General features: G+C 40.2%; 1 protein-coding gene, 1 long non-coding RNA gene and 1 pseudogene across 3 annotated transcripts; all 3 read right to left on the reverse strand.

Annotated features, from left to right (window-relative positions):
- Positions 1–3,920: 3,920 nt before the first annotated feature.
- On the reverse strand, positions 3,921–6,910 carry LOC121136132. The gene is made up of 2 exons (XR_005873257.1): positions 6,852–6,910; positions 3,921–4,435 (listed from the first exon to the last, which is right to left on the reverse strand). It is a non-coding gene; the product is annotated as an uncharacterized LOC121136132 (long non-coding RNA).
- Positions 6,911–33,514: 26,604 nt separating this feature from the next.
- Positions 33,515–34,958, reverse strand: LOC121136142 (annotated as a pseudogene).
- LOC121136141 (zinc finger protein 431-like) lies at positions 33,515–58,795 on the reverse strand. Of its 2 annotated transcripts, XM_040735851.1 has the most exons (5): positions 58,685–58,795; positions 39,276–39,402; positions 39,024–39,084; positions 37,689–37,872; positions 33,515–37,433 (listed from the first exon to the last, which is right to left on the reverse strand). In XM_040735851.1, the coding sequence occupies exons 1-5, from the start codon at positions 58,706–58,708 to the stop codon at positions 36,852–36,854; spliced, it is 978 nt and encodes a 325-aa protein (XP_040591785.1). In that variant the 5' UTR covers positions 58,709–58,795; the 3' UTR covers positions 33,515–36,851. The 2 variants fall into 2 exon arrangements, with proteins under 2 accessions (XP_040591785.1, XP_040591784.1); XM_040735850.1 differs by having other exon boundaries at positions 33,515–37,872.
- Between the last annotated feature and the right edge of the window lie 3,183 nt (positions 58,796–61,978).

Consider the following 61,978-nt stretch of genomic DNA (forward strand, 5'->3'; position numbering starts at 1 on the left):
TCTTCCTTTTTCTTTCTTGTTCTGCTTTGTTTGGCTTGGATTTTGGCTTTTCTTTTGCATTTTATCTTGCTTTGGGGGTTTGGAGGTTGCAAGGGTGGAGGGTAGATTCTGGGGCAGGGGAGAAAGATGGGACTGGGATGCATGATGTAAAAACCACAAAGAATAAACAAAAGTTAATAAGATACAAAACAAGCCAGGCAGTGGTGGTGCACGTCTTTAATCCCAGCACTGGGGAGGCAGAGGCAGGTGGATCTCAGTGAGTTCCAGGCCAGCCTGGTCTACAAGGTGAGTTTCAGGATAGCCAGGAGTGTTATACTGAGAAACCCTGTCTTGAAAAGCCAAAGAAATACTCTTCCAAATTACAACTGTAATAAAGCAAGGTCTTTCTATTTTACTTCTCTTTTTTGAACAATATTTCTATTTATGATAAAAATACAGAAATGGCCTGACAGTGGTAGCAAATGACTGGAGTCTTAAGATTTCAAGTCATTTTGAACAGATTTGTTGCCTTGTATCAAACATTTAACAGATACTACATATCTTGATTATATTATAATCAGACTTCATTACTCGTGGTAGAAGGGCAAATGAGTCTGTATGATCTTTGATTTGATGGTAGGTATGATGAGAACATTTGTAGTAAAAAATATTAAATACACTTAAGTCTGTATGTATTTCTATAACTATCCCACCAGCTAATTGATTACTTAATCATATGTCTTTTTACTGAAGTTTTTCTTGCTCAAAGAGTTAGAATAATTTTCTGATTATCTCATAGATCACAATGCCTCAGGTTCTTGGCTCTCTGCAGTATTCTGATAATTCTATTGCTTATTTTCTGAGTGAAAAGATATCATTGCTACAAGCTCAGAAAAGGTCTCGATGCATCATAGAAAACCTGAGACAGCTGGTTGTCCAGTCATGAAAAGATGCCCTACCTATAAATGATACCAGATTTTTGATATCAAAGTGACTCTACAAATAGCCTTCCTGACAGGTATCCCCCTCACTGCTTTTGCTTTCTTTATGAGATGAGTGCATATTAAGTTTATATGTCAGTGGAGAGAACTGTTTTATTACCTCAGGATGAACCCCTTTGTCAGCATGACTCTGACTTAGCAGTGAAGTGAAAATTTAATTTTAAAGACCTGTCAGAAATCCACATCTACTGCTCATGAAATATATGATCACATTTTGTCATGATCAAGTGTGATGAGCCTTTGAGAGTGCGCACGTTGGTGATACAGGTGCCCAGGGACACTGAAACAACAGTTAACGACCATCAAGCAAATAAATCACAAGCACAAGCACTTTATATTTAATTAAAATGCACATTCATCCATCCTCATATGTACACAAATGACAAATCATCAACTTAGCCACTCATAATTTCTGAGAAAAAAGGGAGAAAGGGAGACAGAAAAACTCTGTATGCCTTTTGAAATAAAATATGTAGCTAAGTTCTTTAAAAGCTAGTGACTGAAAGGAAAGGGATGACTCATAGGGTTGCTTCCCAGCTGCAGGGCTGAGACAGAAACAGGCAATTCCTCATCATTACATGTGCATCTGTTATTCTTTCACATTAAAATTAATCCTCTGACTATGTTATATCATTATACTATGCTGTTTCTACCTCCCTGCTTTAAGTCTGCTTGTGCCGGTTGCTTCTCTTTGGGGAATATTATTGTTACTATTTTGCCCACTTTCCTTAACAAGGATTTCAGAGTTGTATTTCATTCAACCTGTCCATCACACCGAAATTCTGTCACCTCTAAATCCTATGGATTCTACATGGATCCCACTGTTACAACCTCGTTTCAGGCCCTAATCACCTCTGCCCTACACTCTTGCCTAGCTTTCCATAACCCATCTTTTCCCCATCAATCAAACCACCAACATTCTTACTGAAAACATCTGTCTTGTCTTCATTCTTTTCATAAAATAGAGCACATCTCCTTGGTATCATTTTGTTGTTCTCCCTTTGAAGCCACGAGTTGTACTCAAGCCTGATGACCTGCTAAGCAGCTGCTCTAAGACTGAACTGCTCACATGTTTTATCTTACCACTGCCTTTCTTTTCTCAACCCCGTCTGTCCTCAATGCTCCAATTACCAGACATAATGACTTTCCCTGCGCTGGAACTGTCTGAGCTCTATCAACCCTAGATGTGCAGGTATTTTTACAATCAGCTCGTCACATATTTCCTTATACGCACTGTTTGAAATTATTGGCATTTTAAATTAATCTTTAGATTGTAAAGGTAATGGGTTTCTTCATGGCATCTTTATGTACACATCACATGTTGCTATTCAGTGTGATCCCTATTCCTATTCACCTCCGTGAATTTCTGAAGCCTTCCTCTCTTCTCTCCATAGAATGAGTTCATATTTGTTTTTATTCTGACTTGTTTCTTCCCTGGATCACAAGTAGGTGGCTTTAAACCCTACATCATGAATGAAAGTTAGTCTTTGATATTCTTGCCACGTGAAACTTTATTCAGAGTTATAGTACTCAGTTCTCATTACCTTTGTTTATATCTTAGACTAGTGATCATTTCTTCTCTGTTTTGAATAAAGACAAATGTCCTTCTAGAAACAAGGGGAAACATAGTAATAGAGTGATGCTGTAATGATAAACGACACACTTACTGAAAGTAAAACTAAGTATTTATTGTAGAAATTACTCACAAGATACCAAACAAGTAACCCAGATGAGCCGAGTAGTATTCTGCCGCCAAACTGAAAGCCGAAAGCCGGAAAAAGAGACCAAGACTTCCCTTGTTCAGTCTTTTATACTTTCCCCCCCGTAACGCCCCTAGCCATGCCCAAAAGTGGGCCTGGCTAGTAACACAGTTCACCGCCTGTGTCTGTATAAGTCATTATGTCCGTATACGTCTTTAGTCATGCCTAAAGTGGGTGTGGTTAGCAGTGTGGTAAACCGCTCTTTTATTACCTCATCTGTATGAGCCTCTAGTAAGTCACATGGTTAATTGTGGCATTGTTTTCCTCCTACAATAGAGCATGCAACTAAGTGAAAAAACTGTGTCTGTGGGTGTGCCTGGGAGTCAGGCTTGGGTTTTCTGTAAACTGTGAAGTCAACTGTAGTCTCTAGGGTTATCTACCTTTATAACCCAATTCTAAAATTTGTAATTACTTGACTTGAACACATTACTTGAAGTACCAATGCCTCATTTTTTTTTCAGTTGAGGACCACATAATATATTGGAAATATCTCCTATGTGTGAGGTCCTACTCTAAGTGATGTGTTTAGACTCATAAAGATGACAGACAAATTTTATGCATTTGGGAACTCTATATTTTTGTAGTTTTCTCAAAAATATGTGACTAGAATTGTGAATGTACTAAAAATGTTCTTAGCATAGTGCTTTCATATAAAATAGATACTATCACTAAGTTTTAGTGACACAATTTTAAAGTTGATATGCGTGGGTAGTGCAGCAATGATGCACTTTTTGATTTTAGTTTAATCCAACTGCTCCCATTTCTGAATATACTCACATCCTTAATGGGGTTTCTCTAACCACTAATCGTTACTTGATCATGGAGTTGTTGCTTTGGGTCTGAAATGATGAGTAGTTTTGTTCAGACAATGAGTGCTGTTACAAGTGAGTTTCCTTTGTGCTTATCCGTGTATCTGCTTTATTTTCTCTGGCTTTCTTATGGCTTCTGTGAGCCTCTGATTTCCCTTATGGAATGATTCTGATTCTATGCTTTGCTCTCTCCTTTACTTTCCATGTCTTGATTCTTATTCTACTTCTTCACCTGGTGTCATTCTTTTATCTGACGCTGCCTTCTACTGGCTAACACTATGAGTTTTATTCTTGCTTTGATTTTAAAATATATTGTTAAGGTTGTTTAATTATTTTGGGGGATTAGAACATTGAATAACCACACAGATGACCACTGGATAAATTAGTCTATTAAACTGGTCATTATCCTGATATCACATGGTGAGATGTATATTCTAATGCTATGTGTTCCTTAGTTTTAATAGTAAACTAAATAAAGATGCATTAAACATTATACACATAACAACATTATTAATCCTGTGTCTCTTTTTAAAATAAAAGGGGTACAAAGAGGACAGACAATTTCCCGGAGTGTTACAATTCTTAAGGTACAGAAGAGACCTTTGAGTTCATACTGTCTGGCTTTATAGTCCTTGTTGTAAAGTCTTAGGAATTGCTGATTCTCACTTGAAATTAGGATGACATAATAGCCTTACAGTGTAGACTTTACATCTAGTTTGAGCAGGTGCCATGCTGAGAGTTTAATGATGCTGTGATGTAGATTCATATCATTTGAAGTCATATGGCTTCCATTTCTAGTTTCTACAGGAACCATGAGATGCTCTTTGCGGAAGTATGTGCTGTCTTCATAGGAAAATGTTGACATACTCAAACTCTCCTTCAGAGCCTGAAATGGTAGCATGATTCTCTTTTACCATCTTTTCCTTTACTTTATTGATACAGTCAAAGGACATCCAGCTGGTCTATATTTCCCCACATTAATTCCAGTCTTACCAACTTGAGAGTTGAATAAAATCTCATAAATTGTGAGAAATGCACAAGAAAATTTATCTTTCTCACTCTGCACTCATCCTATCGATGGTTTTTTATCTAAGGACCCTTGCTACGGAGACTTGCTCCAGAACACAGACCCTCTCCTCTCCAACATATTTTCTCACTCACTCTTCTTTCATTTCTGTGTGTGTGCATTATTCAGACAAATTCTCTCCATATTCAAGTTATCCAGCGTTATAATTTAAGCACAAACCCCCAAACCCAAACCCAGCTCACATTTTTAGCATTTTTTCAGGGCGTATGGAGGTTAGGATTTGGGTGTTAGTTAGCAGAAGCAGTTCACTAAGGATGGACCGTCAAGACTACACAGGCTCCTGGTTCTTCCCTTGCTTTGACTCCTCACACACTGTGATGTCAGCCGACACTGACGCGCGCTCTCACTATGGGAATGGAACATTCCATTGTGCCTTCCTCAAGAATAGACTCAAGTCTTCCAAAACCAGAGTCAAATAAAATTCCCTGTCCTAAATTCTCTGTTTCAGATACTGTGGTCATAGTGATGAAAATTAATACACTCGGAGAGTGTTATTATTGTTGTTATTTTTTGCACTACCTCTACTGCATTTTGTAGGTGAACAATAACTAGTAAATGCAGGACTAGGCCACTTTTTATCAGGTAGTATTTTTCTTTCATTTGCTGTTTTTTTCCTTTTTCAGCTTCAAAATACTGCAAGATGTTCATTGTGAAGACTGAAATTACTAAGAAAATAATGGTGTAAGAAGAAACATTAGTATAGAAAATTTACAGAATATTCGTCAGAATACTGTTAGTGCAGAGACTGCAGAGTTTTAAAGATAGGAAAAGGAGGCAGCTTTCATGGTTATTTAGAAACTAAGTACATGAGCATCTTTGACAGCGCCCTAGAGGAAGTTCAGCAGAATTCACTTAAGATAGCATATCACAGACATAGGTCTCTCTGTGTACTGAAGAGTGGGAGGTAAAATGGCTTTCAATTCTAGAACTCGGAATGACACATGGAAGCAAATTAGAAATCTTAGACTATAAACCTCTCATGACAGAATTCGTCAGGAGGAAGTCCAGACATTCACGGTGGCCTCTCTCTTAGTCTCTCTCCAAACATCCATTATTCAAGTCACACACAGAGTGGCCTCCTTCACCTGCTGATACAATCTTCCCCGGCTTCCAGGCCAAGGCCTTGAGCTTGTGACTGTGGGAGCTGCCTGGTAACCAGCACCCAGTTGCTGGCAAGTAGCCATTCTCAGGGGTTCAGTTGACAGTTGTTTTAAACAGATTTTTTTAAATTTAACTTAGAAACTAGGTTACTTTCACATGTCAATCCCAGATCTTTCTACCTCCTCTCCTCCCCTACGGCCAACAATTCCCCCAAGCCCCCACCCCATCCCCCCTCTGCTCCCCAGGGAGGATGAGGACCTCCATGGGGGATCTCCAAAGTCTGTCATTTCATCCAGGGCAGGGCCTAGGGCATTCTCCATGTGTCCAGGCTGAGAGAGCATCCCTCCATGTGGAATGGGCTACTAGAGTCCATTCGTATGCCAGGGATAAATACTGATCTACTACCCGAAGCCCCATAGATTGCTGAGGCCTCCTCACTGACACCCACATTCAGGGGGTCTGGATCAGTCCCATGCTGGCCTCTCAGTCATCAGTCTGGCATCCAAGAGCTCCCACTTGTTCAGGTCGGCAGTTTCTGTGGGTTACACCTGCCCCGTCTTGACCCTGTTTCTCATCATTTCTCCTTCTCTGCAACTGGGCTCCAGGAGTTGGGTTTAATGTTTAGCTGTGGGTGTCTGCCTCTGCTTTTGTCAGCTACTGGATGAAGGCTCTAGGATAGCATATAAGGTAGTCATCAAACTCATTATCAGCGAGGGGCTTTTAAGGTGGCCTCTTCACTATTGCTTAGTTTGCCCCATTGGTGTCATCCTGGTAGATCTCTGGAAATCTCACTAGTGCCGAATCTCTCCTCAAACCTATAATGACTCCCTCTATTATGGTGTCTCTCATCCTGCTCTCCTCTATTCTTCCCCTGACACAACCTTCCTGCTCTCCCATGTCCTGCTCTCCCATCTTTTCTCCCCCTCTTTATCCCAGCTCCCTTTCCCCTCCCTCCAAGCTCCCAATCTGCTCAGGAGATCCTGTCCTATTCCTCTTCTCCAGGGAACCATGCATATCTCTCTTATGGTCCTCCCTATTTCCCAGACTCTCGTGGGATTCTAGGCTGTCAATTCCCTGATCCATGTCTAAAATCCATGTATGAGTCAGTACATACCATGTTTCTCTTTTTGTGACTTCGTTACCTCGCTCAGGATGGTTTCTTCTAGTGCCATCCATTTGCCTGTGAATTTCAAGATTCCATTGTTTTTTTCCGCTGAGTAGTACTCCATTGTGTAAATGTACCACATTTTCTCTGTCCACTCTTCAGTTGAGGGACATCTAGGTTGCTTCCAGGCTCTGGCTATTACAAATAATGCTGCAATGAACATAGCTGAACAGATGTTCTTATTGCATGAATGTGGGGAGTGAACAGCACTGATTTGTTCTCTGTGAGCTTTCTGGTCCTGTGAAGTCACCTTTAAGTAAAGGATATTTCAGTCAAACTTTAGAGTTTTCTTTGTCAGACAGTGATTCATTTAAATAACTTGAAGTTTAAATGACAGAAAATGACTATTATCTCATTTATTCATTTTTCCTAACCCTAGGAGTGATACACTGAACCTCATTTGTGCCCACATCCTCATGGCCATGGATCACCTCTGTTGAGCCATAGGAAATACTTGTTAGATCACCAGATATTTCGTATTTTATAATGAAGCAGAAGTTATTTTAATATGTATACCAAAAGGCAAAATTTGTTACCATCAAATCTTGAACTCAAAATAAATCTATCTGCTTGAATTCTTAGAAAAATACTCAATTATATTTATGTAACAACTATTTCTTTTTACTGTGAAGTATAAGCCAAGGTGATATTTCTTTTAAAAATTAGAGTATATGAAGCTTACATCCTAATATATTAAAAATTATCAGAGGTTAATGGTCCAAAATTCATAAAAGTGAAATTCAAATGCATAGTTTTAATACGTGGGTCACATTATATTAAGTTTATTAACATAAGCCATAAGTTTATAATATTAAGTTATAAATATATTGATTAACTGACAACTTTTATTTGAATCATAGTTATAATTGTAGGTCATGAGGTCCAAATACAAATAATCTAATCAATGTAAGGAGTTTATTTATATGGAAAAAACAACACAGGGCTAACAGTGGGAAATTACTAATAGAAGATTCATTCACCTCCTTTTTACAATAGGTATATTAACATTTATGTGTAAAAAAACAGATCAAAGGCATAAAGAGATACAAATACAACAACAGAGGAAATCTCCAGAAACAAATCAACAAATAAAGTAATTATTTATATCTACATAAACAAGCATCACAAAGCTTATTATGACACAACATGGGTAGTCTCGGAAAGAAAGCATTACAAAATCCCATAATTGAGAGGACAGAGAAATCCCTGGGCCAGTGGCCGTGAGGAAATCAAGGAGTGTTATCTGCTGGAAAGGTACCGGGTAAAACGGTGCTAGACTGAATAGGAGGAAAAATAAATGATGGCGGCAATCCACCCCTTCTAAATCAACTGTGTACGTCCCGGCGATGAGAGGAGGGGTTCCTGCACTCAGAATAGGCCCTCTGTGCTGACAGATGAACAGATTTCTCACGGGCGTGAGACTTTATCTTGGAGAAGGACGATGAAGAATTTCACAGAGCTGAGTCACTGGATGGAAAGACAGACCAGCGCCCCGCCTCTCCCTGTGCCAGTCACAAGGCGCTGTGGAACGGCGTTCTGGTTCATGTCCTTTCTATTATGATAACTGGGAAAATAAGCAGTTCATTACATAGTCCACTCACTTGTAAAATTCACAGTCAGATCTACTGATTAAATCACAGCAAAGAGTGTTGCTCTCATTCTGGTCTCTGCTCTCTCTCAGTTGTATTTGTGTTTCAAAATCAAACAGTCTGTAAATGGGGGGAAGCGGGTGGCTTATTTATTGGAGGCCTTGAATATCTATTTTTAAGACATTGAAAAGCAAAAAATTTCAAAGGAAAGAAAAGTGCCCCAGAGGCTTCCTCTTACCGCTCTCTGTTAACCACCATCATCCTGAATAACAACACAGCCATGTAGGCTGTTCTGTGCTAAGGTATCTTTAGAATCTGCTTCTAATTTTTATCTCAAAAGTGTGTAACAGACTTGGACTAAACTCTGGATTCTCTCTTCTCTTCCAGGGCTATAAACGGAAACACTGACTAAAACTGCATTATTGCTGTATCTGGTGAAAGTTCACAGGCAAGGTTGTCTAAACAAGATGCTTAGCCCTGAGAAGGAAGGACACGTTTTATTCAGCTTCTCATGAAAAGGAGTCTAACTGGGGGCTATGCAGATTAGATTGCGTTTTAATTTTCTTTTTAACTTGGATCAAATCTCTGAACCCTGTTAAAACAATATCTTCATTTATAAAATGGGTGGCAAACGTTCTATCTCTTGCGATTTCTAAAATACAGCTATATTATGGGATCTTGCTCATTGTAAGTTATAGCTAACCACTGAACATAAATGCACTCACTAATTTAGTTAGGGTTTCTATTGCTGTGACTAAACACCGTGACAAAAATACAGGTTCGGGAGGAAAGGGTTTATTTGGCTTATAGCCCCACATTGCTGTTAATCAGCCAGGACAAGAACTCAGACTGTGCAGGGACCTGGAGGCAGGAGCTGATGCAGAGGCCATGGGAGAATGCTGCTAACTTGCTTGCTTTCCCTGGCTTGCTCAACCTGCTTTCTCGTAGAAACCAGGACCACTGTGAGTCCAGGGATAGGCCCACCCACAATGGGCTCGGCCCTTCCCATCCATCACCAGCTAAGAAAATGCCTGATGGCTGGATCTCAATTGAGCTTCCCTCCTTTCAGATAACTCCAGCTTGTGTCAATTTGACATAGGCCAGCCAGCACACTCATCCTTCATGGAACCCCCCTTTACTGCACAGAAGACTGCATCTACCAAAGCTTGTAGGATAATTGAATTACTCAGCATCCAGTTTTTAAACTGACTGCTACTATGGAAACAAATGGTTACTATATTTGATGTTTCAGGTCCTCTGTCTCTTTAAGGGGTTAAAGAACACTGGTGATTTTAATAAAGGCTCTATGGGAAGAACGAAGTTACTATGTTGGGAATAATAAAGGACAGAAAAGAAAACAAAAAACAAAGCATTTCCTTTTAGACTGAATATCACATTGAAAAAAATGTAGCTCCCTGCCTGCCCTGGAACCAAGGGATGATACAGGAAGGCAAAGCAAGGTCTTTTCCCAAAAGATGCCATCAGTTAAGCTCAGTGCAGAAAAGAAGGACAGACTCCTGCAGGTGTGTTCACATTCTTATGGTACTGACAATGGTCACACTGGACTAGAGTTAAGATGGGGTCAGTGTTAGAGCATATTTCTACAGTGACTATAAACACCCCACCTAAATGGTGGTATTATTTTGGGCATTACCATTTTACAGTATGCTTCATGAAGAAAGTTAAATTCACAACATGGAGGCTTACACAAATAAAATTCTAAGTCTATTTTTTATCAAGAAAGTTCAAAGATGAAGAGTATGAACTCGGGAATTGCCCTTGCTATGCCTCTGAAGTCCAGCCTAAAGACCATGGGAAGAACTCTAATGTTTAATGATTTTCTGAGAAAGAACTATGATTTTTAATAATAGAAGGGAAAATAGAGATTTTCTTTCATCCTTGGTGAATGTAGCTAGCAGATGGAGAGGCAAGGTATAATGTGAGAAGTAGGGACTATGTATGTCTTTGAATATTATTTCTGAGTAGGGCTGAAAAGAAAATGCAAGGCGAGTGTGGGTAATTTTTCAAGGTTGCATTGGCAGAAGAAACCTTGAAGAATGTTGTAATGGATCTCTTTTGTACAAGCGTAGGGCTTGATACAGAAGCTTCAGATTCTCAAAAGTGATATTTTTAGTTGTGAATCCATCCCACTGTGTGCAATGTCCATGTGGCCTTTTTGCATCATTTCCATGGAACCTGAGTGATGGAGGTGAGGGTAACTAGTAGCAACATTACACTCATAATACTTCTTTCATCTAATCCAGGATCATTGAGTATTCTACTGGCATCTGTGGTGGGAACAAGCTATTCTAATAATTTGTAAATAGTGGGAAATCCTACACATGAAACTCTCTCCTCTTCTCCATTAAAGACCCAGATTATGGAAATGTGGACTGGTTATAATGACTGTCAAAAGGACTTGTCTAGAATCATCTAGGAGACAAGTCCCCAGGCATATTTCTGAAGGTGCTTCTAGAATGGATTAATTGGGGTGGTAAGAGCCAGCCTCAGCATGTGTGACATCTTCGATGAGTTTGGAGTTTAGATGAAGTACAGAGAAGAACATGAACAGGGAACTACCATTTATTTCTCCCTGCTTTGTGTGAGCACGATGTGATCAGCTGTTTTCCAGCTCCTGCAACCATAGCCCAATTAGACACTTTAACCCCAAACTGTGAGCCACAATAAACATTTCCTTCTTTCAATTACAGAAAAGAAGAATAAGTACACACAGGAAATTAGAAAAACTATGGCTGGAAGAGCCTGCAACTTGTAGAGAACAGTTGTAAGTGACTTCCCAAGAAATTATACCCACTTTTGAGCTGGGTGGATAATTAAAGGCATTTGCAACCAAACCCTATGATCCAATTTCAGTCCCTGGACCTTGGTAGAAGGAGAAAACAAACTCCTGCAACTTGTCCTCTGACCTCCTTATGTATGCTATGGCACACACGCACACACATGCACATTCACTGCACACACACACACACACACACACACGTAAGTAAATATGTATAAATTGTAGAAGAAACTGTCTTTAATATTAATTGGGACTATGTATAATTAAAGAAACCTAATACCACAAAAGGAGGACAAACACATAGGGGTTAGAATGATAATCAACTTAAAAATTCAAAAGAAGCTCCATGAGTTGAAGGAAAATTATCAGAAGTCATTGCACTCTCTGTGGAAAGTAGAGGAAGGCATAGGACAAGAGGCAGTTAACTGCAGACTCAAAACACTACTTCAAGTAAAATGTGTAATCTGAACAAAATGTGTAGTCTGAGCACTGAGTCAGGCATACAGTCAGGTTACTGAGCAACTCATCATCAGTGATTTGGAAGGTTAAGTAACCATTTTTCTTGAGAAAATAAAAAGTTGTGATGTGATGGCACCCTAATTAAGAAGAAGATTCCGAAAGTGCGCAGACTATGTAAGGAGTATTTTAGTTATGAAGTCACAGCATGATTCATGATTAATATACTAACACAGGTTCCCTCTAGTATTGCAGGATATGTGATCATATTGTCACACTCTGAGACTGTTAACCTTGAATCAAGGAGTGGAACTAGAGACTAGTTGACTAGAATTAGCCATAGAGAAGCCAGGATTGAGAAGACAAAAGGGAAGGAAAGGGTGTGTTGGGTTTGGCTGGAGTTTGCTCCATTTTGTTTGTTTGTTTTGGGATGAGTGAAGAGATGTGTGTCTTCTGTGTCTCCAGCCAGAAAGCAAGGTCATCTGGTTGCTTCTTGGCTTTTCTGATCTGTCAGGTTTTTACCCCCATAACTGACTTCCAAGTCTTTGTTGGTAAATAGAACAATAGAGACTTATGTTAAACCCACATATCTTAGCTACAGCAGAACTGGGGCCACAGACTGCAAAGGCCTTCCAATTCACAGCATGAGTGGTTGACAGTGTGCTGACTGGGGGACTGTGGGACTGTACATGATTGACGAAAATATCAGTAGATTCATGTGTAGATGCTAAGCCAAAAGAAAAACTTCACTTGAGTCTTTCCATATACTTTGGGCTCCATCTTTGTGATAGATCCTGGTAGAAGACAGTATGTGGTCATCTGTGTCCAAAAGGCATTGAAGCTAACTTTAAAAGATGTCAAAGTCATTTCGTCACACTAAACTATATTTATGTTCTAGGACCTTTTAATTAAAAAAATCCTAGTTTTGCTGAAGATAGTATAGGAATCACTTCTTTTGTAATATGAGTATATTTGAGTCTCCATTTTGTAAAACATCAGGAGATGAAGAAGGCAAGACAGTGTTTGTCACTGTGACAAAAGAACTGAGATAAGAAACTTGAGGAATGAAAGAGTTATCCCCGATTATAGCCTAATGCTGTTCAGTCTCCTGGGTCCCAGAATCCTCCTTGACTCCTAGACCCACCTATCTTGCTTCCCTATTAGCCAACAGTGATTTATTCAACAACCAATAATAGAGACAGACTACAGAATGAATCTCCCATCACATTGTACTATATTTACATAATTTCCAGCCCTCCTTCTTTCCCATCCCGCCTCCAACTATTCCTGTCTCCTGTCTCCATTGTCCTCCAAGGTCATGACCTCTTCTTTAATTATCATTTAAATATGCATATATATGTACATATGTTGTATGTGAACAAACACAGCTTCACACAATGGCCTCTCTGGGCCTCCCTTCCACACAGCTGAGCTTAGCAGCTTTCCTTAGCCTCTGAGGGAAATTCCACAACCATTTTTTGTATCCTTGCCTCTAATGTCAGAATTACGTGAACAAAGCCACCAAGTTCTTCTGCTGACTGAGGCTGGAACATGACCTCCTCATTCAATTACATCTGTGTTAGTTTTCTGTTGCTGGTGCTTTTCTTCACTGCTTAAGCTTCTCTTCAATTCCTTTTCACAGGTTGGAAGCTTTAGCTTGTTAGGGTATTGCCATGAGGTCACCACTGCCTTTAATGCCATTTAGCAACAGGCTTTTCTTTATTTTTTCCCTGTTATTTGCCATGGATTCTTTTCTCGTACAACATAACCTGAATATACTTTCTCCTCCCTTTATTATTTCCAGCTCTTCTTCTACGCCTTTACTGCTTGTGCCCACTCCATTTCTGTCTCTCAATAGAAAAGACCAGGCTTCAGTAGTGGAAAGACTACTTTGAATGCTCCTTCCTGATAACGATTTTGGCGACTATCTTACATACCTTCCTAGAACCTCCATCCAGTGACAGATGGAAGCAGAGGCAGACACCCACAGCTGAACACTGAATGGAACTCCTGGAACCCAGTGAGTCAGAGAGGGAGGAGTGATGAGCAAAGGGGTCAAGACTGGGCTGGTGAAACCCATAGAAACAGCTGACCTGAACAAAGGGGAGATCTTGGACCCTAGACTGATGGCTGAGAGGCCAGCATGGGACTGGTCCAGACCCCCTGAATGTGAGTGTCAGTGAGGAGGCCTAGGCAATCTATGGGGCTTTGGGTAGTAGATCAGTATTTATCCCTGGCATACAAATGGACTTTGGGTGCCCATCCCACAATGAGGGATGCTCTCTCAATCTGGATATATGGGGGCGGGCCTGGGCCCTCCCTAGAATGAAATGACAGACTCTAGAGATCCCCCATGGAGGGCCTTACCATCTCTGGGGAATGGAGTGGGTCATTGATTCCTTTACTAATTAGTAAAAGCCATTTAGACCTTACTCTAGAATAAAAATTAACTATAATTTCAGAATATTCGTTAATTACTTCATTACAATTATGTACTAATAGACTAATTCATGATAGAATTAGTGATTTAGTGTCCATGACCAACGGTCATACTAAGTTCAGGGACAAAGGAGAACAAAGTATTGCTGCTGCTGTTAAGAAACTTTCTCAGAGAGTAAAGCTTGACTACAGAGGACTGTGTGTCATGCTTTACTGATGTCTTGACTACAGAGGACTGTGTGTCATGCTGTACTGATGTCTTGACTACAGAGGACCGTGGGTTATGCTGTACTGATGTCTTGTTTGGTGAGAGATGGTTTGAATAAAGATGATCCCCATAGACTCATAGGAAGTGGCATTATTGGAGGTGTGACCTTGTTTGTATAGGTGTAGTCATGTTGGAGGGTGGGCTTTGGGGTTTCAGAAGCTCAAGTCAGGCCCGGTGTGACTTTCTTCCTGCTGCCTGTTGATCCAGATGTAGAACTCACAGCTACCTCTCCAGCACCACATCTGCCTGCATGCTGTAGTGTTTCTTGCCATGACGATAATGGACCTCTGAACTGTAAGCCAGCCCTAATTAAATGTTTTCTTTCATGACAGTTGCTGTGGTCATGGCATCTCTTCACAGCAAAAGAAACCCTAACAAAAACAGGTGGGTAGGAATGTTTATGGTGAGGTTTGGGAAGAAAATTAAGCAGACAGAAGAAATAGAAACAAAGATGGGAAAGATGGTAAAGAGATGTGGAAGGGAATAAAGACTGACATGAGCTAAATATCATTAAGTCAGGACAAAGGGTGAAAGCAAGTTTAGGAATTTGAGCTTTATGTCCATCGCACAGAAGCTATTTCATGGTTTTGTTCAAGGTTCTGTTGTAACCTTGAACATTATAAATTTTTGTTCTGTGGTTGTTTCCATAGCAATGTCATGCAATTTTGTAGACTCTAGCTTTATGGTATTTTTGAATTAAATAATGTATGTTTCTGGGTGGTGTTGTTTGTTTTTCTTTTGATTCAAGATGATTTTAGACACCAGGATATGATGGTTATGTTTACTTATTGTCAACTTGACAGGATCTAGAGTTGACTTGGAGACACGACTTGAGTCACACCTATGAGAGGATATTTAAGCTTGTTAAGTCTAATGTGAGGGTTGTCTTGCGTTTCATAGCTGCAAGGACTTTAATAGTATTACAAATGAATTGAACTTACATCCACACTGGTATGGTTCAGACACAGCACAGATCTGTTCTGCTGGGTTGCTGGTCTCTTCTTGGTGCTAGGGTTCTTATGGAATCCTGTCTCTGAGGAGTGGGCGAGAGATAGAGTGTTATAGAAAGTTGGAAGGTGGATGATAATGAAGCATCTTGACTATGAAGGCTGATGTGAGGCTGAGCCGCACCCAAACATCACAGAAATCTAACATGGCCTAAATGAGCACTGCGGCTATAAGGAGGGATTAATGATATTTTTCCTTCTTGGAAGAAATGGCAATTTCTCGGAAAGAACATTGAATTGCACTCTAACTTAAAGAAAGGTCTTCAGCTGGGGATTGCAGTTCACATCAGGCTAGATTAAAGAAACATGTTCATCTGGGAAAGAAAGAAAGAAAGGGAGGGAGGGCAGAAAGTAAGGAAGGGCTGGGAATCCAGCATGGGACTGATCAAGACCCCCTGAATCTGGGTGTCAGTGAGGAGGCCTAGGGAATCTATTGAGCCTTGGGCAGCAGATCAGTACCCATCCCAAGTATACACACGGACTTTGGACTCCCATAGAACAATGTGAGGTGCACTCTCACCCTGAACTCTTGGGGAAGGGTCTAGGCCCTGCCCTATATGAAAGGACAGACTATGGACACCCCCATGGAGGGCCTCACCCTCCCTGGGGGAATGAGGGGATAAGGGGGGTTGGGGGGGAGGGCACGGGAGGAGGGGAGGGAATGGGAGAGGGACCTGGAACTGACTTGTGAAGCAACCTCATTTCTTATCTAAATTTAAACTGGAAAATAAAATAAAAAAAAAGAAAGTAAGGAAGGGGGAGAAGGAAGAAGGCAGAAAGGGAGGAAGGGAGAGGGTAGAATACAGGAAGGGAGGAAGGAAGGAAGATAGAAAATACTTCTCAGATAGCACTTAACATTTTGGAGAATATTTATTCTCTTTTCATCTATGTTGGACCAGATAGGACTTCCATTTAGTAGTACAGACTTTGTGTAGTGTAGTGTGGTGGATCTACATGACAGTCAAGGACACACACAGTCACTGGTCGTGTAGCCTATCACCAGGTGATGATGAGTCTCAGAGCTTATCATCGGTGGAGAGAAACACTGCGGTATAGACCCTGACAAAGAGACAAGAGACATCACAAGACAAAGACATTCCACTATTGTGCTCTAGCTCAGAGCTAAGTCGTTTTATATATAATGAAAGCCAATATGTGAAGTTGTCCCCTCAAGACAGTAAGATAACAAGATACCTGCTTACAATGATGCTGCTACAAGCAAAAGAGAGGTTGTGGATAATATAACATTTGTATCTGAGTCAAATCAGCAATTACTAGCCTGGAAAATGAGAAGTATATTTAAAGGGAACTAGGACTCATTTTCATCACAGATGTGTGGCGTTTACCTGGGATGATATACATACATACATACATACATACATACATACATACATACATAAATACATGTCATTAAGTACTGCAGATGTTTGACAGGTCAAAGAGATCACTACTAAGCACAACAACTGCTGTTTCTCTCATGCTTAAGACTAACATTCAAAATAATTTTTTATATTATAAAAATTTTTCCAAATATTCCTAATTAGTAAGTAAATTTACAAAACCCTACATCCCATAGCAATTGCTAAACACCCAAAAAACATCCCACTGATTTAGCCAGTTGTGGTAAGGAAGACACTTAGTGTAATGTATAGTGTAGATCCTATACACTCTGTTCACTGAAACACACAAAACCAATGTAGACTTTTAATACCCTGCTCGGGGTTTATTAGAATATATTTCTATTTTCTTTTCTGTTTCTCAAAATTGAAACTTTCTCCCTGAAATACTCATTTAATGCAAAAAGAAAAATAGCATCACAGAACGTCAGACATGGAAACAGCGCCCGAAGTCATGACATCTCTTTTACGTGTGGACTTCCTGGTGTGTCTGGGTCTGTAGCTAAGTTGGTAGCATTATGTTGAGGGAGAAGGCAGCTCCTTTTATGGTATCCCAGGCTCTGGAGAAGCAGGAGACTGGCCATACAAAGGGCCCTATGGAACAAGGATGGGGAGTTAGAATCCTAGGTCAGCTGTGTGCTTGGAGGACACATTTTCTTTGTCAAGGCCATGTCTCGGTGTCTCAAGAGCTCTTGTCACCTTTTAGAGAGTCATATTGATACCCTGCCTGAATTCAAGGTAGGCATGTCATTGCTTCTTTCAATGGAATTCTTTTCAAAGGAGAATCATTTTGAATCCTAAACTCCGAGCCAACAAAAGGCTGTCAATGCTTGTGGCAGATTTTAGATTTTCAAAAACACTTAGCAGATTTTTTATTCTGTTTGTTTGAACATTGGAAAGGGTAGGTAATCTATCTTAACACTACTCAGGCATCTACGAGCAAGGGTGGTCAGAAGCAGAGAGGACCAGAGAGGACAGTGTTATATCTGCTGTATCCTTGGAAACTGCTCTCTCTCTCTCTTTGTCTCTCTGTCTCTGTCTCTGTCTCTCTCTCTGTGTGTTACTAGTTGTCTTAAGCTGCTGACATAAACTGGTGGTAGGAGCATGTATAATACATGAATGCAACACATATACACATATATTTATTTTAATTATTTAACATGGATCTAAGAGAAAAATCTTCCCCTTATCTTTAATATGCTTAGAGGAAGAATTGTTTAAAATTTTCTTACATGCATTTTTCTGTTTACTTGGGATATTATGGACATATATGTTCCTTAGAAATTAGTGAGATGTGTTTATGGCTTTAATCCCCATTTTCCCTCCCCAAACTTCTTGTGTTCCTGAAATATAGTATTTTAACTTTCCAGTAAGTTATTTTCAGTTACCATTGGTGGACAACAGTGACCTCCAGTGGACTTCAGGATCAACAACACGTGGGCTTTACACAGGATGTGAATTTTCTCTTTATATGTTTTAAATGTTTTAGAAATTCTGGGCTTTAAAAACTGTAGTGATATATTGTTTATGATCTATTAAAGCTTGCCTGAAGATCAGAGAAGCAAAGCACTCAACCACTAGGTCTTATCTCTACCTCAGACTTGGGGGTGGAGATCCTGACGCCATGAATCCTTAGCATGGATGGAGATTAAAAGCCTTCCTGTCCTCAATGTGGCTGGAGATTAATTGCTCTCCTGTCCTCCACGTGGCTGGAGAATGAATACCAGCTCTGAAACCCTGCTCCTGTCTTATACACATCTCCAGTGCTTGGATTAAAGATGTGAGCCCTGTTTCTCTGTTAGAATCATTCACTCTCATGAAGCCCTGGGTGGCCTTGAACTCACAGAGATCCATCCTCCTCTGTCTCCTGAGTTCTGGGATTAAAGGTGTGTGACACCACTGCCTTGTTTCTATGACTGTGACTAGCTTTGCCTTCTGATCTCCTGGCAAAATTCTCTAGATCATAAACAATATATAACCACAAAAAATGTCTGTAGAGTATTTGTGTAAGTAAATATTATGAGTAATACTCATCTTAGGATGAAAAAGAAAGCCATTAGAAGTTTTCAACTTGTGTTTCTGAAAATGAACTAGATGTATATCTGCTCATACAATTTTTCAAATCTTGGCAGTGTAAATGTGGAAAAAGCTCTATGAGCGACTATGCCTTCTTCTACCACAAGAGGGCAACACAGACCTTTTGATTCAAAATCTACGTTCATGTTTTGACGTTATTTGAAGATACCTCTCTGAGGAGTTATCTTCCTGTCCCACTTCAATAAAATTTGAACATTGGTCTTGTTTATTAGACAGAAATATTTAACACAGTTTAGTGAATGTCTCACTCAGAATGGCACATAGTAGGTTGCTTTTACAGTTGCTTTATAGCAATCACAACACAGGTACTTAAAACTCATGGCCTAAAAATAACTCAGAGACTGAACTGAAAGTTCACAAGAAAATACTAAAACATCTGATCTTCTGTGCATTTTACCTTGTGGTTTCAAGGAAATCTCCAGAAACATTAAAGCTGATACAATTTTCAATTTTTCATGATTATGAAAATCTATTTGTAGATGATATGACAGCTTACATATGTGACCCAAAAAAGTCTACCAGGGAACTCTTACAAACTGATAAAAACCTTCAGCAAAGTGGCAGGATACAAGTTCAACTTAAGAAAATAAGTAGCCTAATGTATACAGAAGATAAAAGGGCTGAGAAAGAAATCAGAGAAACATCACCCTTGACAATTGCCACAAACAACATAAAACACCTTGGGGTAATGCTAACCAAACCAGTGAAAGACCTATATCGCAAGAACTTGAGTCTTTAAAGAAAGAAATCAAAGAAGACAGCAGAAAATGAAAAGATCTCTCATGCTCTTGGATAGGTAGGATCAATGTAGTAAACATGGCAATCCTGCCAAAAGCAATCTACAGACTCAATGCAATCCCCATCAAAATTACAGCACAGTTCTTTACAGACCTTGAAAGAACAATTCTCAACTTTAAATGGAAAGCAAAAGACCCAGAATAACCAAAACAACCCCGTTCAACAAGGCAACGTCTGGAAGCATCACCATCCCGGATTTCAAGCTCTATTATCGAACTATAGTCCTGAAAACAGCTTGGTATTGGCACAAAAATAGACAGGTAGACCAACGGAATCAAATTGAACACCCTGAAATTAACCCACACACATACGAACACCTGATTTTTGACAAAGAAGCTAAACTTATGCAATGGAAAAAGAAAGCATCTTCAACAAATAGTGCTGGCATAACTGGATGCTGGCATGTAGAAGACTGTAGATAGATCCATGTCTATCACCATGCACAAAACTTAAGTTCAAATGAATCAAAGACCTCCATATAAATCTAGCCACACTGAACCTTTTAGAAGAGAAAGTGGGAGGCACCTTTGAACAAATTTCTATAGGACACAGCTTCCTGAACATAACACCAGTAGCACAGACACTGAGATTAATAAATGGGACCTCCTGAAACTGAGAAGCTTCTGTAAGGCAAAAGACACAGTCAACAAGACAAAAAGGCAGCCCACAGAATGGGAAAAAATATTCACTAACCCCACATCTGCCAGAGGGCTGATCTTCAAAATTTACAAAGAATTCAAGAAACAAGTCTCCAAAACACCAATGGATCCGATTAAAATTGGGGTACAGAACTAGAGAATTATATATATATATAATTTAAATTAGAAACAAGGTTGCTTCGCATGTCAATTCCAGGTCCCTCTCCCTTTCCCTCCCCTCCTCCCGTGCCCTCCCCCCAAGCCCCCCAATATCCCCTCATTTCTCCAGGGAGGGTGAGGCCCTCCATGGGGGTGTCCATAGTCTGTCATTTCATCCAGGGCAGGGCCTAGACCCTCCCCCAAGAGTCTAGGGTGAGAGTGCATCTCACATTGTTGGATGGGAATCCAAAGTCCATTTTTATGCCAGGGATAAATACTGATCTACTACCCAAGGCTCAATAGATTACCTAGGCCTCCTACTGACACCCACATTCAGGGGGTCTTGTTCAGTCCCATGCTGGATTCCCAGGCATCAGTCGGAAGGAAGGAAGGAAGGAAGGAAGGGTCATTCTTTGACGTTGGGATCATGTATGCAGTATATAACACGTCAGATGAAATTCTCCTTTGAAATCTATGCCTGGGTACCAACAAGTAAGATAGGGTATTGTGTTTCATGATGACATCTGAATGCCAGAAATGCCTTTCAAAAGTTCCACTGGCATTCACAATTATTTTGGAACTTCCACATAGTGCATTTTAAAGCATTTCAAGTACATCCCAACCTTCAGTAAACTATGTTCTACCCACAGAAAATGGATGTCATACCTTTCAGTCACTAGTCTGGTAAAGATGGGTTAGCCAGAGAAGACTTCATCAGGATCCATTAAGACATTTCTTTTCCTCATCATGGTTGCAGTTTCTTAGTGTTTGAACATAACGTACCCCCAGATATTCCAGCAATACTGTCCTTGAAGGAAAGATAGTACTTTATCTCCATCATTCAATAGAGAGCATCCATTTGTGTGTATTTATCTATATGCTCTTTGCTGTGCTTTTCCATAGGAACAGAATTCAGGACCTTCATTTTTGTTTATTTTGAGACAAGGCGTCACTCTACGCCAGGCTGGCTGGACCTCTTAAGTACCAGAATTACAGGTGCGAGTCATCATGTGTAACTTAAGAATTTATGAGCCCATGAGAACTTTTTTGGAATTGCTAAGCTCCTTGGTTTTAGAGTTCTGCCTTTTTCTCTTATGGGCTTTATATTTAATCTCCCAATGTTTGTAAACAATACGAACACAAGGAACCCAGGGTAGTTCTGACAGTTACTCTTCGGAATTTTTAGACCAAGAAGCTTTGAATTCCAATAAAAAATCATTGTTTTTAAATGGAAACATTGATAATAGCTATAAATTGAAACCTTGTCTTTCTCCTCTGTATATATTAGACTATGGCTTCAAGTTGCTGGTCGGTGCTGAAACAGAAAAGGCATCAGATGAAGATAAAACTCATCACATGCAGATTCCTGCTTAGTACATGTTCCGTTGCTGTAAAAACAACCAAGACTGGGTAATTTATAGGAAAGAGGCTGACTCAGAGCACACAGAGAAGGCTACAAAGTCTAAAATCTATCTGCCTACAGCATGTGATCAGGCTCTGTGCTGTCCTAGCGGCTGCAGAACAAGCAGACCTGTGTGTAAAGAGGGACATCAAGGACGGCCTTGCTCTGTAACAGTGCACCTCACAGTCGCTTGTTCAGTGTGCAGAGTGATGGCTTACTCAGTCACTAAGGCACTGGCAAACCCTGGGGGCGCTATATCTGTGATAAACACGTCTTCCCATGTATCTTCTAGTCCACGTTACCCACAAAGCACTGCTCCCACTGTGCCCTGCTGGTGGTAAAGTATGTGAACTCTGAAGAGAGCCGGCCTGCCTTGAAATGTCACTTACTAACACTGACCTTTGTGACCTTCATTAGTTGTTTAATCTCTTTATGCCTTAATGTCTTCAACTTTGAGAAAGACGATAATGCCAATGCTTACTTTATACAATTTTTAAAAGAATCAGTGTAAAGTGCTAAGGGCTGAAATGTAACTCGGTGGCCTTCAGTTCAAATCCAACAATTATTACACTTATTTATTTATTTTTCCGGCCAACGACATATGTTGTTTGACTGTTTGACCACATCCATATTTTTCAGTCTAACATTTATAACACTAAGTCTACAAGGCCAACCATAGAGGTTTCTGCAGCATTATCCTCCCAGCATCTTCAGTAGGTGTTGTTAGAAATAATCTAGAGACTTCATTTGAATAATTATAGTTTAAAAATATTCCAGAACCATAACCATTCTCTCTCTGTGTCTCTGTCTCTCTGTCTCCAAGTGGTATGAGTTTGTGTGGATGTTTGAGATGAGGGGATGAATGATTGTGAGTGTGTATGTGCTTATGTCCTTCTTCATGTGTGTGGGTACAGGGATGTGCCACAGTACCAGTACACCTGTGGAAGCTAAAGGACAACATTTGGATGTCCGCTGTACACACCTTTCCATCTTATCTGAGACAGGATCCTTTTGCTGCTATGTAAGCCAGACTAGCTGAAAACTCTCCCATCCCTTCCTCCCATCTCCCTACAGGGACACACTGCCATTACAGATACTTGTGCCATGTGTCTGACTTTTATGTGGGCTCTAAAGATCTGAAATTAGGTCATCAGTCTTGCATGACAAGCTCTTTATCCACTGAGGAAAAAAAAAGCGCTCAATGGAGAGCTTCATTGATTGGATTGGCCAAGTGGGAGAATACCAAGAAAAGGGAAAGGACTGAAAGAAAGACCAAAATCGACGCTAGGGAGGAAAGCGTTTCTTTCGCTTACACCTCCACATTGTACTGCACCATCCAGGAAATTCGAGGCTGACCTTGGAGGCCAGGACTTAAGAAGAAGCTCTGGAGGAACATTGTTCACTGGCTCGTTCTTCATTGCTTACTCGGCTTGCTTTCTTATATCATCCAGGGCTACCTGTCTAGAGATGGCACCACCTGTAATGACCAGAATCCAAGTTCAGTTCCCAGTACTCAAGTCAGACAGCTCACAACCGCCTGTAACTCCAGTGCCAGGGGATCTGAAGGCTTCTGTCCTCTGGGAGCATGTGTGTATGTAAACAAAGATACAAACATATACGTTTGATTAAAATTAAAATAAATCTTTTAAAGGTATACTCTTTAACCTAAAACCACAGATTAACCTCAGCTCCACGATAGTAGATAGCCTCAACATTCCAATACACAGGTTATGAAGACAAATATTAAACAGGAAGCATGGGAGTTAAGTAGCATCATAAATAAAATGGGCATAACAGAATGCTGCTCCCAAATATTAAAGACTATACCTTCTTCTCAACAGCTTATCGAACTTTGTCCAAAATTGATGACATATTAGGACACAAAGCATGTGTCAACAGACATAAGAAATATAGGAAAATTGTGGCCTATCTGGCCACAATGGAATAAAACTAGATACCAAGAGCAATAGAAAGTACATGAATTCATGGAAACTAAGCAATATGCTATTGAGTGATAATTAGGTCAAGGAAGACATTGATAAGGAAAACATTTTAATCAAAATGCTTTAAATTAGATTTACTCATTTTATCTAGTGTTTTACTTGTGTATGTATGTGAGCACCAGGGCATGCTTGTTGACCACAGAAGTCAGAGGATGTGTTAGATCCCCTGGAACTGGAGTAAGATATAGTTGTGAACTGCTCTGTGGGTGCTGAGAATCAAATCTGGGTCCTTTGCAAGAGCAACCAGTGTTATTAACTGTTGAGATAGTTCTCCAGCCTGTAAAGGAAAATTTTAAATTCATAGAACTGAATGAAAATGAAGATAGAATACATCAGAAACTACAACTTTATAGTACTAAGTTTAAGAGAGAGAGAGGGAGAGAAAGATCTTAGTAATAACCTAATGATGCATCTGAAGGTTTGGGAAAAAAACAGGAACAAACAATGCCGAATGTCAGTAAATGGGAAGAGATAATCAAAATAAAATGGAAACAGAAACAGTTCACAAGAATCAAAGTTTTCTTTGTTTGTTTGTTTAAGATGAACTGGATTGGCAAACCTTTAACCAAATTAACTGAAAGATGAATGCTAACAACCAAATTAATATAATTGGAGATGAGATGTGAAAGTAACCCTAGAGCAGACATGGGGACTCAGACACCTAAGAACATAGCTTTAAAACCTACACTCTACTAAACTAGAAAATCTGTTACCGGTGAGCCGAGAGACTTTCCTCAAACGCAAATATAGTGCCAGAATTCCATAAGTCAGTCACAGGCCTAAGTTTAGTCCTATTGGCTTTCTTAACTAAAGACTCGATTTCTAGTAAGAACAGGTCAGTGCCTTATGTATGCATTTATATGTTACAAGCCAGGACTCCTAAATCACAGGCTGGAGGGGGATGTCCTGTGTTGCCAGAAAGGACCTTGAATTCTTGCTCCTCTTGCTACTACTCCCGTGGGCTAGGATTATGGTTGTGTTCCACCATAGCTGCTTTATAGGGTGCTGGGTACCAACCCACAGTTTATGCATGCCAGGCAAGCACTCTACCACCTGAGCTCCATCCCAAGCCCTAATGCTTAATCATTTAGTGCTTACTCCCTTGAACCCAGTTTAGAATGAGGTTCAATTGCATAAGACTTTCAAATCATGCAAACAACTGTAGGCAGAATGCCCCATTCCAAGGTTAAATAAGTGGTAATGTTGTGAAGAAGAGGGTAGCTGGACTATCTGCCTCCAAACGGGGCAGGGAATTGCAAAGATGCCAGCTTCATGAATCATCCTGAATAGTAAGGGGCTCCTGTGAGGCACAGCTCACTTATGTTACTGTAAGTAATGCTGATACAGAAACTAGCTTATAAATGATGCTTGGATAGGCTTGTTTCTCTGCTCTGTCATCAGAGCCCTAGTATGGGTGACCAGATGTATTTGTGTTTGTCTCCCAATGAACATATGACATAGAATGGCCCTTAGGATATTTTGCTAGTATCACACATACTAAATATTAGGACCTTTCATTCAGAGAAGATATGTAAAATAGTCACAAGCATTATTATTCAGATGTTTATCTACATACATATATATACATACGTGTGTGTATATATATGTATATATATCTGACTTAGAATCAACTAACATTCCATGTCATCTGTTCATGAATTTGTGTTACACATACATGAGATTTATATGAATGACAGGTAAACAAGGTACAAGAGAACATATATACACATAACATGCAATGTTTGGCCAACTTTAATCTGTATAGATGATAATATAATTTAACCAATGACTCATGTTATCTACATTAACGCCAGCCTCTATAAAATGAATTGATTATCTCAATACCAATGGAAGCAAAATGGTTGTTAAAGTTATCCTCAAATAAAAATATTTACTTGCAATACAGAAATTGAGCGTGTATTGTTGAAAGTATGGAAATACTCTCTGCCTCTCAGTGGATGGTCTCCAAGGTAATGTTTTGAGCTACCCTTATGATGGTTTTTAGTAACATTGAGCTGGTATTGACAGTGTTGACAGATTCTTAAGACAACTCCATATGTTTGGGTTTACTCTTACTGTTGTACAGGCTTACCTTTGGGCAGTATGGGGTGCTGTATCTACACCACTGCTGAATCACAAAGCAGTTCACCTTCATTTCTCCCTCTGATCTTAGAGACCATATGTAGCTGAACAGTTCTGACTACTGTCCCTTAGCTTTTCTTGCCTTCTCTCAAAATGAAATGTCCTTCTATGGTACAGCCGTATTCATCTATAGGTACTGAATGATGGCACATTTTTTGGTCTACATTCAGGTATGATGACTTATGTTTGAAATCTCAACACTTGGGAGTTTGAAGGAGAAGGTTTAGGATTTCCAGGTTGCCCTTAGTGATGTAACAATTTCAAGAGCAGCGCGGAACAAATAAGACCTTCTCTCTAATAAATAGATTTTTTTAAAGTAGATATTAAATATTTTCTCTTGCATTGTCTTTTTAAACAGTACTTCAAAACATTTAGCGTGAGCAGAATGCATTTCTAGAAGAAGGCAGAAGATGACTAACAAGACTTTTTGTAGTTCAGATAAAGTTCCTGGAAGGAGCTTCCTTTGATGACAATCCCTTGTTACTGAGAATACTTTGTGACACTCTTTTTTTTTTTTTATTCTTCTTCTTCAGTAGCACAGGGATTTGCCTCCATTCTCATCAGTAACAAAGAAGTTCTAGTAACGCCTTTGAAGACTTTTTAGAAGGGCAGCCCCAATAGCTGGAGAACACAGACACTCAGCCTCCAGAAATTGCTCACTCCTGCTTGAGTGTAATTGTTCTTGTCACTTATGCATCCTGTGGTCCTGCTGCTGCCCTCATCTCAGTGGAGTTGCTGTATTTGCTCATCTTGCAATTGTCCGAGTGGTAGATTTTTCCTATGATGTCAATTACCTGGTGAAATTCAGGAAGGAGCATGGACACAATTGAATATTTTTGCTTTAATGTGAAGTCAGTGTCAATAGAGGTCTGCTTATTCTGTGTTATCTTGTGAGAACAAAATTGATTTCCCATGTACTAAGTCACAGATCCCTGTTCTCTGCCAAAACAATGGGCATGTCTGTAACCCCTGTCTTGTCTCCTGAAGGTTGTTGTCCTTGATGGGATAACCTTGCCCTTACCATATTGTGGACAACAGCCATTCCAGCAAGCTCCCACACATTGTTAAATTCAGTGTTCACTGACTTGTGAGTGGCCATTTGTGCTACTGCCAATTAAGATGTTGTCATATTCCATTGATATAAATATATAAGCAAATAGAAATCAAACACATAGGAAAAATGAAAATAAACACAATTTTTCAGAAAAAGTAGTATGAAAACTACAGTGTCATGCTTAGACCTCAGCTGCAGTCGGCTCTATATGTATTTGCTTTCTGGAAATAGGAATCACTCTGTCTACTCCTTCCACAAGTTGAAGGCATACAGGATGGAGTGTTACATGTACAGAGTACCTTGCTAAGCTTCCATTCTAGAGCAAGGGCTTTCTCTTTAATGGTGATAACTTTTAAAATTCCTGACTGTTTCAGCTTTTGACGCCATCTGACTACCTAGTGCAGTTTTTCTCTGCAAACCCCAGACGTTGCATTTGCTCATCCCACTTCTTGCTCTTTTTCTTGAGGCCTGAATGATTCATCAGTGATAACTATCCAACAGAACCAATATTTTGTCTAAGAAATCATCCCATTGCTTTTTAATTCTGCCTCACTCAATTTCACGGGACATGTGCAGTACAAGAAAGATTTTGAGCCAAAATGTCACACAAATGGCCTCTAGGCTATTTTTTCTTGATGATTATTTACTAATGAAATCCCATGACATTGACCTCAACTATATTGATTTCCATTGAACATCATGCATTCCAGATCCTGCAGGAAAAGCCAACTGAGCTGTGTCCACCTTTCTACGGCTTTTGCAATGTACAGCTCTATAGCTTCCAATAGTCTTCAAAAGACAACATTCTCAAGTCCTTTGTGGCAACAGAATTACTTTGGAGGTACCATTTTTTAAATTCTAACTTGCTTCTCTGTGACTGTGATTAAATATTGTAGCCAAAAGCAACTTGGGTAATGAACAGGTTTATTTGGTTGACAGGCCAAGAGCAGAGGCCATCATTGTGGGAGCTTAGGATACAGCTAAGAACTGAAGGTAACACCCCACAGAAACACACTTTGCTGGCTTTCTCTCTAATTTTGTCACTGTCTCATGCTCAGCAAGCTCTCATATACAACTTCCTTAGGGATATTGCCATCCTCAGTGGAGCAGCCTTCCCCCATCAGTCAATCAACCCAATCTCTCACAGTCATCGCAATCAACCTGTGTGATTTGGTCAATCCAGGCTACCTCAGATGACTTTAGCCTGTGACAGTTTAAACTAGGAAGCAGAGAAAATATATGAGAGTATTTTAAAAATCAAAAGTCAATGTATTAATCATATAAACAGCTTAGGTAGCAAAATCTCAAACAATGATAGCAAAAGCCGGAAAACACAGATGACAAGAACGAAGGAGAGCAAAGGCTTTAATAGCAAGAGGAGAAAATTAAAACTGTTTCTCCACAGAAAGTTCCCAATTCAACAAAAACTCAAGAAACTCATAACATAAATCAGTAATTTTTCAGAATAAAAAGTAGGTGAAGGTCCATCACTTTCAAAACAAAACAATATAATTAGATTACAGTGAATAAAACCACACAAAAAATGATGGCACCAATGATAAAAAGAGACACCAGACAGACCTATAAATATAACACTGTCCTTTAAACAAGTAGTACAAGATTACTATCAAAATCAATGTCAAAAAAAATAATCACTGGCCAGCACTCACCATATATACTCCATTGCCAATAGGAGAAAATGGGATGGGAGTGAATGGCTAATTTACCAAAATGGGAGAGCTTTGCTTAAAGGATTCAGGTGTTTCAGCACTGTAGAAAATGTTTTTACTTCTCTATATATTTCATGCCTCCATGATAAGGAAAATGATGCTTTTTATGATCATTTAGAAACCATTTTGTTTTCTCAGATTGATGATTGAATGTAAGTCTGCATCAGAGTGAGAACTTCTAGAAAAAAATGCAAGATAACAGATTTTTACCGCTCTATGGTTTGTATTGTATGCTGTGTCAAGGAACTGGTTTTGCACTAATTGCTTTGCAAGTCACAAGAACTTTTGAAAACAAGTTTATCCCCAGTGTTATGGGTCTATTTGGGTGTGTGGGAGAATATCCCCTATGAGTATATAGGTGGCACACCAGAAAAGGGGGTGTCAGATCCCTTGGATCTGGAATAGCAGATGGTTAGGAAACTCCCAATTTGGATGTTGCTATCTGAATTCAGGTTATCCCCAACAAGAATACTTGCTAAGTGACCTGCCCAGCCATCATAGTACTTTTTATCCACTAAACTAAGGATTTCACAGTTTAACCATGACATCAACAACAAAAATGACATATTAAATAAGGAAGAGTAAACAAATAATCCCTGGGAAATTGATGCATTTCTATTAATATGTTCGATATGTCAGCAACACATTTTTACAACCCACAGAACTTCTTTAAGTCTGCCAAAATATTCACACAATACACCACCACACACTGCTGGTTCCATATCCTTCTCTAAAAGTTGGGAAGAAGACTTCAGCTTTACCAGAGGCCAGGTCACATCGAGGGACCCCAGGTAAGACACCCACCACTACCTAATAACCCCCATTAAAGCCCGCCCAGCAACCTGACTACACTCCCTACCTTGGGCTCCACACAAGGTCCCACAGCTGTTCTAGAGGCCAGTGTGGTTCTCATGACCCCAGGGAAGACACTCCTAAACTCCTTCAAGTCTGTCCAACAACTTCAGTGCATCTCAACACTAAAACCCAATATCAGCCTATTGCTTTGGAAGATATTTTTGGCTGTTTCAGAGACATAGAAGGTCCAAGGAACTATACAGGTAAGACACCACCCACATCCAGCTAACAGTCCAGCAACACCAGACAGCACAGCTCTGGTAGCCTTACAGGAGGTGAGGCTGTTCCTAGGAACCCTAGGGAAGACAATGACCACCACCCACTAACCTCATTTAAGCCTGCCCCAAAATCCCAGACCTGAACACAATGCTCCATATCTTGGTTTACAATTAGGAAGATTTCTGCTTTACCAGAGGCCACACCAGATCTAGCAATCCCAGGACTACACCTCCATGAGAATTCAGCCTTACCAGAACACAGGCCAGGTCTAGGCTCCCCAGCAATAATAGCTGTACTGGAGACCAGGCTGGACCTAGGGACCCCAGAGGCCAGACCAGATCTAGGGACCTTAATCTGCACTCTTTCCGTTGGGTTCCATATCCTGGTCTACAACTTTGGAAGAGGACCTCAGCCTTTGACAAGGCCATGCCTGATCTAGGGAACCCTATCCCCCAAAAAGTCAGAGGGGGTACCTTAATGAAACCAATGACACATCAGTCACCAGAACTCTTGGTACCTTCATGAAAAATTTGCAGAGATTCCATACTAATGACTTCTTGGCACACCTCAAGTTCTAGAACAACAAGAAATAGATACACTTAAGAGGTGTAGATGGTGGAAAATAATCAAACCGATGACTGAATCCATAAAATAGAAATAAAGAACAATACAAAGAACAAATAAGACAGAGTTGGTTCCTTCAGAAAAATTAAAAAAAAAAAACAGATAAATCCCTATCCAAATTACCCAAAAGGCAGAGAGACTACCCAAATCAACAAAATCAGAAATGAAAGGGGGGGGCATAACAGAGTCTGAGAAAATACAGAGAATAGTAGTACATTCGCATCTCATCTCTATAACAACTCTTGCTAAAACAAAAGATTGGTATTTATTTGCTCCTCTCCACATAACAACTAAATAAACATTAGAAAACCTTCCAGTGTTGGTTTTCACTACATTCTGTGTTTGTTCTGCTTTCATTTTCTATTACTGCATCTGGTGTAGACAAGAAGGCTGGAGCTCTCATATCCATGTGACAGATGAGAGTGTGGTAAAAATTAAAAGCAGAAAAATTAAAATCAGATGGGATAAAGGAGGAGGTCAACATAGCCTAAGCTGTAATTATATGCTTTTTCATGACTGATATAACACTGACTGCAAATGTCCTTTATAAGTGTATAATCCTTTAAACACTGCTATCTTCCTCACTCATTAATGCCCTGTCCTCTTGAGGTCACAAGCTTGTCCTCTACAAATGAAAATTTAGGATATTTTCCTATTCAGGCCACCATGACTATAACGGCCATGAGCATGAGAATTCTGATACTTATTAATACTAATCTTTATTGCATGGAAAATATACTGAGAAGACTTATGGACTCCATTGCAATTTTGGCATTTTATGAGAACACTGTATACTATAGACAGACATGAACACAGGGATAGAAGAAGAATGTCTGGAGAACATTATTTACCCTTTTGTTTGTAGTAATATGATTGCTTGGGTGTAGGTAATATGTCCAAATGCCTCAGAATACATAGAGTAAATATGGGCAATTTTATACCAATGATTTTAACTAATTTTAATTCATACCTGTTCTAAAATCCCAACCTACTGCTATCAGAGATTATTTTGCATGCCACTGTACAATAACATGCCATGGTCAGATTCACTGTTAAATTCTGGATCAAGTTTTACTTTCACTCTTTTTGCTTTCTCAATTAAATAATACTTTCTAGGCTACCTTCTATGTGAACATAACAATGTATTCTATGTCAGCAAACTATATTGCAGTCCTCTTTCTGTCCTCATACATTGCTTCAGATTTGTTTCACTTTCACACATTTTCTGTAGTTTGCTAAACAAAGACTACTTGGAATAGCTTCTTTTAGCCCTTTATGCTTTTGCAAACAACAGTATTAAAATGATGTATATTCAACATCATGAAGACATTGGGTATGCTCAACTTACAGCATAAATTCAATACTATCCATAGAAAATTCCCAACAAATTACAACAGTAAATCTAATTCCATAGCTATGTATCACATGAAAAAACTCAGAATTCTCAATAGGATTAATAAAAACTGGTACACACATTGACATAATTTTGTCCTTTACATAAATCTACAATGAAGAATATGCACAATATTTGTGAACAAATGAGGATATACAGAGAAAAAGCCAAGAACAAAAGAAGAAAAATATAGTCAGAGTATATAAGGAAACACAACCAGGAAAATGTGAACTTAATCAATGGACCCTATGATTGAGCCTGTATAGAAACTAAATAAACAAAGACTTCAGAAATCCAACAAAAGTTGTTGGGGGCCTCCACCATAATTCAGGCATAGCACCATTATGTCCTCATAGAGAAAGACATGACTCCAGGTCACATTGCTGAAATACCACCTTTTAAGATAGGAAGCGAGTTCTGAGAAAACAAACTTGTAGCTTATCTGCCTAGTCACTAGGGTGTAGGTTTGTAAGACAGAAGGTAGAGTGTGAAAGATAAAGTTAGAGTCTGCAGTTAGGTTACCAGAGAACACACACAGGATGACCTAACCATCCCACTGACCTTTGCCCCACCAGGCTCATTGCAGCTGCAGCACACCCCCATTCCTTCCCCTCCTCCCCTCCCCTATATAAATCCCTTTGGGATGAAATAAAAGTTGTCGACTTGATCAGAATCCTGTCTTGTCCTCCTTCTTTGTATCTCCTGTCCTCCATCTTTCTCCTAGGCGTCCGCAAGACCCACGTTGAATGTCCCACGGGTAGGGGCAAAAGGTAACACAAAGTGAAGCCTAAGCTTCTCTACTTCTGACCCTCCAGCTACTAGTGATGTCTCTTCCAAACACAGAGGTCCCATTCTCTAGAGCTCTCTCTGGAAATGGAGGTGATCAGAAAGATTTCCTATGGTTATGCATTCCCTCATTCCCCCCCCATCTGACTGATGCAGACACACACACACACACACACACACACACACACACACACACACACGTTGAAAGATCCTGCATCCTGCCACATGGATTATGGCACAATATGTGGAATCTGCCTTATTAACCTGCACAACACCATGTACACCGAAGGAACCTCTGTAGCCCAGAAATTCCTTTTGCTCCCTGGGGTTGAATTTTCCCTGAATTGCGCTATTGTGGCTAGTGGTAGAGGGAAGTTAAATGCACTTTAGTCAAATATTTCTGAAGGATGAGCCCCCATTACCTCCTTTATACCAGTTCTAAACTGTTTGCAAACCTTGTCACACATAACTGAATGCGGAATGCCATGTTGAGAATTTCTACAAACCAGACCTTCAGCTTTCCAAACTTTCTTCCCACTACACACCAAAGCATTGCCACCCCCCCCTCCGCATTAAGGCTGACATGGCATCCCCTCATAGGAAATGGGCCCCAACAAGCTAGCTCATGCACCTGGGATACATCCTGGTCAAACTGGCAAGGATCTAATGTTGTCAGGAACCAGAATGCACCTTCACATACCCACTCAATCACGCACTGACAGTACATAATTACAATTAAAATAACACACTAAACAATTTTTCAATCATGAAAGTTTTTCTATTGTAAGCATTCATTCCTGTAACACAGGTGTTGAGGTATCTGACAGCTTACTTAGAGTTTTTCTTCATCGTGGATTGGTATATGTAACTGAAAAGAAGCATATAGGCTTGAGGTCTAAGTTGATGGTACCATTTGGGGAGATTTAGGAAATGATGCCCTTCTGGATGAATGTGTCCCTGGGGGTAGGCATTGAGAATTTGCATCCAGACACCATTTCCAGTTCCCACTCTGCTTCATGCTGCAGGTTGAGGGTGTGAGTTCTTAGCCTGCTGCTATAGCTTCCATTCTGACACTACTTGCCATGCCACTTTCATGGTGATCCTGCATCCCTCTGGAACCAAGATGCCAAATTAAATTCTTTTTTTTCCAAATTGATAAATGACAATTTTATTTTTATGCATAAAGGTAGATGAGAAACCATTACCAGTTCTATTAAAACTGAACATTTCAATTGAAAAGCATAGTATGTATACTTCTTAAATACCATTTTCTAAAATACAGCTTTAAAACATCTAACATGCTTGTGTAATTTCAGTACAATGGCTTCAAGACCAAGTATACATATTACAAGCATCCAGACTGGATTACAAATTATCATAGTCAGCAGCAGCAGCAATATCATCATAATTTTCACATTTTCTTTTCAGCGCATTTGCTGACTCATTGGCTGTATTTTGGTATACCGTATTAGTAGTAGTTAAGAATGTTTTTGGACCCAATCAGTGATGGATTAATCAGAACATTCTGAACTGCTGATGTTGCAGGAATTGATGCTTTCACAGCAGGGGACTGAGAAGCAGGCATCTGGACTGTAAACCTTTGTCCTGTGAGGGCCACTGGAGTGCCTACTTTAGTTGAGACAGACACAGTTTGTGGAGTTGGTGTGCCTAGTGTGGGAGTACTTGGTCTGCTAGAAACTGAACCAACACTTAACCTGGGAACTGTTATTCTTCCTGCAGGAGCAGATGCCTTTTTTCTTTTTCAAAGACTTAAGCCTATAGTTACACAGTACCTATCGGGTGGCGCTCTAGGACCTGAGTATGGCTTGATCAATGGCAAAGGGGTTTGATGTCTTTGTCTTGCAATACCTAATAAAGATCTCTTGGGGGAGGAGAAGTGAAAGACTGGTCTGCACGGTACCTAATAAAAATCTCTTGGGGGAGGAGAAGTGAAAGACTGGTCTGCACGGCACTGAATTGCCAATCGCACATCATCTGCATCAACAGGAGCTTTCTTGGCTTGGCTTGAATAAACTTTAGCATCATCTAGAATTGAGGTCACACATCGGAAGGCAAACTCCAACATCTGATTTATAACTCTCAGCTCATATCCTGTAATCCCCATATCCTTCAGGATCTGTGCCATCATCTGTGTACCTTTCAGCATGCTCTTGGGGGAAGCCAGCTTGCCAGACTCCATGATATCCGGTGATCAGACTTAAATCACCCACATTCATGTCCTTCAGTCCTGATCTTGATGCAAGTTCTTTGCCTAGAATGGTCTTTCCAACCCCTGGTGTACTGGTGAGCATAATATTTGGAAGGACAAAGGACAAATTAAATTCTTTTTTTTTTTTTTTTTTTTTTTGGTTTTTTTCGAGACAGGGTTTCTCTGTGGCTTTGGAAGCTGTCCTGGAACTCGCTTGGTAGTCCAGGCTGGTCTCGAACTCACAGAGATCCGCCTGCCTCTGCCTCCCGAGTGCTGGGATTAAAGGCGTGTGCCACCAAAGCCTGGCCAAATTAAATTCTTATAAGTTGACACAGACCTTATATCACAGGAACAGATAAGAAATTAAAACAAACCCCTAAACTTTTACACCTGAATTAGATATTTCAAGCAATCGAAGAGAAGTATAAAATCTAAAGGGTTACATTATCCTTTAAATTCATGGTGCAAGTGTTACAGCTCTGGAAGGAACCGTACGCTGACTGTCACGAGGCAGGCTATACTTACAGATTAGAGGTAAAAGTATTGGATACCTACAGCTGTGAGGAGAAAGGAATCCTGACTGGCAGATGCCAGCCTATGCATGAAGCTGTGTTCCAGTGGGAGATGGTCTCCTGCAGGGAATAGCAATCCTGCTCCTCTCTGAGAGAGAGCCATCACAGCTACAGGCAAGAGTTTCCAAGCAGAGATGTCTGTTGCTGCCCTGCCCCACTCCCCTCAGGGAGATTCCCAAGAGGTATCCATGCCTCTCTGCTCTGCTCCAAGGGAGTTTCCCTGGCGAGATGGATGTTTTTCCTCAGCTCCACCCCAAACTGTTCCTACTCTGCTTCAACTATAGCAGAAACCACTGCAGAAATCTAACAGTCTGCTCGGGCTCTGGGACTAGGTTGCTCATTCTGCTCTGTTTCCCTAAGGGAGTTTGACAACAGATGTGTTCATTGTTTCTCTGCTCTGCCCCGCTAAGGAAGTTTCTGATCAGCTCACACGTAAGAAGGTCTTCACGCAAAATTCAGATTTGCTGGGGAGGAATGGCTGTCTCTGCCAGAGTGGAAAAGGCAACTGCCAACTGAACAAGCACATGCCTTACATAGGACTTCTTGGGGTGGAGATTTTCCAGGAATAAAATTTTCAGGGTAGAAATTGGTTGGATTTCAATGCCTGGGCCTAACCAGTCCCAGAGACTGGCTGGACTTCATGCTCACAGTTTGGTTGGTTTCAATCTCAGGGATCAGTTGGTTTGCACTTACTTGGTCAAAGGTAGAGTGTATTTCCTTGGTTCTGGATTCAGGAACAAGATGTGTTTCTTTCATTGGTCCATTCTAACATTTTGGCTCTGGTTCAGGGCTAGAGCATTCCTTTGCTGGGCTCTGGATTAGGGGCAAAGAGTGTTTCTTTGGCTCCGGCTTAAGGGCAGTGTGTGTTTCTTTTGCTCGAGTTTCAGGGCCACAGTCTGTGTTTCACTGGTGCTGTTTGCAGGATCAGTGTGTGTTTCTTCAGCTGGCCCACTTACCCTACACACAGGGTTCACAAATTGCTTTTTTTCATGAGTTTGCTAGTGCAAACAATATAAAAACAGAGAGCATAATGCTTGAACCGATTGTTGAAACCATTGATGTTTTTTTCCTACAGAATAAATACTGTTTTGAAATTGATTGTGTGTTAGCTAAAGACCTTACCAAATCTTTTATAATAAAAAGCCCTTTCTTCACTTTTCAGGTACTCAAAGCCTATTATAATATGCAAAAGCTTGAATAGATTGAACACAAAAAAAGTTTTACTCCTGTATAAAGGGTAAAACTTTACCACACTGACTATTTTTATAGGGTTTCAGTGAAGTATGATTTTTTTTCCTCATGATTTCAAAGACTATTGATAAGTACATAGGCTAAAAAAAAATTGATTACATTCATCAGGTTTCTCTCCAGTATGTGTTCTTTTATGCCTTTGAAGATGACTGTCACATGCAAAAGCTTTACCACACTGATCACATTCATAGGGTTTCTCTCCAGTATGTGTTCTTTTATGCATTTGAAGAGTACTGTGCTGAGAAAAGGCTTTACCACACTGATCACACACATAGGGTTTCTCTCCAGTGTGTGTTCTTTTATGTACTTGAAGATGACTATGACATGCAAAAGCTTTACCACACTGATTACATCCATAGGGTTTCTCTCCAGTATGTGTTCTTTTATGCATTTGAAGAGAACTGTGATGAGAAAAGGCTTTACCACACTGATCACATTCATAGGGTTTCTCTCCAGTATGTGTTCTTTTATGTCTTTGAAGAGTACTGTGATGAGAAAAGGCTTTACCACACTGATTACATTCATAGGGTTTGTCTCCAGTATGTGTTCTCTTATGCCTTTGAAGATGACTGTGACATGCAAAAGCTTTACCACACTGACCACATTCATAGGGTTTCTCTCCAGTATGTGTTCTTTTGTGCTTCTGAAGAGAACTGTGATGAGAAAAGGCTTTACCACACTGATTACATTCATAGGGTTTGTCTCCAGTATGTGTTCTTTTATGTACTTGAAGATGACTATGACATGCAAAAGCTTTACCACACTGAGTACATTCAAAGGGTTTATCTCCGGTATGTATTATTCTTTTATGCATTTGAAGAGTACTGTGATGAGACAAGGCTTTACCACACTGATCACATTCATAGGGTTTCTCTCCAGTGTGTGTTCTTTTATGGACTTGAAGATTTCTTTGACGTGCAAAGGCTTTACCACATTGATTACATTGATAGGGTTTGTCTCCAGTATGTGTTCTTTCACGCCCTTGAAGATGACTGTCATATGCAAAGGCTTTAGCACACTGAGTATATACAGAAGGCTTCTCTCCAGTTTGTCTTTCCTCTCCAGTTTGTCGTTCTTCATGCCTGCAAGGATAATTGGCACATATAACAGCTTTACCACATTCAACACACTGTTGAATCTTTGTGTCTGCATGAATTAATTTTACAATTTGGTTCAATTTCAAAGAGGTTATCAGATATCAAGGTTTTATCACTGTGTTTACACTCATGCTGTTCCCTTTCTTGTAGGGTTGTTTTGCATCTATGATGATACCTCTCATTATAATATCCTTTATTATATGCTTCACATTTACAGAATCTTTTTTACTATGGGAGACTTTTTACATATTTGAAGAGAACTGGAAAATTCAGATCTTTACCACCATTATTGCATTCATAAATTCTCTTATAGTGTGAGTCAGACTATATTTGCTAAGTGAACTAGGACGAACAGAATATTTACACAGTTTTAGTACTCACAGGGCTTTTCTGCAGTATGGGTATGTTGATGTATTAACAATGAAGCTGAAAAACCAACTACTTCTATATTGAATCAAATTCAACAAGTATACTCAACGGGGAGACTACTACATATATTCTAATGTTTCTGAGATACAGGTATGTGATGCCTTTCCATATCACTATGCTCATATGGCTTATATCCAGAGTAACCTATGTTACACCTTGTAGAGGAAGAATAACTAAGAAAAGTTTCCAATTGAATTCTCCCAGTTTGAATTTATGTTCCTCATAGACTTGTAGTATAGGGATTAAGGTTTCTACACAAGTATCCCTTGGTTCATGACCAGAATTGCTTCTCCCACTAAACTTAACATTAGCATAGTCACAATGAGTAACACTAGCTTTACTATGGACTATTTGCTTATTAGAAGGTTTTGGAGATATAATAATCATCACCTCTTCAATGAGTATAACTGTTGTAATAGGAGTAGTATGAAATAAATGGATTGACTGTTCTACAACATAGCTTTCATGGTGCTGTGACTAAAATGGTGATATCTACTACGGCATTATCTCCCTGTCTTCTGCCTTAAAAGATTGCCTTGCAAATGCAATTCACCTACCTGAAATTGAGGTTTACAGTTTTAGAATTTAATAATCGTCAATGTACTTTAAGCTGTGCTTATTTTCACTTTTGCTTTTGTTTAAAACTTCCAGGACACATTAAAATTTTTGAGAGGCACATATGTATCATCTTGCACTTGAAAAATTACCTTTCATGTCTTCTAGAACTTTGACAATGTTCTTCCATATTATGGTCTTCCCATCTGTATCCTAAAATATAGTACAAGAGGAATACATTTTTGAAAATTATGTAAAACTGAATTTCCTGTCTTCAACTAACCATAGAACCATGACTGACTTATGCCCTTATTCTTCTTACTCAATCAAATCACAGAAGAGTATCAATAACCAAGAGATAATTGTCCCTTCATTTTAAAATGTGCATGAAAATTCAGTCTTACCTATAGTAGTGAGGTTCATGTAGGTCTCAAGCATCACATTTTGGTAGAGATTCTTCTGGGAAGGGTCCAACAAAGTCCACTCTTCCCAAGTGAAGGCAACATGCACATCATCATAGGTCACTGAATTCTAAAATATCCCAGACATATGTACAACAGAAAGCATGATATTGGCAATATTGTAAATGTATAGTTCTTTGACAGTATCGTCATATAAGTCTTATGCACACCACACTTATTCCATTATACAGACATTATAATGTAATCAACAAGTCACTTTGGAAGGAAAGTGAATAGCATGGTCACCTCTGTCATTTCAGTATCCTTTGAATAGGATATCACCTTGCAAGAGAAATGCCTATTAACAATCAAAGAGAGAATTAGACAGATCAGCAGTAAAGAGTACATATGAGAGAACTGCATGAACAATTACTACCTATAAAAAGGAAAGTAAGATGGACAAACTGGGTGTATTGGCCAACACCTTTAACGCCAGCACTCAGAAGACAGAGGCAGGTACATTTGCCTCTGAGTTGAATGTCAGCCTAGTCTATGCAATCAGGTCTCCAGGACAGACAGATGTACATATTGTCTCCCATGAAACAACCAGTCAAAGGAATACAAAAGAGAAAAGGAAGTCAGAGGCTTTTACTGAAGTTCCTACAAAGAGTTATGCATTCAATCCAGTTCTGTACCCATCTTCCAGAAATCTGAAGTGCCCTAATTTAAACTGTAACATCAACAATATTGTAATGAAAGGTACTGCATATTTAAACAGTTACAAATGGACAGGTGAAAACATTAGCAATATAAATTTGGATCATAATTAATCAACAAAGGGTAGGAAACATCTCAGTAGTAGTGAGCTCTTGCTGGTCTTGCATATATGGGGGCTCAATTGCCAACAACTGCATGGGGAATTACAGCTATCCATTATTCCAAGTTCAGAGTTTCTGAGACATCTTTTGATCACTGTGAAGTCCAGGTAACCATGTGATACATATCCATGAATACAGGTAAAATACTTGTATTCATGAAAAAGTGCAAAACAAGTTGGGCAATGGTGTTACACAACCTTAATCCCAGCACTTGGGAAGCAGAGGCAGGTGGATCTCTGTGTGCTATAGGCCAGTCTAGTCTACAGAGTGAGCACCAGGACAGGCTCCTTAGCTACACAGAGAAGCTCTGTCTTGAAAAGCCAAGGAAACAAAGAAATAGATTAATTCAAAACAAACACAATAGGCTGGAAGAAGGTAATGCACCTGCAATCCACTGACTCGGAAGGCTTAGGACGTATTGGTGTTATGAATATTTAGCTTCCTGGGAAACAGAATGATACCCTCTGCCAAATTTTAAAATTCAAGATATGGCTAAAACTCAGTACAGCAGCATATGCGCAGCATATACAAAAACCTACACTCCATGCCAATCACCCAGTAATACAGAAACAAAAAAAACAACCAGGAATGTGGGCCCACCTCTAATTGCAGGTCTTAGGAGGCAGAATCAGGAGGATCTATGAGTTTGAGGCCAGACTGGCAGGTGTACTGAGGTAATTTTAGGACAAACACAGACAAATCCTGTCTTCAAAACAAACAATTAAAACATCAGGATACCAAACTGCCTTAGCACTAGACAGCAATTGTTTCTACTGTATCTTATGTGATTTAGAGACGGAGTCTATAATGGTAGTGATGACATGATATTATGAGAAGGAAGAAGGCTGATTAGTTTCAAACACAACGAGGAAGAGGAAATGGGTTGAGGCTATTGAGACTCATATTACACCTTCAATGAGAAATTTCATCCAGAAAGAATCCTCTACTAAATAAGCAATTGAAAGAAAGTCACCAAGGAGAGACACATGTTCAAATACATCATTCTTCCTGGGTTATTTTTCATTCAATCAACTACATCCTGCCCCAGGTCAATGGACATCCATGAAGAAAACACATTAGTCACTTAAATGATTCTCATAGTCTGCAACAGCCCCTACACTGTTCAAATGCCCAAAGTCTACTGACACTCAAGACAATCCCTTGACAGTGGTATCTTGTAAAATTAAAAAAAAATGAGTTATACAATTCCAACATGCCATTCACAGAATACCATTCACATTCAAAAGGAGAGAAAAGAAGACATAGTGAGGGAAGACTGAACCAAGGCAAGTCTGAAGGGCAGCAGGAGAAAGACCAAATCTGTTTCAGATGCACGATACTTCAGTTACAAAGAGGTTAGATTAGATGGCCGTATCCATGCAACTTCTCATACATCTCTCTCCTTGGTTACTTCCACTCCCTATATACAACTCGGTCTTCAGGGAAGATGTCTCATAGCTTAGGCATCTCAACATCTTGTGATCCTAAAATCCTAGATGTATTATTTCTGTTTATGCTGTGGAGCATTTGTTATAATGATGCACAGATGTGTTGCATTCATTTATGTTGCATTTGCTTAACGCAATTAAGCTGTGATTCTTTGCCTGTCTAAAATTCTTCATTGGTCTAATAAAGAGCAGAAAGGCCAATAGTGTGAGGCATGGCTGGCAGGTAGAGAGAAGAAATGGAGGAGAAATTTGGGAAGAAAAAGGGAAGGAGGAGCAGGAAGAGGAGAGGATACTAGGGACCCAAAACCCAGCTACACAGCAAGTTATAGAATAAGAAGTAAAGAAATGTATACAGAATAGAGAAAGGAAAGAGCCCAGAGGCAAAAATGTAGATTGGATAATTTAAGTTCAAAAAAGCTGGCTAGAAACAAGCTACAGAATAAGTCTCCATGTCTATGATTTATTTGACAGCTGGGTGGCAGGCAACCAAAACAAAAGAAAGAAAGAGAGAGAGAGAGAGAGAGAGAGAGAGAGAGAGAGAGAGAGAGAGAGAGAGAGAGAGAGAGAAGAAAGAACACCTGGCTTCAATCCCCAAAGCTTCATGCAATGAAGTCTCACAGTCTCCTCACTGGGGTTCTGACTTGGCCAAACAGATGTCTGCAACAATGCTGAACTGTAACCACAGATTAACTTAATTGTGATTCTTTGATTCCAGGAAAAGCACATGATGGGTGCTTCTGTAAAGTTTGGTTTCTTAATTAGAATGGACACTAACATGCTTGGACCACGGATGTAGCAGGTTTTGTATGAAGCTGCTTCCTGGGACTAGGAATCACTTTGCTTACTCCTTCCATAAATTGAAGGTTTAGCTGGATGGAATCTAAACCTTGCATTTCATATCAAGGCCCTTCTCCATAATGGCTATAAACTCCTCGAAAATTACTGCCCATTTCAGCACTTGACTGCCATCAGAATCCACCTTTTCATTTTCATTCATTTCTGCTCCACTTATTTTTTCCCTGTAGACCACTGAGTCATCAGTAATAACAATCCAACACATTCAATATTCCATTTAAGAAATTAATCCTTTACTTTTTAATTCTGCCTTACTAAATTTCTAGGCCATGGGCAGAATAAGAAATATTTTGTAGTCAAAATATCACACAAATGACCTCTAGCTTAATTTTTTTATTCAGTATATTTCTGACTAAAATCCTATGTTCTCAATCCCCACTTTCTGCCATTACTCTTAATATTTCCATCTTCTTGGTACTAAAAGAACAGCCAGGAGCCAGCTGAGAGTACTGGTCTACTCCCTTCTCCACTCAGGGCAGAGGACAGGGAGTGCTTCAGATCTGCCTGCACCCATTATGAGACCCATCAGAATATTGGACCTGCTTGCACACACCAGAAAAGAACCTTGGACCCATACCATCCAGGAAAGGAAAAGACCCAAAAACCAATATGATGCCACCAGAGCATAGGGACTCTATACAAGCAAGACCTGAACATTTGAACACAAATGAAGCAGAAGAGAATGACCTTAAAAAACCTTCATGAAGATGATAGGGACTCTAAAAGAGGAAATGAGAAAATGCTCTAAAGAAATGGAAGAAAAGAAAAACCAAAAATTGCAAGAAACAATTCAAAAAGTGAAAGGTTTGAAAGCTGAAATAGAGACAAAAAAAAAAAAAACAGTCGGAAGGAATGCTGGAATTAGAAAAGGTGTTCAGGAACTACAGATACAAACATAACCAAAAGAATACAAGAGTTGGAAGAGAGAGTCTCAGGCATTGAAGATTCACTAGAAGAAATAGATTCATTGACCAAAGAAAATCTTAAGTCCAACAAATCCCTAACACAAAATATCCAGGACATATGGGACACCATGAAAAGACCAAACCTAAGAATAATAGGTATAGAAGATGGTGAAGAAACCCAACTGAAAGGTGCAGAAAACATATTCAACAAAATCATAGAAGAAAACTTTCCCAACCTAAAGAAAGACATGCCAATGAAAGTACAAGAAGCTTAGAGAACACCAAATAGAGTGGACCACAGAAAAAGTCCCCTCATGACATAATAATCAAAACCTTAAACATACAGAAAAAAGAAAGAATATTATGAGCAGCAAAGGAAAAAGGCCAAGTAGCATATAAAGGCAAACCTATCAGAATCACACCTGGCTTCTCCATGGAAACTCTGAAAGCCAGAAGGTCCTGGATAGATGTCCTACAAACACTAAGAGACCATGGATGCCAGCCCAGACTTTCAATCACTATATATTCTATGACAAAACCAGCAAAACTTTCAATCACTATATATTCTATGACAAAACCAGATTTAAACAATATATACCCACAAACCCAGCCCTACAGAAAGTACTGGAAGGAAAACTTCAACCTAAGGAAGGTAACTGTGCTTACAAAAACATGGGCGATAGATAATCCAACTTTACCAAAGTCAAAAGAAAAAGTGTGGTAAATCCATAAACAATAACACCAACAAGAACAAATAAAAAACAAACAAAAATTAGCACTCAATGGTCCTTAATTGCCCTCAATATCAATGATCTTAACTCATCCATAAAGACACAGAGTAACCAAATGGATCGGAAGATAGAATCCATCCTCCTGCTGCATACAAGAAACACACCTCAACTTCAAAGACAGACATTACCTCAGAGTAAAGGGTTGGGATAAGATTTTCCAATCAAATAGCCCCAAGAAACAATCTGATGTAGCTATCCTAGTATCTAACAAATTAGACTTCAAACTAAAATCAATCAAAAGAGATGAAGAAGGTCATTTCATATTCATCACAGGAAAAGTCCATCAGGAAGAAGTCTCAGTTCTGAACATCTATGCCCCAAATACAAAGGCACCCATGTTTGTAAAAGAAACATTTCTAAAACTGAAATCACACATAAGACCTCACAGAGTTACAGTGGGAGACTTCAACACCCCTCTCTCACCACTACCCAGGAACACCAGACAGAAACTTAACAAAGAAACAAAGGAAATGACTGAACTTATGAACCAATTGGATTTAATAGGCATCAATAGAACATTCCATCCAAACACAGAAGAATTTGCCTTCTTCTCAGCGCCACACGGGATGTTCTTTAAAATCGAACACATACTTGGCAACACAGCAAACCTCAACAGGTACAAAAATATTGGAACAACCCCCAGTATCTTATCAGACCACATGCTTTAACGTTAGAATTCAACAACAAACTGCATAAACCCTACAAACTAAATTGAACAACGCACAATTGCACTATTCCTGGGTCAAGGAAGAAATAAAGAAAGAAATTAAAGACTTCCAAGAATTCAATGAAAATGAAGACACAACATACCCAAACCTATGGGACACTTTGGAAGCAGTGCTAAGAGGAAAATCCATAGCACTAAGTGCTCACATGAAGAAACCGGAGAATAGTCACACTAGAGAATTAACAGAACAACTGAAAGCTCTAGAACAAAAGGAAGCAAACTTACCCCAGGAAATAATCAAACTGGGAGCTGAAATCAGTAAGTAGAAATTAGGAAAATGATACAAAGAATCAATGTAACGAAGAGTTGGTTCTTTGAGAAAATCAACAAAATAGACAAACCTTTATCCAAACTGACCTAAAGGAAGAGGGAGAACATGCAAATTAACAAAATCAGGAATGAAAAGGGGGGCATAACAACAGACACAGAGGAAATTCAGAGAATCTTCAGGTCATACTTTGAAAATCTATACTCCACAAAACATCAAAAGTCTAAAGGAAATGGACACCATAATAGAGGGAGTCATTATAGGTTTGAGGAGAGCTCTGGCACTAGTGAGATTTCCAGAGATCTATAAGGATGACACCAACTGGCAATTTAAGCAATAGTGGAGAGGCTACCTTAAATGTGCTTGCCCAGTAATGAGACTGAGGACTACTTGTATGCTATCCTAGAATTTTCATCCAGTGACTGATGAAAGCAGAGGCAGACACCCAGAGCTAAATACTGAACTGAACTGTTGGAAACCAATTGCTGTGAGGGAGGAGTGATGAGCAAAGGAGTCATGACCAGGCTGGTGAAGCCCACAGAAACAGCTGGACTGAACAAGGGGTTGGTTGCTCATGGACCCCAGACTGATGGCCGAGAGGCCAGCATGGGACTGATCCAGATCCCCTGAACATGGGTGTCAGTGAGGAGGCCTAGGCAAACTTTGAGGCCTCAAGTACTAGATCAGTGTTTATCCCTGGTATCTGAATGGACTTTGGGAACCCATTCCACACGGAGGGATGTTCTCTCAGTCTGGACACAAGGGGGAGGGCCTAGGCCCTGCCCTGGAAAATATGACAGACTTTGGAGACCCCCATGAAGGGTCTTACCTTCTCTGGAGATGATTGGATGGAGGGTTGGGGGGATGGAGGGGCGGGGAGGAGGGGAGGGAGCGGGAGCAGGAGCAGGAGCTGGGATTGACATGTGAAGCAAGCTTGTTTATAATTTAAATAATAAAAAAAGAACAGCCAGTTAGGTTCTGTATATAATTTTCTACAGTTTATTCCACCTGAGCTCCTGAAATCATCCACGTTTTTCCAAATGACAATATTCGCAGGTTCTACTGAACAAGAAAATCACCCTTGGTGTTCAATTTTTAGTTCTAGCTTGGATTTATGCTCCTGTGATTAAATCCTCTAACCAAAGCATCTCAGTCAATGAATGTGTTTATTTGTCTGATGTGTCAGATCACACTCTTTCATTTAGGGTACTTAGGATAGAAATTCATGCTAACAATTGAAGGCAAAACCATGGGCAAATATTGTTTCCTGGCTTTTCCCTTGCCTAGTTACTGTCTCGGGCTCAGGGAGCTCCCTTCTCAAGTCCAGGTCCACATTCTTAGGGAGTCGACCATGCTTAGTGGAGGTGCTTTCCTCCATCAATCATCAATAAACACAATCTATCACAGACATAGCAGTTTCTGGCTATTATAAAAAAGCTAGTAAGAGCATAGTTGAGCAATATTCATGTGGTAGAATGTAGGAGAATCTTTTGGGTATATGATATAACTGAGTCTTTAGGTAGATTGACTCCTGATTTTCTGAGTACTGCATACTGATATCCATAGTGGCTATACAAGTTTGTACTTGCAACAACAATGCATTCCCTTGCTCCATGCCCTTGACAGCATAAGCTGTCACTTGTATAATTGATCATAACCATTCTGACAAGTGTAAGATGAAATCTCCAAGTAATTTTCACATGAATTTCCCTGATGGCTCAGCACGTTGAATATTTCTTCAAGTGTTTCTCAGCTACTTTAGACTCCTCTACTGACAATTCTGTTTAGACATGTACCCCATTATAATTGGATTATCTGGTTTGTTGTTGTCTAGTTTCTTGAGTTCTTTATCCAGAGTGAGGCAACCCAGAAACACATAAAAAAAAACAAAAACCTGTTCTACTCATTTATAAATGTATATTAGCAGGTAAGTACAGTAAAATCACGGTTAATCACAGTATAATCCATAGATGCAGAGAGGCTACATAATAAGAATGGTTCTAGGAGAGATGCACGGATTGCCCTGGGAAGAGGAAACACAATCGACTTTACAGGTGCACCAAAGGCAAGAGAGGATGGAGCATAAAAAAAAATGAGTAAGGAGGGGAGAGAGAGAAAGATACAGGAAGAGAAGACTGGAACATTGGAGCAGGGGATGTGGAAACAGTGAAGTGCAAACTTCCTGGAGCATACGACGCTGACACTAGTGAGGCCTCCTGCTAGTCAACAATATGAAGGCTGAACCAGCCATCTTCTGTAACCTCCCAGTGATGGGACTAAGACACTAAGCCAGCCACAAAGTATGAGGACCACACTTGTCCTGCCTGCAAGGTATCCTGGGGCAATGGTGTGTCTCAAAGCTTCTGTAGTGGCCAACCAATGACTGGTCTAACCTGAAGCCCAAGTTGTAAGAGAAAGCCTATGTCTACACTGTCTGGATGGCCAGGAACCAGAACCTGGATGGCTCAGAGAACTAAAGTAGACCCAAATAAAACTGTCCAAGAAAAAAAAATCAATGAAATGATTCATAACTATATTCAGTTATAATAATAGATTGCTGCCTAGGCCATCAGTTATTAGAGTGGTTTCTTCCAGATGCCAATGCGAGCACATGCGGAGATCCCTAACCAAACATCAGCTTGACCTCTAGGAATTCTGGGAATGAAAGGTGAGGATTGTAGTATCCAGAGGGGTTGAGGAAACCAGGAGAACATGACCCACAGAATCGACTCAGAAAATCTGAAGTGGCAATCATGGACCTGAATGGCTCTGTGACAGGTCCTCTGCATAAAAGCTGTGGTTGTTTAGCTTGGGGTATTTGTAGGGCTCCTAACTGGAGGAGTCATGGTATCTCTGCCTCTTTTGCCTGCTCTTGGAAACCTTGTCTTCTTGCTGGGTTACTTTGCCATCCTTGATATGAGGGTTTGTGCCTAGTCTTATTGTACATTGTTATGATGTGTTCGTTTGACATCCCTGGAAGGCCTGCTCTTTAAGAAGAGCAGTGGGTCTGGGGAAATGGGAACTTGCAGGAGGGAGGCTGGAAGGAGTGGAGGAAGGGGAAGCTGCCATCAGGATGTATTGTATTGAGAGAAGAATAAACACAAAGAAAAACAAAAACAATGAAAATGTATTTAGTCTCAGTTCAAAAATCCTCATAATCGGTAGCACCTAAACAGTACAAATGTTCAAAGTCTCTTCTGACAATGGAGACAATCTCTTGACTGTCACATGTTGTAAAATCAAGAAACAAACTAAGGACTTCAAACATACAATGGCACAGGATATATTACCACTCAGATAAAGAGGAATATGGCTGAGTTTCAGACCCAGTGCAGGTAGACAATGCCTGCTCATAAGCATGTCAGACCACCCAGAAGAACAGGTAGGCAGCAGGCCATGAGCCCATGAAACTCCCACAGACACAATTCCCCACCAACCATAGAGCTGCAACTGCCAAACTCATGTCCCCACCCACAAATCAGATGGACATCCTCTGTTGAACTGCAGGCTACCCCAGCCAGAAGAACAGGGGGGCAAAGTGAGGCAAAGATTCACTGCTGAACTAGAGGCTACGACAGTGATGAGAAACCCACAGAGGTTGCTCACCTGCCCACCTACTTCATTCTTTCAATAACCCCCAGTACATCCCCAATCCCACTTCTCTCCTTATCTCTGTGTTGTAGCCTCCAATTTGGTTGGAGACCTTTTGGTCAAATAAAGTGAACACCATCGGCCAGAAGTTCACAAAGGCCATCTGCTCACAGACCTCCCACACTCTCTCATTGCCCCCTAAAAACTATCCCTAAACTCCCTCTCCTTTTCTCTTTTATACCCCAAAACTTGGGCAGATACTCCCTGTCACACCTACTGCAAGACTTCCAGACCCAAATTGGGGTAAGAACCCCTGTTCAAGCATAGACCACCCAGAACAGAAGACCAGAGAACAAATAGAATCCAAGGAATAAAAGACCCATCCAACAAAGAGAAACTGAGAAATAGACATATAGAGCCACAATCACCTTAAAACCAGCATAAGAGCAAAATCAACAACAGCCAGAGTAATGTTGCTATCAGATTCTAGTTATCCTATTGCACCAAGTCATGAATATTCCAACACAGATGAAGCACAATTGGGTTAAGATCAATTTTATGAAGATGATAGACCTTAAAAAGGAAGTGAATGAATTCTTAAAGAAAGCAATGAAAGAATAAGTAAAATATTGGAGAAAAATTAATAAATCACATTAAAAACAATCAGCTGAAGGAAATGAATGAATCTCTTGAAGACTTGAAAAGGGAAATAATTGCCATGAAAACATGGAAACTTAATGGATTATGGTAACGAAAATCTAGATAAGTGAACAGGATATACAGAGGCAAGCTTCACCAAAAGAATCAAAGACATAAAACAGAATTTCAGTCTTTGAAGGTATGGCACAAAAAATAGCTATATTGACAAAGAAAATTTTAAAACTAAAAAGTTCCTGAAACATAACATCCAGGAAATCTAGAACACTATGAAAAGACTAAACCAAACAAAACAGGACACAAGGAGAAGAATCTCAGCTCAAAGGCTCAGAAAAAATAGCTTCAAAGAATTCATAGAGAAAATTTTTTCTAACTAAAAGAAGGTCACAGTGATGGGGAGATTTCCAGAGATCTAAAAGGATGACACCAACTGGCAATCTAAGCAACAGATGAAATGCCCTTCCCAGATAATGATATTGATGGCTACCTTATATGCCATCCTAGAGCCTTCATCCAGTGGCTGATGGAAGCAGAGGCAGACACCCACAGCTAAACACTGAACTGAACTCCTGGAAACCCAGTTTCTGAGATGGAGGAGTGAAGACCAAAGGGGTCAAGACCAGGCTGGTGAAATCCACAGACACAGCTGCCCTGAACAAGGTGGAACTCATGGACCCAAGACTGATGGCTGAGAAACCAGCATAGGACTGACCCAGAACCCCTGAATGTTGGTACAGTGGGGAGACCTTGGTAATCTGGTAGTAGATCAATATTTATCCCTGGCATATGAAAGGATTTTGGGAGCCTATTCCGTGTGGAAGAACACTCTCTCAGATGATATGATCAGGAACAAGGCAAGGCTGTCCCCTCTCCCAATACCTCTTCAAAATTGTAGTGGAAGTTCTGGCTCGAGCAATAAGACGACAAAAGGAGATACAAATTGGAAAGGAAGGGGTCAAACTTTCACTATATGCAGATGATATGATAGGTTACATAAGTGACCAAAAAACTCTACCAGGGAACTCCTACAGCTGATAAACACCTTCAGCAAAGTGGCAGGACACAAGATTAACCCAAGAAAATCAGTAGCCCTACTATATACAGACTAAAAAGGGGCTGAGAAAGAAATCAGAGAAACATCACCCTTTGCCACAAACAACATAAAATACCCGGGGGTAACACTAACCAAACAAGTGAAAGACCTGTATCACAAGAACTTTGAGTCTTTAAAGAAAGAAATTAAAGAAGACACCAGGAAATGGAAAGATCTCCCATGCTATTAGATAGGTAGGATCAATGTAGTAAAAATGGCAATCCTACCAACAGCAATCTACAGACTCAATGCAATTCCCATCAAAATCCCAGCACAATTCTTCACAGACCTTGAAAGAACAATTCTTAACTTTATTTGGAAAAACAAAAAACCCAGGATAGCCAAGACAACCCTGCTCAACAAAGCAACATCAGGAGGCATCACCATCCCTGACTTCAAGCTCTGTTATAGAGCTATAGTCCTGAAAACAGCTTGGTATCGGCACAAAAATAGGTCTCATTAATAAGTGGGACCTCCTGAAACTGGAAAACTTCTGTAAGGCAAAGGACACAGTCAGTAAGACAAAAAGGCAGTCCACAGATTGGGAAAAGATATTCACTAACCCCACATCTGACATAGGGCTGATCTCCAAAATTTACAAAGAACTCAATAAGCAAGTCTCCAAAACACCAAAGGATCCAATTAAAAAGTGGGGGACTGAACTAAATAGAGAATTCTCAATAGAAGAGTATTGAGAAAGTGTTCAACATCATTAGCTATTAGGGAAATGCAAATCAAAACAACTCTGAGATACCATCTTACTCCTGTCAGAATGGCTAAAATCAAAAACACCAATGACATTTTGTGCTGGAGAGGATGTGGACAAAGGGGAACACTCCTCCACTGGTGGTGGGAGTGCCAACTCATACAGTCACTATGGAAATCAGCATGGAGATTCATCAGGAAAATGGGACTCAGTCTACCATAAGACCCAGAAATTTCACTCTTAGGAATATACCCAAAAGATGCCCATTCACACAACAAGGATGTCTGTTCCACTATGTTCATAGCAGCATTATATGTAATAGCTAGATCCTGGAAGCAACCTAGATGCCCCTCAACTGAAGAGTGGATAGAGAAAATGTGGTACATTTACATAATGGAGTACTGATAGGAAATGTCATTCTGTAATCTGTCTCTTATTGGTTGTTGAATAAAGCACTGTTGGATAATAGGGAAGCAAGATAGGTGGGACTAGGAGTCAAGGAGGACTCTGGGAAGGAAAAACACAGGGAGTCATCATGTAGCTGCCATAGGGTAAGAAGTCCGGACCCTTTCTCCAGTAAGAGAAATACTTACACTAACAATTATGGAGTAGATACTTAAGTCAGAGATAACCAGTAAGAAACCAAGCAAACGGCCAACAGCTTCATAATTAATACAGTGTCTTGTATGTTATTTGGGGACTGCAACTGTGGCAGAGCCCAATTGGCTGGCAGAGGAAATCTATACTTTACAGAGTACTACTCAGCAGCAAAAAAACAATGCAATCTTGAAATTTGCAGGCAAATGGATGGCACTAGAGGAAACCATCCTGAGTGAGTTAACCCAGACACAAAAAGACAAACATGGTATGTACTCACTCATATATGGATTTTAGATATTGATCAGGGGAGTCTCAGCCTACAATCCCAGTGCTATTGAGTCTGGGAAACAGGGAGGTTCCCAAGAGAGACGCATGATACCCCAGAGAAGTAGAATGAGGCAAAATCTCCTGAGCAGATTGGGAACATCAGGAGAGGGGAGAGGGAGACAGGAAAATGAGAGGGGAATAAGAGGAAGGGAGAAGAAGGCATGGGGGAGCAGGAAGGTTGAGTCGAGGTAAGAATAGAGGAGAGCAGGATGAGTGATACCATGCTAGATTGAGTCATTAAAGACTAGAGGAGAAAGCGGACTCTAGTGAGATCTTGGATAACGCCAACTGGCAAACTAAGGAATAGTGCCCCTCCTTGATTGTAAGGTAGATGACTACCTTATATGCCATCGTAGAACCTTCATCCAGTGACTGATGGAAGCAAAGACAGATACCCACAGCTAAGCACTGAACTGAACTCCTGGAACCTAGTGACAGAGATGGAGGAGTGATGAGCAAAGGGGTCAAAACCATGATGGTGAAACCTACAAAGATAGCTGACTGGATAAGGGGGAGCTCTTGAATCCCAGACTGATGCCTGAGAGGCCAACAGGGGACTGATCCAGACTCCATGAATGTAGTCTCAGTGAGGAGGCCACAGAAATCACTGGGGCCTTGGGTAGCAGATCAGTGTTTACCATGGTGTATGAATGATCTTTGGGAGCCCATTCCAAATAGAGTGATGCTCTCTCAGCCTGGACACATGGGTAAGGGCCTAGGTCCTGCCTTGGATGAAATGACAGACTTTAGAGATTCCCCCCAAGGAGGGCCTCACCCTCCCTGGGGAATGATGTGGGGATTGGGTGGGAGGCTGGAGGGGTGCTGTTGGAGGTACAAAGGAGGAGGGGTGGGAAAGGGAGCTGGGATTGACATGTCAAGCATTCATGTTTCTAATTTAAATAAAAGCATTACAAAAATATAATGTATAATTAAATGCAGATTTAGATAGTCAAAACTTGTGTTAGTTAGATTTTCTAGATATATAGAGATATATTTCAAGTGGATATTCTTCAAACCTTTCAAAGACCTATAGAATATGTCATTTAATATGGTTTAGGGTTTTTGTTGATAATGAGACTCAACTGTTCCTGGCAACATCAATCATGTCAGAGAGAAAGATGGGCATCAAAGAAACTTGTTATGAAGATTGCTTTTGATACAGCAAGACTAGCCATTTGGGTAAGAAACTGCTCTTGCCTAGACTGTTTGACTGTATGCTGTGTAAAATGGACATGCAGGACCCACAGAAAAGTGACTGCTGAACTTGCAAGATAAGTTGGGACAGTCTTGAAGGGTTCCTGTTTCATGAAGAGTCTGCCTGACATTCTGCCTGACACAGAGAAAAATGACTGACAATCTCCCAATATAAGCAGGACAGTTTCAAATTTCTTGCTTCACTGAGAAGTGTGCCAGATACACTATAGCCTATGTGCTGAAGATAGATGCTACAAAGTTACAGAGGAACTATGGGTATCTAGGCAGCAAGATGTCTGTGTCAATTCTAGAGTTTATATATTATCCTTCTGAGGTCTTTAATGGAGTTGAAGACAGGTAATTATTGTTTTCCTTAGTTATGATAAAAGATAAGTTACATTTAAAACTTTAGTTTCACAAAGATAGGATAGATGATAGAATATTTTTTTAATTTTGCCAAATATTAACAGACTAAATATTGTTGACTATAGTTTTTGCTTGATAACTGTTTTGTATATATACTTATACTAGGTTAAATTTAAAACTTTTCCTTTCATTTAGACAAAAATAGAGGAGATCATGGGGGATGTCCTTCTGTATATATGTTTCTCTTATTGGTTGATGAATAAAACACTGTTTGGCCAGTAGAGGCAGAAAGATAGGCAGGACTTGGAGATGAGGAAAATTCTGAGAAAGAAAGGCAGGGAGAGGCAGGAAAGAGATGTAATATAGCCACCAAAGGAGAAACGGGTCCCGACATTCTCTGGTAAGCAGAAACCACGTGGAAATACATAGGCTAATAGAAATAGCTTAATAATTAAAACAGAGCTAGTTACTACATCAGCTTCATTGACAGTCAGGGAATTCAATTCTTACACAGGTCCCTCTTCATTTTCATGTCCCCGCAAAAAGCCAGAGACACTGGCAGACACTCATTAACTAACTACTCCATTTTCCTTCTCACTGAGCTCTCAAGGCCCAGTCTGGAAGGAGTTGCAGGACTGTCTTCTCAGCACTGGGCAGCAGAGGCAGGAGGAGGTGTTCAAAGCAACTTTCAATTACATAACATGAGCCAAGTCTAAGCCACAGCAGGCATTGCCTTTAATAGAAATAAATAAACAGGACTTGAGAGGAAAGGAATGAAACTATTAATGACCTAGAAACATTAGAGAACATAAAGAAATAGGGGAAAAAAACTTAAAGAAAATGTTAAAAAAAAAACAAGTGACATTTACAAATGACTAAAATAGTGTCTTTTTAAGTTAAAAAACCTAGGTATATTGACTTTGAAAAGGAGAAGGCCTTCTCTAGTAGAGGGACTGTCGTTAGTAAGAGACTGACTGATTTTGTTCATACACGCTTGTTGATGCTGACATCTGTAGCCTGACACTCAGAGTTAGAGTCAATGGTCTGTTTCTCAAACCTCTGAGCTGACATAACTCCATCAAGCAGGATTGAGCATATCTACATAGGAGCTTTGCCTAATTGAATATTCAGTATTCTTTGGTGCAGGTTGAACTTTCCAAATTGTACATCAACCAGTCTGGTCTTTCTTCATTTGCAAGACATCAATTAGTACAGGCTGGGAAATTACAAAATCATTAGCCCTGCTACAGTCAGGTCTTTTTCATAATTGTACTCCAGCATCTGTTTGCTTGCCTTCTTTCACCCTGCAGTGAACACAACAATTCCTTCCAGTCTGCTCTGAAGGCAGAACTACGCTTGCTCCACATGCAAATCCTTTTCCTGTGATTACAATGGATAGTAGACTACATGACTCAAATGGACAATTCTGATACTCTGAGGCGGTACAATCATTTAAGATTTTGGAGGTGTAGTACAGAGAACAGTATGGTCATTGCCTGGCAAAGCAACGGACTGGGACCAAGGTAACTTGTGTCAACATAAGAGTGCTTGTCTCAGAAACATTTTTCTAAAAGGCTGGAGATGCAGCTGTTCTTGAAATAATATGGCTTCCCAGGGAGAAATCACTTCACACACTTAAGAGATTAATAAAGAAAAATATCTTCAATGATATCATCCACCTCTGGCTAATGCTCAAAGAGGAGCCAGCCTAGAACAGATTTGCATCCACATATGCTGCCATCCTGGTTTCTTTTAGGTTCAGTCACCAGGGCACGCTTTGAACAATTTAAGTAGTGACAGGAGACTGCAAGTCTAGACACTTAGGCAGAGGAGAAACTTACACAACAAAGATATTCCCAGAATTACTTTTAAAGTGCACCAGTGACGTGAAACAGTAGTACCTTCAGTGACAGGATCCAGGGTGAAGGTCACAGGCATGAGAAAGATAGGACAAGTAGAAAGTAGAAAAGATAAAAGCTGGGCTTGGGCAGTCTTGCATAATCTGTGTCTCATGCCAAGTAGGTTTCTTAAGAAGAATAGTATCTTGTACACTACTTCCAGAGAGGACATGGTGGAAATGGTTAGCAGAAAGTACCTTACAATGGGACAAACTCAGGAGGAGGATAATGAAACAATGCTGCATAAGAGGAACGCAGGGTTTGTCAAGAATATTATTAAGTCCACGGTGGCATTAGGACTGATAACCATAGCCACATATGGTGGCTCTTTTTCCTACCTACTTTACCTCTCCCCTCCTCCTTGCTCCCAATTTGCTCAGAAGCACTTGTCCCTTTCCCCTTCTCCAGGGGACCATGTATATCTCTCTTAGGGTACTCCCCGTTTCCTAGTTTCTCTGGAGGTATGGATTTTAGGCTGGTAATCCTTTGCTCTATGTCTAGTGCAGAAACTTATGCAATAAATTCATAGAAAAAAATTTTCCAAGCTAAAGAAGCACATGCCTGCACAAGAAGCTTACCGAACACCAAATAGACTGGACCAAAACAAAAAGTCCCCTAGACACATAACAAACAAAGCACCAATCATATAGCATAAAGAAAGAACATTAAGAGCTGCAAAGGAAAAGGGTCAAGAAACATATGAAGGCAGGCCTATCAGAATTATACCAGGCTTCTCAAATGCAAACTCTGAAAACCAAAAGGTCCTGGATAGATGTTCTACAAATACTAGGAGACCAAGGATGCCAGCCCAGACTACTATACCCTGCAAACCTTTCAATCACTATAGAGGAGAAAAAAAATGATATTCCATGACAAAACCAGATTTGAACAATACATATCCACAAATCCAGCTGTACAGAAAGTATTGGAAGGAAATCACCAACCCAAAGAAGTTAGCTACACACACAGAAATATAGGCAATAAACAATCCCACATTACCAAAAGCCACATAAATAAAAAAATAAATAAAAAGGGAAATATTCACACAATAATACCAGTAACAATAATCCAAAAATGAACAAGAATCAATGGTCACAAGTATCTCTTAATATCAATGGTCTTAATTCACCTATAAAAAGACACAGGCTAACAGCATGAATATGAAGACAGAATCCATTGTTATGCTGCATACAAGAAACATACCTCAGCTTCAAAGACAGACATTACCTCTTCATTTGTATGTTCCCCCAAAAAGCCAGAGACATTGGCAGACACTCACTAACTGCTCCATGTTTCCTTCTCAATGAGCTGTCAATGCCCATCCTGGAAGGAGTTGCAGGACTTCCCATCAGAGGCATGACTGGGTTTTCAAAGCAATTCCCAGTTACATAGCCTGAGGCAGCCATAAGCTATAGGAGACATTGCTCTACACAGAAATCAATAATTGACATCATTTGAGAGAAAAGTAATGAAACTATCAATGGCCTAGAAACAAGGAGAACAGAAACAGATAAGATCAACAATGCATTTTAAAACAATGCCAATAAGTGAATTTTAAAATGATTTAAAAAAATTCTTTTTGGCTTTTGGTTTTTGGAGACAGGGTTTCTCTGTATTGCTTTGGAGGTTGTCCTGGAACTCACTCTGTAGACCAGGTTGTCCTCGAACTCACAGAGATCCGACTGCCTCTGCCTCCCAAGTGCTGGGATTAAATACATGAGCCACCAACGTCTGGCCCAAAATAATGTATTTTTTAAATGAAAATGTTCATTATGTTGACTTTGAAAAAGAGTAGGCACTTCCCTAATAGAGTGAATGTCATTAATAGGAAATAAATTGATATCGCCCATATGCATATGTTAGATGCTAATATCTGTAAAAGACACATAGATCTCTTTCTCAACCTGTGCGCTGACTGAGGTTAAACAAACAAAGCTACACAAGAGGAACACAGGGTATCTCAAAACATTGCTGACTAAGCCCACCATGGCCTGGAACTGAAAACCACAGTTCCATGTGGTGGGAAGAGTTGGGTTCTCAGGATCTGAAGCAACCCATCCACAAAGGCACTGGCCCCAGACCATTGCCTGCTCTCTCAAGCCTATTCCTGGTTCTGGAGAAGAAGCTCTGTTTCATTCTTAGTACACCAGGCCCTTAAGGAAAGCTCCCAGTGCCTAGGTTCCAGGCTGTTATTATCTCTCCCAAGAATGGTCCTTCCCCTGCACAGGGGCCTGAATGCAAGCCTGTCTTGATCAGGGAAGTCCTTAACACAGCAGCGTTTTACATTCCATACACATGCCACCTGGTGTCATACTGCACGTCTGGCAGAACTAGCTTTTCTCAAGAAGAGAACTGAACCTTTACAGCACACCAGGACTTAATATTGGTTGCCAACCCTCCTTGAGCTGCTTGTTAGAGACCATTCTTTAATATGGCGATGGGTCTAGAGCTGGTTGTAAATCACGGGTCACTTCTTAGTAACGGTTTGGAGCCATATGTCTGGACAATCCAGGTGAACAAACGTGTATCCTAGCATCCTAATCTCTAAAAAGCCAGGTTAGTATACACTTAACTTTTGAATGTTCTAGAGGCAGTCCTCCCTCAGTTTAATTCTACTTTGTGTGACTTACTATTTCCTCTACATTGGTAAATCCTTTAAATCACCCATTCTACTCGTCAACATCACAGCTGAGTAGCAGAGTGCTACCCAACACATGAGATGCCTTTTACAACCTCCCCAAAATTAACTAGAAATGGATCGTACAAGTAAAGTTTAAATGCAAAGTGCTGAACCTCTAGAAAACTAGACTTCTCCAGGTTTGGCAACCTGCTTTCCATGGATTCGCCAAAAGTATGTTGAAGTTCACTAGAAAGCTGTTTCTACACAGAGCTCCCTGGCCCCAAGGCTGAGCAGATTCAGCCGACAAGGGAAGTTACTCAGAAGCCTGCAGCTGGGTCCAGGGAGTTGCACGGACCGCAAGGGACTTCACAAGACTGGGAGTCTGGCTGCAGGTTCCCACCCAGATCCAGGGAGGATCCACCACGCTGGCTCCAGTAACTCATCATCTGCTGCTGCTCTCCATCTGGGAAAAGCAGACCCTCGCTCACCATGTGGTTTTCCGGACCATCCATGGTCTCCGCCGAGCTCCTGGCAGCACAGCACACAAAACACAGGCGCTAAACTTCTCTTCAAAGCCAACCCGGAAGTCAGCGACAGGAAGGGACCTGCATATTTCTGACTGACAGCTCAGCTGCAGGACATGATTGGCTAGTGAGGCCTGAGTGACAAGAGCAACAGTGGTTCCTGGCCCTGCCTCCCACCCAAAAGACCTTTTCTAATCTACGAAGTTACGCATTTCAATAGCTCTTGACCGGGCTCCAATGACAGACCAGCTGTCTTCCTGCCCTCCCTAGGCATTTAGCATTCTTCTGCCTGGACAGCCGGTGCAGTGGGAGGGTGCCCAAAGGATTAACGATTCAAGTGAGATTCAAGGAGATGTTTGTTCTGTGACTTCACGCTGAGGTAAGTCGGGTAAACGAAAGTACTTTTTACCTAGTTGTCACAGGGACTTCAGACAACCCAGGAGGAAATTCAAGAACCAGATCACAAGGGAGATGATAGGTCTTTCTCCCACCAGAAGGCTGAAATTCAGAGCAAATTGTTGACAAATGAGTAAAAGGAAGCTCGAGGATTGTCTTAGGAGTCTGGACAAGCTCGGGTAAAATTCTGCTATTCCTAAGCATGCTCAGTTAGTAAATCCACTTGGGAACATGATCACAATGTAAAAAAGAGACATTTAGGTACATTCTTACCTCAAAGTCATGCAGGAACATATGTAAATTATAAAAATGATGGGAAGGTATGCCTCTGGCATGATCATCCTGTACCACAAGTTCTTAGCTGAAGATCTAGTAAATGACACTGTGAAAAGTAGATTGTTTTGGAGCCTGTCAGTCTTGATGTCTGATCTAAGAGATTAACTGTAGTAATGCCACAATCCTCACAGATACAAAAGACAGAGAATACGAACACAGAACACTTCAAGAAAAAGTCACGCCGGGTGTTGGTGGCACATGCCTCTAATCCTAGCACTCCGGAGGCAGAGGCATGCAGATCTCTTTGAGTTCGAGGCCAGCCTGGTATACAAGAGGTAGTTCCAGGACAGCCCCCAAGTCCACAGAGAAACCCTGCCTCCAAAAATTAAATGAATAAATAAATAACAGAAAATTCACTTAACTGCAGTGTCTAGTCTGCTCTTAGATGAACAGTTATGATGAGATCTATTAATCTCAGAACATAGCTGCTTCTTCCTCTCAGCAGACTGTCTCAGCAGAAGGACACAGTTGCTTCCATGCAAGACCAGAAGGAGTTCATTTTAACTAGCCCTGGCTTGCTGTCTGTCTCAGCACTAGGATGTCACTGAAGAAAATTGCATTCTGTCATTTTCCTAACTTTTTAAAAAAATTTTAGTCATATGCTGTTTTGCCAGGATGTGTCTGTGCACAGTTCCTGCAAAGGTCAGAAGAAGGCAGGAGATGTCTGGGGCTGGAGGTACAGCAAATGGTTAGCTACCATATGGGTTCTGGAAATGAAACCTGGGTCATCTGTAATAATACCCACTGCTCTTAATTGCTGAGCCATCTCTCTAGCCCCTATTTTATTTAAAATTTATTTCCATAAATTAATTCAGAAATATTGTATCACTTTCCCCTTTTATCTCTTCATTCCATCCCTTCACAAATCCCTTCTAACTTCTTCCTATTAAGTATGGATGAATGCATACACAGAAAAAACATGAATACAACCTGCTACATCCATTTTGCTGGTTGTATATATATGGATAATTGGTTGACCACATTTTATTGGATAAACAATTAGGGAGATCACCCATACTGAGACTAATTTTCTCCAATGAAGGAGAATTCACTTTTTAATCAACATCAGGTGTCTTTCCCTGACTAGGCTGCCTTTTACATGAAACCTAATCAAGAAAAGAAAGGTTAGGGTGGAAAAATGCCTTAGCAGTTAAGAGCACTGAAGATTCTTTCAATGCATCCAACTTCCATTCCTAGTACATACAGAAGTCCACCACTATCTGTTATCAGTGACTCTGACACCATCTCACCAGCTCCCTGTCCACCATAAGAGGAGACTTAGACCATAAATATTATTTTTCAAATTGTGTGTGGTTGTGCATTCTTTTATTACCAGTAACCTTTACACAGAGGCAGGAAGATCACTGTGAGTTTTAAAGCCTGTGAACATAGTCCACACACACACACACACACACACACACACACACACACACACACACACAGGAAAAGAAGAAAACTGAATAACATGTAAGAAAAGTAGCACTGGAGAATCAGGATAATACAATTCCTCTTAAGCCATTTCAAGTGCCTGTCACTGGTGCCCATAGAATCATTTTCAAAAATAAATATGACTAAGCAAGTGAGCACATGCCATTAATCCCAGCCACTGGGAGAAGCTGAACATTTGACAATGGACCACCACCTTACCATGCAACCTGAACTGTCCATCATGAGTTAGGTGTTATCAGACCCACTTAGACATAAAGTAGGACATGCTCACAGCGGTGTGTTATCAAATGGAAGTGGTATATAAGAGATCTGACCCAACCAGGTCCCAAAGGCACAATCAAGGTACAAAAGAAGTTGCCCAAATGCCTATGGTTTCTACTCCTGTTACAATACCTTCTGTTGCCACGCATATGCTGATAGCCTCATGGGGCTATCATTGTTTCCTATGACTGGTTGACTGAGCAAGAGAAGAGTAGGGTCGGGTTTACTTATGGTTTTGTACATCATGCAGGCACCACCCAGTAGTGGACATCTGCAATATTGGAGTTGAAGACTGGATAGTTATAATTATAGTTTTCCTCAGTTATGGTAAACCATAAATTTGATATGAAATTTTAGACTACCAAAGAGAGAATAGATGATTCTTTCTTTAATTTTGTTAAATATAAATAGACTAAATTATGTAACTCTAATTCTGACTTGATAACCATTTTGTTATATGTAATTTTACTGTGTTAAAGTTCAAACATTCCTTAGTAATTAGACAGAAAAGGAGAGATGATGTGGGATGCCCTTCTGTGTGCTGTGAATACGTTTTATTACCACTGGTGAATAAGGAAGCTGCTTTGACCTACGGCAGAGCAGAATGTAGCTAAGCAGGAAATCCAAACAGAGATAGATGGAGAAAGAAGGTAGAGTTGGTGATGCCAGCAGCCACTGAGGAGGTAAGATAACAAGTCATGAGTCTCATAATAAAATATAGAATGATAGAAATGGGCTAATTTAAGTTGTAAGAGGTAGTTAATAATAAGTCTGAGCTAACACACAAAACAGAGTGTAATTAACATTAAGCATCAG

This window comes from Mesocricetus auratus, unplaced genomic scaffold, assembly GCF_017639785.1.
Source record: "Mesocricetus auratus isolate SY011 unplaced genomic scaffold, BCM_Maur_2.0 Super-Scaffold_100051, whole genome shotgun sequence".
Lineage (NCBI taxonomy): Eukaryota > Metazoa > Chordata > Mammalia > Rodentia > Cricetidae > Mesocricetus > Mesocricetus auratus.

What these genes read in the sequence shown, in the direction of transcription:
- LOC121136141 (XM_040735850.1), bottom strand. Translation starts at nt 58,708, where the DNA reads ATGGATGGTCCGGAAAACCACATG. An exon ending in CATGAACCTCACTACTATAG is followed by an intron (nt 39,085 to 39,275) that starts GTAAGACTGAAT and finishes ACTATATTTTAG; the next exon opens with GATACAGATGGGAAGACCAT. An exon ending in AGTTCTAGAAGACATGAAAG is followed by an intron (nt 37,873 to 39,023) that starts GTAATTTTTCAA and finishes TTATCCTTGCAG; the next exon opens with GCATGAAGAACGACAAACTG.